The sequence below is a fragment of the Ascaphus truei genome, chromosome 1 (genome assembly GCF_040206685.1).
Source record: "Ascaphus truei isolate aAscTru1 chromosome 1, aAscTru1.hap1, whole genome shotgun sequence".
Lineage (NCBI taxonomy): Eukaryota > Metazoa > Chordata > Amphibia > Anura > Ascaphidae > Ascaphus > Ascaphus truei.
In genome coordinates this window covers 336,152,329-336,224,417 of record NC_134483.1, presented here as the reverse complement: position 1 = coordinate 336,224,417, position 72,089 = coordinate 336,152,329, and the positions used below count along the sequence as shown (strand labels likewise).

General features: G+C 43.9%; 2 protein-coding genes across 2 annotated transcripts; one reads left to right on the top strand and one right to left on the bottom strand.

Annotated features, from left to right (window-relative positions):
• Nucleotides 1-2,236: 2,236 nt before the first annotated feature.
• On the bottom strand, nt 2,237-5,845 carry LOC142468502 (uncharacterized). Its single transcript, XM_075575108.1, has 3 exons — nt 5,569-5,845; nt 4,093-4,170; nt 2,237-3,727 (listed from the first exon to the last, which is right to left on the bottom strand). The coding sequence occupies exons 1-3, from the start codon at nt 5,843-5,845 to the stop codon at nt 2,487-2,489; spliced, it is 1,596 nt and encodes a 531-aa protein (XP_075431223.1). The 3' UTR covers nt 2,237-2,486.
• A 14,698-nt stretch (nt 5,846-20,543) lies between these two features.
• LOC142498962 (transmembrane protease serine 11C-like) lies at nt 20,544-68,859 on the top strand. Its single transcript, XM_075607662.1, has 11 exons — nt 20,544-20,646; nt 23,660-23,772; nt 24,956-25,089; nt 26,328-26,395; nt 29,476-29,639; nt 30,806-30,844; nt 48,143-48,199; nt 52,276-52,444; nt 64,239-64,501; nt 66,108-66,250; nt 67,650-68,859. Exons 2-11 carry the CDS (start codon nt 23,670-23,672, stop codon nt 67,809-67,811), a joined length of 1,302 nt encoding a protein of 433 aa, XP_075463777.1. The 5' UTR covers nt 20,544-20,646; nt 23,660-23,669; the 3' UTR covers nt 67,812-68,859.
• The last annotated feature ends 3,230 nt before the right edge of the window (nt 68,860-72,089 follow it).

The following is a 72,089-nucleotide window of genomic DNA, read 5'->3' as shown; positions in this document are numbered from 1 at the left end:
GATAACACAATGCGCAAATGCAATACGTGTGACGTCATGTTAAACCAGCGTGAAACGCACGCTAACACTCCTCCCACTCAATTAACATTCGGCTAACGCCCACTTTACGGCTACAAACACTGAGCCGCACACATGACACACTGCAGTTACCGTTACTATAACAAAACATGACAGCCAATAGGCTTTGAGGCGCGCACGTCGCTTGGGGGCGGGACTTACATCCGTAATCCTTTTTAAGGACGCCTTGGGCCATGACAAGGGTCCCACGTCATACGTGGTGGACCCGCTTTTAAATGTTGCATGATAACAAAACAGGTATGTGTTAGAGTTATGTTAAAATGTTGCTAATATGGTTAAAGGGATAGGAAAGTACGTATATTTATTCCGTCAACAATGTGTACTACTCTTTCAGGTTATACTATATTGTATTCGGCAACAATTTCTTTGTGATCGCTACATGTTATGCAGTCTGCAATGTTACGCTGTATCCACGCATTGAAAGGGAAAATGGTGGTTAAAAAAAAAAAAAAAAAAAAACATTTAAACGCACAGTCAACGCATAACGGTTGTTATATTTACCATTCTTCTAGAATTAACTCTTCGTCTGGCTGCAACTGGTCGCTCCAGAAATGCAAGGCATTTTCATCCACGCTTGACCCACCCGCTGAATCCAGTATGACACACATCTCCTCCATGAAGCGCTCATAGGAATCGCCACTGCTTTCTTCAAACAATTGGTCGGGAGGTAGGTTCATTTCTTCGGGTTCCCATTCCAATGCATTTTCAGCTGAAAGGCTTGGTACATAATCATAGTACTTTTGTTGTTGTACAATGTGGGTTTCAGGAATGGAGGGTGCAGATATTGCAGCAGGTATCAATTCACACGGAACAGTAGTAGCGGATCCATTGCTATTGGCATTAGGAATAAATATGCCTTTCACAACAATATATGTGCCCTCTTTCAGGGTAAAATGCTTTTCCTTTGCAATCTTCCAGAAACCATAGGTGTGTTCTAGCTTATCCTGCACACGTTCAAAAAAGTCATTAGTTGATAAAGTGAATCTTATTGAGGAATTAAAATTCCGCGCATGCCTACGGTCTTGGTAATAAGGATATTTAGCTCTAATCAAATCATAGATTTGGCGTGTGCTTGCTTTGTGTCCGCGACTGTTTAAAATTGCTTCTGAAACCATGTACTTATACCCTAAAAGGGGATTCATATTGTTAACGAATTCATCAGCCATGTCAGAGTAGCACAAAAGATGTGTGCAGTTCTGTCTTCTTTGCTCATCAAAATGATTCTGCTCAATGGCTAACAAATTCCTGTGTTTTGTTTTCAAGGTCAACAAAAGTAACTACTTTTACTCCTTATTTCAAACGCCAATTGGATGTGTCCTTTTAATTGGGTTAAGTTTTGTGGTTAGTGATAGGCGAATGTGGGAAAAACATGTATCATTTTTTTATCTCGTTTGTGAAAACATTCCTACACTTATTTCAGTAACATTGAGTTTTCTAGAAAAATAACAAAGAGCACTGTGTGAAAATAGTGCTTAGACAGCCATATCAGTAAATACACACACCTGCAAAATGAAATGTTTTTTTCCCACATACATTTCTGTGTGTATTTGAAAGTCTGGTTAACTACCTGTCTGCATGAGTTTAAATACGTGTGTATCTATATATATATATATATAAATATATCTCTCTCATAAAAATATATATATATATATAGTGTATATTGTACTATATGTATAGTGTGTGTGTGTGTGTGTGTGTGTGTGTGTGTGTATATGTGTATATGTGTATATATATATATATATATATATATATATAATGTATTTTTTTTTTTTTTTTTTTATATTGCAGGAGTACACACAACATATTGATGGCAGTAAGTAGGCCTTGTATGAAACCTATTTAAATGGTGATAAACATGAGTGAATTAAGTAATAAACATTTGTTTGCACCCAATAATGTTAGAGGCTCACACTTAGTATAGTTGTCAAACATTAGGCCTGTATTATTAAAATAGTGTGTTTTCACAAGGAAGCATGAAGTGTATGTTTTTTGTAAATACATCTATACCAGTTTAGATAGTACTATATATATACACACACACACACACAGTGTGTGTCTGTGTGTGTGTGTGCATATATCAATACATACTACATATATTTTAGTATAAATTCAGAGATGTTCTTGAAACAAGAACACATAAATGATTAAAGGACAACATTACAATGGCCACCAAAGGTAAGTAATATTTAACACAAAATCCTGCTGTACACGTACAAGAAAGATGTTTGCAGTTAAATAGGTGCTTTTATAATTGCATGAAAATAATATGCACATGCAATGATTACATCAATTAACACACCCAAATGCAATGTTTTGCTGCAAAGTCAATGGCAGCTTCTCTAAACTTAGCAACTGGCTCCTGGTGGAGCATTACTGAACAGACGATTAATACATCAATATTTATAACACTATTCATTAATTAGGAGTGTTAACATTTCCAAAAATTCACGTGTACAAGAACATACTTGAAAGTTTGGAAACAACACAGTCTTCAGCATACATACAATAGTAATTAGATAATCTGAAGTCAACAAAACAAGGCCAAAGACATATTTTGTGAATTTTAAAATGTATTTTTTTTGTTCTTTTTGCGAGCGAGTAACAGGCCTGCTTGTTGTCTCTTGAATTTTCCTTTTTCTTTTGCCACCAACTTTAGGTACAACAGAGCCACTTTGACTGGCCTCTGGCACTTCACGGGCAGGGCTTGTGGCCAGTGACTCACCTACAGGGCTTTTGGGCAGTGACTCACCTACAGGGCTTTTGGGTAGTGACTGTTCACCTACAGGGCTTGTGGCCAGTGACTCACCTACAGGGCTTGTGGCCAGTGACTCACCTACAGGGCTTTTGGGCAGCGATTCACCTACAGGGCTTTTGGGCAGCGATTCACCTACAGGGCTTTTGGGTAGTGACTCACCTACAGGGCTTTTGGGTAGTGACTGTTCACGGACAGGGCTTGTGCCCACTGACACATGTGAGCAAGTTGGTAGACACTGCACAAGTGATGGTTGGTCTGTTTCATGTGTGTCTTTTGTTGTTTTTGACCAAAAACTGGTCAGTAGTAACTGCTTGTGTTTTCTTTTTGTGGCCTCCTTTGTAGGTGTCAGCTGCTGAATTTGTACAGATGGCAGCGGTAGGATGTCGTCAGGAACCTGCACAGCAATGTCTGCTACTTGACTGGTAACATTTGGGCCTGGTGAATGAATATCAGAAGCATGTGGTGAAAACTGACCTGCATGAACAGATCCTGCCTGTGAGCTGTTGAATTGTGGTACATTAGTCATTCTCCAGTAATTAGCTTCTGTTTGCTGAACAACTAATGCTTCGAATGAGGTGTTGATTTTTTGCAACTGTTTAGGCACTTCAATGAAGACTCTGTGGAGATGTGCCAATTGTGAAACTGTTTCTTCCTGCAGTGCAATCATCCTTTCCAGCACTGTCATCAGGTCAGAATGGCGACGATTTTCTGCTTCCACAATTTTTCCCTCAGAAGCTACAATTGCATCATATGTGGTTTTTGCTGGACGATTTGGCGGTAAAACAGTTTCAATTGGAACCTCTTCATGGTCACTTGCTTGTATTTGTGTGTCTATGGCGGCGGCGGCGGCATCATCATCATCATCATCATCATCAAAATCCTCTTCATCATGTTCTACAAATAAATGTACACATTATTAAATGGCATGTTAATCTCTGCTGTGTTACTATGTAATTGTACTGTGTCATAAGTAACAACTAACATGTTTCCATACGTTTTATAACCTCACATTAAAAACTACCTTGACTTAAGAATAATGTTTGGACTCAGTATGAAATATGAGTGACTGAAAACTTGCTGTAAACTCACAACTCCTACATGATAGTTAACATCACTAACACAATACAAGTTGCCTTACACTTCATTTTCACTGACACTAAGTAATCCTATTTAAAGAAGATGTGCAAAACAAATAATGAACATGACAACATAACATATAGAAGAGCACATATTATATGGCCACCAACTGATACACTCACCTTCTAGGTGTGTTGAGCTGGCTGACCCAGGTGAAGACACTTGTTCAGTCTCAGGTGACACATGTCCTTCAGGGGCAACTATATATAACAATAACATAAGTTTTACATTTACATGTGTAAATATTGAACAAACAGTTATTGTATGTTCTGTATTTATGAGTACCTAACAGCATAATTTCCTTAACCCAAAATGTGTGTGTGAAAGTGAACATAAATAGTTGTAATAACAATGTACATGCCTGTGTACTTAGAACTTTTGAGTTCCCTAACATAAAACATACTATGTTCCTGCAGTAATGCGTGAGGATAAATAGATAAAATTTGTACATAAAAATCATATGTTGTGTAGTGATATCAGTATCATAATGTACATAACTATCATGAGATGACCATTCACAATGGTTATCATGAAGGTGGTCATATTGCAAAAAGTGTTGTTTTTGGTAGAGGATATGTGTGGTACATTAATATAAGATGTGGCACACATGAATGTGGCTGTGACTAAACAAGACAACACATGCAGTGTGTGATAATGTGTCGTTGATAGTAGTAGTTCAACTATAGATATGAGTGAACTAATGTGTGACGTACGCTTTGATAAGTAATGAGTTGTTGGGGCATTTAGTAGCTAAAGTGAAGCTTTCAAATGAGTGTGATTAACTTCAGTTGTGCTAGTCAGGTTGTAAGAACGGTATTCCCTTCCCCAAAAAGCCTAATCAGCCACACCTTTCAATTACTTGAAACAGGTGAAAATGGTGTGAACTAAGTTGACCCTAAAATGAGGCTGCAATTAGTGTGTGTGCTGAACCCCACCCCCTCTGTTGAAGTGTATGCTGTGATGAGATATTAATTGCAGCTGCTTTAACACAATGGTAGATGAGCTAAATAGTCGTGTGCAGTTTTTAAGTTATGAAAACAATGACATAAAATATGATACGTGTGCCTCATTATGCTGTCTGTATATGAGTTAAAGCAAAAATGGACCTTTTCATAAACAACTATAGATGTGTTAGTGCAAGTGATGTTTGTAGGCCGTTGCATGCAATATATTTGATGCATGCTTAAAATAGGCAGTAATGTCATGTTTGTCGGAGTAAAATAAATAAAATACACAATAATATTCTACATATTTCTGTTCTGTACCTGTAGCTAGTAATAATTTCTGATTAACATGTGTTACACATGTGTACTACCCTGTTGTTCCCCATCTTCGCCCACCATCAATTGCTTCCACTGCAGCAATGCATTTTGGGAATTCACATGTAAATGAGCACGCAATGGCACGTGCTATATTAGTTACTGCTTTTAGTAGGACTACAACATATATGTCTATTTAGATATATATATATATACAGAATCAGACATATACATATATAGATGCAGGTATGCTTATATTGTGAAGACAGTATAAAAAGCAGTGTAACTATGCAAAATAACTGTAAGCAACGACACGCCTAGTACAGTAATATTTCTCACCTGGTGGAAATTGTGAGGGGTAAATTCCTATATCACGGTCACCAGGTAAGCCTTCCACGACGACGGGAAGTAATTTTGCCCGAAGCAGCTCCTCCAATGGACTTAATATGAGACGTTGTGGTGTCGGCCCACCTCCAGTGCCAGTAGCATGCACACGTTGGTGTTGTATTTTCTTTTTCAATTTGGACCTAATATCATCAAATCTCTTGTGACAATTCCGCTTGTCCCTCACATGATTCCCACACGCATTGACACCAATGACTATTGTGTCCCACATTTCTTTTCTGCTTGCTGAACTTGTCCGCCCTTGAAAAACATATAAAATATATGAGGTAAATGATTAATAATAGAAGCACCAGTTTCCTACACTGCTAGCTGTTCCAAGAGATAGCAAACATGCTGTTTTATGTGTAATATGTGAAGCACATGAGCATTCACTACTAAACCTATACATGTAAGCAAGGTTGCATTCATATTGTATGCAGTTATGGCAAATTGACCGCCTGTGTTTAGTTGTCCTTGTAAGGCATGATAAAAAGCTGTGTTTCCAGACTAATTAACATAGAAAGATATTCTGAACCCATATTTGCATATGAACAAAACTCAGATGACCTAGGATCACATGTATTTGAATAATAAATGTAAAGGTACACTTACCTAGTAAATGTCCATATATACTGTCATAGTGCTCCAGAATGCCAGTGACAAGAGCTGTATTTTCCTGGTCATTGAAGCGAGGATTACGTGGCTTCTCCACACGTTTCTTCCGAGCAGGTTTAGGGTCAGAGCTTGGCTGGTGCTGACTGGATTCTCCTTCTTCCAATGGAAGAGCCTCCAAAAGCTGGCCACCAGCAAGCACGCCACCACCAGACACCCCATCAGCAACTGCGCCACCAGCAGCACTCACAGCACCAGCACTCCCACTCCTAGCACCAGCACTCCCACTCCTAGCACCAGCACTCCCACTCCTAGCACCAGCACTCCCACTCCCAGCAACAGCACTCCCACTCCCAGCAACAACACTCCCACTCCCAGCAACAGCACTCCCACTCACAGCAACAGCACTCCCACTCACAGCAACAGCACTCCCAGCAACAGCACTCCCACTCCCAGCAACAGCACTCCCACTCCCAGCAACAGCACTCCCACTCCCAGCAACACCACTCGGTGCACCAGCAACATCACTCCCCTGAACAGTACGTTCACTCCGACGCGTACTCGCACGAGTAGCACTCCCACTCCCACCAGCATCACTCTTCCCACGCTTTGCGGGCATACTTCCAGCACTCACAAAAAACAGACAACTAATGTACAGCCAATCACACGAAACACTTCCACATATAAAACAAGACAAAGATGTAAACAAAACAACAATGGACAAAGCTCACCCAATACACAACAAGTCTCTCCGTCAATATGCAAATGTTCAATCAGCCAGCTCTGTGCGTCTCTCTCTCTCTCACTCCCAACAACACAGAGAATGATTAGCAGTACACGTTGCCTTTAAATATGGCGCGCAATCCAAAACATGCTTGTTTCGCCTGATTCAGCAAGATTTGTGATTGGGCAACCTATCAGCACCCCGCCACGCACGCCGATACACCTGTGTGTGATCGGATAATCATCGTGAGAGTGGGCGGATTTGTTTTCGGGTTGATTTTGAATGTATTCGGCACTTACTGCATACGGAGAGGAAAAATCGCCAATAACATGACTAATCGGTAAGCTTGCCGATTTCACTTAATCGACGCTTACTGCATGAGGCCCTTAGTCTCTATAGCCAATAACTGTCACTTCTAGGGGGCAACGTGTCCTCTAGGAGAATCGGGGGTATAACTAGGGGGTAATATCCAGTCCAATCTCCCCTCCCGACCTTAGGGTTTGTTTTTATTGTTGGTCTTCCTGTTCTCGGCCGCCCTGCTCACTCGTGTCCAGGAGGTTTCTGCAATCGGGCGCTGCTCTGATTGCTGCGGGAGCTTGTCCCCAACTCCTAAGGATTGCAGGAGTGCTGCCCCCTCCTCAAGATGCCTTATGGTGCGGGCTTTGCCATCCTTAATGACGAGGAGTCCAAAGGGAAAAACCCACCTATAACGTATGCCCCTCTCTCTCAGTATTTTTGTAAGGGGCTGTAGTGCCTGTCGTCTGTGTAGAGTAGTGGGGGAGATGTCCTGGTAAACAGCCAGCTTCACTCCCTCGAATTGGAGGGTGGGGGATGCCCTTGTGATTTTACTAAGCGCCTCTTTTATTTTAAAATAGTGAATGCGCAGGATGACATCACGTGGGGGATTGTTGGGAAGAGGTTTCGCTCGCAAGGCACGGTGACATCTGTCCAGTTGGAGCTCAGAAGGGGACTTATCTGGCAGCAGGGACTCCATCCACCTCTCCACAAAGTCCTCGATGTCCGTGACCTCCTCAGGTATGCCTCTCAGCCGGAGATTGTTCCTTCTGTCCCTGTTTTCTCCGTCCTCTTGCTTCTCTTCCAGCTCGAGCAGCCTTTGTTTTATGTGATTTAATTCTTGTCCCGTGTGCTGGTGACACTCCATAGAGACATCATCTGCTGCTCCAATTCGTGGGTGCGTTCTCCTATGCCCTGTATGTCCTTGCGCAGCCCATCTATTTCACTACGGAAAAAGTCTTTTATTTCCGTTAGGAACTTAGTCATGTCCTTCCTTAGGACGGGCTGCATCCCCGCATCCTCCTCTGGGTCTCCTCTGCCCTGCGTGGAATCTGTGTCAGAACTCCCCCCTGCAGACATGGCCCTCTCGTCCCTGGCCTTTACTTGCTCTGTGTGCCAGAAATAGGATCTCAAATCCAGGGACTTTCTCTTCGTGCTTTTTGTCGTGGCCCGAGTTATGGGCATAGCCGCCGCTTCAATGCTGCTGAGGGTATATTTTGCGCTGAGTTTGGGTGGGTTTTTCTGGTATTTATTTATATAAATGCGCTGGGGATCGGAGGAGCTCTCAGCTTAAGCAGCCATCTCCCAGTCCGTCGCACATGTGCCTTAGAAGTAACGCTTTTAAGGACGTGTCAGTTATTGTATTTTTATTGATAATATGTACTAATTTTCTTCCCATATTGCTCTGCTGCTTAAATGAAAGGGATTAACCCTGATTTCTGTCCAGGTGTAGTCTTAATATATAACCTGTACAATTAGATTTTGGTAATAAGTACAGTGTATTTTTGCATTTTTAGAATTTGGGGAATGAAAGTGTCTCTTTATAACATTTTATGATTTATGTATAATATTTTAGAATGTATTTTGATAGAGTTACTGTAGTATTTTGTGTATTAGAAGTTGTATTTTGAATAAATGTATAAATTGTATGCATTTACAAGCGTTACACGGCGTATGAAGTGTCGCAATAACTAAAATTCCTATGTGTGTGTATACACTGATAAAAACTAGGCAGGACGCTGTTACAGAAAATCAATAGGGATCAATAGTAAAGTAGGGTGAGTTGATGCATTTACAAATAATATCAAGCAATATTGCTTTTATTTCTTTATTGAGTTTAAGGACATTGATATAAAAAGCCACTTGAAACCACAAAGCAATTATGACTCCTGCTGAAGCCTAATTGGCAGAACACGTTGAGTCCCTTGGAGGTGATCGCCCGGTAGAGGAGTATCTGTGCATCAGCATTTCCAGGAGGAACATCAGATGCCAGGGAAGGCTACTTTGCTGAGGTCTGAGGTTTGTTGCATAAACATTCACTTTAATCTTGTCGAATTTGAGTTGAATACCTTGTAAAGCTGCTACAGTATACCTTTGCTGCTACATACTATACCAGGATATGCTTTGATCTTATTTATGAACCAATATCTAAAGAGCCAGGAAAGAAGACAGATCAATTAGCTCCAGCTTTAGGAGTATACAAAATGCTGTATTTGCATTTACCCCATGCAAGTGCATCTTCTTGTATTTTCACAAATGTTATGGTTATAAAACCTACTTCACTATATTTCTTTTTCTCAATTGTCTTTTGAGTTTGATGATGTATCTGTGCTCCCCACACCTTAAAGAAGATGTTTAATACTTAAGAGTGATTAAATCTTTCTACGGAAACCAATAAAACCAATACGTTGTTTCTTTTTGGCTATTTTGGTCTGTCTTTTATTACAGAGGAGACTCTATAGACTACATGAGTTCACATTTAAATCTCCCTTCCAAATATAAAAGCCAGTTCTCACTGTGAGTTGCTGAGAGTACTTCTGGCACCAAAGTTGCTCATTTGAGCACAGATGGAAACCTTGGTGCTAATAATTAGCTGTGTTACAGCTCAAATGAAGTATTTCCTTTATAAACAATCTTTTATATTAATGTAACATTGTATTGACCACCATTTAAGTTCTGCTTTATTGCCCAGGCATCATTTAAAAAGGTATCATTTACCTTTCTATGAAGGCTCATTGGTCCATATTAGATTAAGTATGTATTGTATATTCTGCACTATATGGTATGAGAGTCTTTTTGTAGTTAAACTGTGGGGCCAAAGACATTATGGGCATATAATAGATTATAAAAAGTGGCAATCCAATGTATATGGCAAAAGACATTCTTACATTGGATTGCTTTCTTGTGTAACCCATGTTCCCCCCACCCCAAGGGAGAGTCACTGCAATTACCTGGTGATGGTGCTACCTGTTGGTTCACAGAAAGGCCCCGAGCATCCACCGGTGTTGTTTGAGGATTAATAGATCAGGCTTACAGTGCTGGGTGGTTCTTTCTCACTGGTACAGCGCCTCCATTCCCATAGAGCCTATAGGAATAGGTGCAGTCCCCTGTGGAAAACATTCACTCCCTCCCTGAAGAAACTGCAGTCTCAGGCAGGAGTATATAACAGCAACATGGTGTTTATTTCTTCACAGCAGTATACAGCAACACATCACAGCATACTCTCTCAGTACAAGAGACTCCCTTCCACTGGACCCTACATAAGCCAGCAGAAGATCACCTCGCAGCTTGCTGCTCTCTTTGTCCCTGGACTCAACCCCCTGACTTCCATATCCCCTGGTGGAATATAGGGTAGCTGGTCCCACACCGCTGATGGAGTGGAAGGAAGGTGAACCAGAGCCCCGGCTCCACACTTCCAACTCTGCACATAACAGACTATAATTTTTTGCTGCATCCCCTCTAGTATCCAGGGGAGTGTCCTAGGTCTGAGCCCCTGATAGGGCAGTACCCAGACCTTAGGCCCACCTCCCCCCGTCACCAGGGCCGCCAACAGAAATCATGGGGCCCGGGATAAATGAAAGGAGCAGGCCCCCCCGAACCCATAAAGTACCCCCCCCCCCCCCGAACCCATACGCACCAACCACAAAAAAATATCTTTTAGCACGCAACTTTTACTTAACTGTTTTCTTATTGTGATATAGAAAAAAACATTACAATGCAACCTGTTAATTTTTATATTTTCATCAAAAGACATGTGACTGCCTGTCTGGGTGGCTGAGTGGGTGGGTGGATGACTGGGTGGGTGAATGACAGTTGGGTGAATGACGGTGGGTGAATGATGGTGGGTGGGTGATTGACGGTGGGTGAATGACGGTCGGTGGGTGGGTGAATGACGGTGGGTGGGTGAATGACAGTGGGTGGGTGAATGACAGTGACTGGCTGGGTGGGTGGATGATAGTGACTGGGTGGATGGGTGACAGTGACTGGGTGGGTGGATGGATGACAGTGACTGGATGGGTGGATGGATGACAGTGCTCTTGGATGACAGTGACGTTAGACACTGACTGGGTGGGTGGGAGACACTGACTGGGTGACAGTGACTGGGTGGGAGACACTGGGTGGGTGGGAGACTGTGACTGGGTGACAGTGACTGGGTGACAGTGAGACAGTGACTGGGTGGGTGACAGTGACTTACCTTGACCGGGTGGGTGCAGTTTGCCGCCGGACTCTTTCCCCTCCTGCCCCCGATATCACCGCGGCAGCTTGGGGAAGCGGGAGGTGGGCTCAGGTGGGGGGCCACGGGAGGTGGGCTCTGGGGGAGTGTGGGAATCTGGACGTGGGGGGAGCGCGGGAAGCTGGCCGCGGGGGGAAGCAGGCCGCAGGAGGAGCTGGTACTTCCCCCTCCATCCCACGTTGGGAGCGGGGGGAGGGGCCATCGCAGGAGGAGCTGTTACTTCCCCCTCCATCCCACATTGGGAGCGGGGGGGGAGCGGGCCCTGCGCATGCGTGCCGGGACCTGCGCATGCGCACCGGGACCGCGGGGTAATCGCCATCATTTTTTTTCCCTTTTTTTAAAAAATGTATCTAATTAACTGGCGCCCAGTACCCTTTCTCCCCCGCTGTTGGCGGCCCTGCCTGTCACTCAAGGGAGTTGTTTACTGTAGCAAGTATTGGCAGATGTAACTCTATCACTGCCTGCGCTGCACCAGGACTTACGTGTTAGAGGATTAGTAGCCCAGGGGATTCCTGGCTACACTTGAAACACCAATATGTGCTGTTGAACATTAATCCCTTGAGTGTCGGAGACAAACCACGGTGACCCTTCACTGCAGACCATATCCTGCGTGGCCTAGGAACACAGCACATGATCTAACCTGAAAAAACAAACTTTCTTTGCACATGATGTAGTCACTACGTCATTGATCCCCTGCAATGCCAGACCCCATGATATAGTGACATGTCTTGGGGCACCCAAAGGGTTAAAGCAGCAGTCTGCTCAACATTTACTTTTTTAGTTCAAGAGATCTCTTCTTGCCCTTTGCAATACGTTTTCTATATTTAAAATGTGATGTTCATTTCAGGAGATATGTTTAGCATATTAAGTATCTGGGAGGTTAAAATGGAGCTCTCCCTACAGCCCAGTGCAGTCTACCGGTTACCATGGTAACATCAGAAGATAGAGATAAAGAAAATCATAATTGTTAACACTATATATATATATTTCTGAAACCACTGTATGCCTGTCTGTCTGTCCACTGTCCCTAGGGGAAATCGCATTGGAGCTTTGGCCCGTCACTCCGCCTCAGGCCAATGAGATGGCTCCCTTGGCCCGCCCGCCCCCGCACACCTCTCATTGGCCTGAGGCGGAGTAACGGGCCAAAGGTCACACACTGTAAGGAATCCGCTCCGCGGTTTATGGTTTGCCTCACCTTGCAGAAAGGTGCAGTCCTGGAACATTTCTTCTGTTATTTACTGCAGTCTGGATTCTCTCACCAAAGCTATGCTGCCACACACTCCCTCTGATATTTACTGCAGCCTGGATTCACTCACCAAAGCAATACTGCCACACACTCCCTCTGGTATCTACTACAGCTGTGCAGCCTATCACTGCAACCTAGATTTGCATTTACTCATTGGAGCAGTACCTTCACACCCCCCGCCGGGGATTGGCTCGCTGGCCTTTAAGTACTGTGTTCCCACAATGCTCCCTGCCGAGCATAGTCCTTACTGGATGTCACCTGTTCTGCCACAAGCTTCCGCTTGTTCTCCTGTGCTGAAGCAAAAGTATCCCCTACGTCTTCAGCTTCCTGCTTTCCTGCACTGAAGCAAAGGTATCCCCTACGTCTTCAGCTTCCTGGTTTCCTGCACTGAAGCAAAGGTATCCCCTACGTCTTCAGCTTCCTGCTTTCCTGCACTGAAGCAAAGGTATCCCCTACGTCTTCAGCTGCCTTCTCCTGTGCTGCAACGGAGGATTCCCCTGCATCTTCAGCTTCCTGGTTCCTGGGGCCTACTCTTTCCCTAATACAGAGAGGCCGTGTCCTGGTTCCTGCGCTGTAACGGAGGATTCCCCAGCCCGCTCAGGACTCTTGCGCTGTGCACTGGTTTACCCGTGCAGCTAGGCGGTGTGCTACTCTGGTCTGCCTACCACCTCCTGAAACCAGTACCATGGGCGCCGCACGCGCAGAGGCCAACCCCGCGCTCCTAAGCTGAAGCGGGGCCTTCCTGACTATCTGTTGCCGAACTCTTGCTTGAACAAAGTTTATCCTGATGTCTCCTGTCCTGACCCTGGCTTGTACAACGACGATGCTGTCTTCTCCTATCCTGATTCTGCTACCTATGACTACGAACTGCACAATCCTGATCAGCCTGCGCGGTCTAAGGTCGGTGCTTTTACAACCCCACCTCAGCCTCGCGGTCCGACCCTGGTTTGTGGCGAGCACAACCGTGACAGTATGCTCGGCCCCACAAACTCGGACCCCGCTGAGGTGCGGGTTGGTAAGTATTTTCCTAAAAACCTGTCCCGGTCTGTAGACCAGTCCCAGTTTGAGAATGATTATCTGTGCGATATAATACCCCTGATGGAAGATCCGTTTATGTCGGAAGGCTTAACTCCCTTGCAAAAGAAATGCCGTAATGATCTTGTTTGTAAGGCTTACTGCCTCAGAGACTTAAAACAGTATCTGGCCAGTGTTCTGGCCAGTGAAAACAGTGTTTTCTCCCCTGATTCCCCTTTAACTGGGGATAAGGTGAGTCCTGTGGAACTGGCCTACGCCTGTAGTACACTCAATGCCCTGGCTTTATCATTGGACATTCCCGTAATACACCCGAACCCGTCCGTCACGTTGGCTCTCGCTCAGGACACGCTGCATGTACTTTCCTTGGCATTGGACAGTTGCTTGTTAAAACAGGATCGCCTCTTGGCTGCTAACGCCGCCCTTTGGCGGTTTTCCTCGGCTGCCAGTCCTGTCGCTAAACCGGGGGACGTATCTCCCTCTCCGGGAGATGACCAAACGGACCCATTAGCAATATCTCCTAACGTAGTAACTGCCACAGTCCCTAGCTCTGATTGTGTGCCCGGGTTCCCTGACACTAATGATATGTCTACGTTAAACCCTGCCGATCAGTCCTGTGAGGTTCCCCTGGAGAGTACATATGTTTCACTAACCAACACTAAGGTTCTAGTATCAGAGAATAAGTTCCTTAGTTCCCCTATTTCTAACTCCGAATCTGTCACTCCAGGTCTTGAGGGTTTTCCAGCTTTAACCTCTGCTAGGCAGTCCTGTGCGCTTTCCTCGTCAGAGAAAGAATCCCTAAGTTCTGTTCCCAGGGTCATTTCTGTATTAACCCCTGTGGGACAGCTCTCTGAGTTTCCTTTGGTAAATCCCTGTTCTCTGTCAGCCATGGTCACGCCCCCAGCTCCAGAGGAGAGATTCCTTGTCTCTCCTAATACAGAGAGAAGATTACCTATGTTCTACTCTCAGGCACTGTCTGCATTAACCCCTGTAAAGTCTTGCTGCCTCCAAGTTAATGCCTTCGTTTTAGCCTCAGAGAATGAGTCCCCAAGTCAGACAGCAGAGGTTGCATTGAAGGATTCCCCTAACCTTAAGGACTCCTTAGAAATTCTTTGCTATAAATCCCCTGCTTCAGCTCAAGTTTCCGCAGTTTCGCCTCCAGAGACTTTGGCTAAAGTACTGGTTCCTGTTAAATGTATTCAGGAGTCAGGTTTTTCCCTAAGCTTGGTTGCAGAGTTCCTTCTCCCGGGTATTTCACTGAACCAGCCTGTCGCCCAGAGAGCGGTGATCCCTGCTTCAGCGCATAGTCCCCACATTATGGAATCTGTAGTCATTTCTGGCTTCCCAGACATTCCTTACCAAATACCTACTTCAGAGACCAGTACTGTTATGATTAACCCCCGTGTACTGTCTGAGTTCTCCTCTTCTTTAAGCTTAGGGTTAAAAGCATACAGTAGTCTGTATGTCCCTCCTGGGGTTCATGTTGTGTTCCCAGGAAAGTTTTCTGACACACGGTTTTATCTCAAATGTGACGCTTTTTCATATAGATTAGTGAAAAGCCTGCACACTGTTTCCCTTTTCGCTGAATTGTGTCTTACTGGTTTTGAGACTCTGAGAAGTAATGACTCTCCTTCAGATTCTGAATCTCTTCCTACAATGGTTATCCTGGCTGGGGGTCCCCCTGATTTCTCTGTCCAGGCTAATTCTCCAGGGATCAGCATATCTGTGGTCACTCCCTTAGTACTGTCTGAGATCACCATGCCTATATTACAAGTCCTGGAGTTTAAATCTGAGCTATTTAGCTGTCCTGCCTTTGCTGAAACCCAGTCCCTCAGTACTGTGTCTAAATATGCCCCAGCAAACATGGGGTTACTCTGGGAAGAAATTATAGCTCCTGTCTTAAAGGGTATTTTTTCTCACATCTCCAGCAAATCTAGAACCTCAGTAATTGATTCTAAGTCACTTATCAATACATCTGATTTTTTCACTAATCAAACCCAGACACCCTTACTACCGGTTAGGAGTCCTGTGATCAGAAATTTTGCACTAGAAAACACACCTATTCATGTTTTTGTCAGGTTAGGTACCCCTGTGGTTAGGGCCCTTGCAGTTTCGGAAAAGACTCCTTGTACTCCTAAGGTACCTGTCATTAAGAGTTTTCATAGTTCATACTTGTTGCGTGTTGGCTCTCAAGTCCCTGTCACTGAGGTACAGACTTCAGCTTCTGATGTTAGCTTCCCTCCCGCCACTACCCGGGCTCTGCCTTTTTCTCAAGCTATTGATATGAAAATCCCAAGGACTATTCCTGATTCCCTGACAATACTATCTCCCACTGAGGATTTCCCAGTATTGGAGAGCTCTACTGTTTTTTGCTTCTCTGCTCCTGCTAAACCATGGTTTTGTCCCTCGGAATTTTCGGTTGCCCCTGTTATTTCCTCTCAGTTGGAAATACTCTGTACGTATCCCAAGATTTCGGTCCCTATGCCTGGTTTACTGCTTGCCTTGTCACCTTATATACCAATACCGGGAGATGCTTACACCCAGCCTATACCCTTACTAACCATTACCTGGGAGACTTCTAGAGGTAAAATCCCTCGCAAATTCCAACATGCAGTGGTCAGCCAAGACTTTCTGTTCCGAAGTTCCTCCTGGCGTATTCGATCAACTATCAGGGCCGCTGATCCTAGATTCCGGTTCCTTTATTAAAGACTGGGCGTTCAGTGGGGGTTCTTCTGCCGTTTCTGCTCTGGAACCCTCTGGTTCTTCACAACCCTGGATTTCCAAGACATTTTGCGGGGCGAGCCACGTACCAATGATGTCTCTACCACCACTCTCATGTCCTAGAACAGTACTCACCAAGGAACTGCTCGTTTACGGATCCCCTTTCCACCTAAAAAACTTTAGGAACAACTCGATGTCCCCGAGACCCATGGATGGCCCTGTCTGGCCGCAGTCCTCACCGGGGGGTGGGGGTACACTAAGGAGTAACCACAAGTCTCTGGACCACGACTCTGCCCCCAATTCTAGATGGTTCAGGAACAATTCCTGGTTCCCCAACTCTATGGGTGGTCCTCTTCGCCCGGAGGTCTGGCGTGAAGGGGGGGGGGTAATGTAAGGAATCTCCTCCGCGGTTTACGGTTTGCCTCACCTTGCAGACCTGTGCAGTCCTGGAACATTTCTCCTGTTATTTACTGCAGTCTGGATTCTCTCACCAAAGCTATGCTGCCACACACTCCCTCTGATATTTACTGCAGCCTGGATTCACTCACCAAAGCAATACTGCCACACACTCCCTCTGGTATCTACTACAGCTGTGCAGCCTATCACTGCAACCTAGATTTGCATTTACTCATTGGAGCAGTACCTTCACACCCCCCGCCGGGGATTGGCTCGCTGGCCTTTAAGTACTGTGTTCCCACAATGCTCCCTGCCGAGCATAGTCCTTACTGGATGTCACCTGTTCTGCCACAAGCTTCTGCTTGTTCTCCTGTGCTGAAGCAAAGGTATCCCCTACGTCTTCAGCTTCCTGCTTTCCTGCACTGAAGCAAAGGTATCCCCTACGTCTTCAGCTTCCTGGTTTCCTGCACTGAAGCAAAGGTATCCCCTACGTCTTCAGCTTCCTTCTCCTGTGCTGCAACTGAGGATTCCCCTGCATCTTCAGCTTCCTGGTTCCTGGGGCCTACTCTTTCCCTAATATAGAGAGGCCGTGTCCTGGTTCCTGCGCTGTAACGGAGGATTCCCCAGCCCGCTCAGGACTCTTGCGCTGTGCACTGGTTTACCCGTGCAGCTAGGCGGTGTGCTACTCTGGTCTGCCTACCACCTTCTGAGACCAGTACCATGGGCCATGATCGCCGCACGCGCAAAGGCCAACCCCGCGCTCCTAAACTGAAGCGGGGCCTTCCTGACTACCTGTTGCCGAACTCTTGCTTGAACAAAGTTTATCCTGATGTCTCCTGTCCTGACCCTGGCTTGTACAACGACGATGCTGTCTTCTCCTATCCTGATTCTGTTACCTATGACTACGAACTGCGCAATCCGGATCAGCCTGCGCGGTCTGAGGTCGGTGCTTTTACAACCCCACCTCAGCCTCGCGGTCCGACCCTGGTTTGTGGCGAGCACAACCGTGACACACACACACACACACACACACACACACACACACCCTTCCTCACCCCGAGGCCTGGCCCTCTGGATCCCCCCCCTCACCCAAACCTCACCTCCCCCCCCCCCCTCACCCGCAACTCCCCTCCACTCGCGGCGCCCTTAACGCTGCTTGGCCGCGTGGGTGGGGGGTTTAGCGCCGCCGCCACTCCCATCACCTCACAACCCTCAGGGGCGACGCAGCAGCCCTACCGCCTCCTCACAGCCTGCAAACCTGCTTGCCCGCGCACTGCGGGACATGCCGGCGGGAGGAGCAGGGCAGTGGCGGCCGCGGCAGGGACACCTCACCATGTGACACCCACTCGCCTCCCCAAAGATTCCACTACGGCCGCCCGCTATCTTCAAGCCGCCGCGTGAGGTATGGGGGGGGGGGGTTGGAGGGAATGGCGTGCCGCCCGCTATCTTCATGCCCCCAAAGCCGCCGCATGGGGGGAGGGTGGGTGCCGGTCTGAAACTAGCTTCATGCCGCTGTGGGGGGTAAGATGAAGGGGGGAAATGCAGGCCTGCCCGCCCGCTATCTTAAGGCCTCCGCCTGAGGTATGGGGGCTGCGGGGGGCGGGGGTAGAGGGAGATGTCACTAAATAACTAACCCACCCAGTCACTAAATAACCCACCCAGTCACTAAATAAAGTCACTAAATAAAGTCACTAAATAAAGTCACTAAATAACCCACCTACCCACCCAGTCACTAAATAACCCACCCACCCAGTCACTAAATAACCCACCCAGTCACTAAATAACCCACCCACCCACTAAATAACCCACCCAGTCACTAAATAACCCACCCAGTCACTAAATAACCCACCCACCCAGTCACTAAATAAGTCACTAAATAAAGTCACTAAATAACCCACCCACCCAGTCACTAAATAAAGTCACTAAATAACCCACACACCCAGTCACTAAATAACCCACCCAGTCACTAAATAAAGTGTCACTAAATAAAAGTCACTAAATAAAATCACTAAATAAAGTCACTAAATAACCCACCCACCCAGTCACTAAATAACCCACCCAGTCACTAAATAACCCACCCAGTCACTAAATAACCCACCCAGTCACTAAATAAAGTGTCACTAAATAAAAGTCACTAAATAAAGTCACTAAATAAAGTCACTAAATAACCCACCCACCCAGTCACTAAATAACCCACCTAGTCACTAAATAACCCACCCAGTCACTAAATAACCCACCCACACAGTCACTAAATACAGTCACTAAATAACTCACCCACCCACCCAGTCACTAAATAGTGTCACTAAATAACCCACCCAGTCACTAAATAAGTCACTAAATAAAGTCACTAAATAAAGTCACTAAATAACCCACCCAGCCTTGCCTTTGCCTTCCCCCCCCTTGCCCCTGCCTTTCCCCGCCTTGCCTTTCACCCTTGCCCCTGCCTTGCCCCTGCCTTCCTCCCCTTGCCCCTGCCTTCCCCCTTGCCTTTCACACCTGCCTTCCCCCCCTTGCCTTTCACCCCCCCTTGCCCCAGCCTTCCCCCCTTGCCCCTGCCCCCCCTTGCCCCTGCCCCCCTTGCCCCTGCCCCCCCCTTGCCTCTGACTCCCCCCCCTTGCCCCTGCCTCCCCCCTTGCCCCTGCTTCCCCCCCCTTGCCCCTGCCTTCCCCCCGCCCCTTGCCCCTGCCTTCCCCCCCCTTGCCCCTGCCTTCCTCCCCCCTCCTGCCCCTGCCTTTCACCCCCCCGCCCCTGCCTTTCACCCCCCACCCCCCTCCCTCCCTTGCCTTTCACCCACCACCTCACACCCCTTCCCACCGTAGTGGGACCGCCACACCGCACTCACCAGCCACTCGCCAACTCACAATAACTTTACAATAAACCATTTTTAAACAACATCGGATTACATTTTCTTCCATGTTTCTTTTCAACATTATTATACAACCTTTCCACCAAATACTCAACATATTCTTACCCTATTTAGAAATATTACCTATTACGGATTTACATCCCAGGCAACGCCGGGTATATCAGCTAGTATGTGTATGTGTATGTGTATATATATATATATATATATATATACACATACACATACACATACTAGCTGATATACCCGGCGTTGCCTGGGATGTAAATCCGTAATAGTATATGTTATATTATATAACAGTACATGCTCGGGGAGGGTAAGCTATTAACAATATAGGAGTTGAACTCAACCTGCTATCAAAGCACATCCTGAGGCGGCCTCCACATTTACCAATACTGTCACCTGTGCTGATTTACTGTACATGGCATACAGCATACTCAATTCAGCTCTGCTAATCTGGTTTGCCAGTTAAGGATAATGAAGGAATCTTTTTAAAGCCAAAAAAACTTCCCAGGTGTTTCATTTCCTTATGAGCAGTGTCATTATCATTCAATGTTATTAATCTGCCTGCTCATAGTTTGTCTATTATATCATCTCATTAAGATACGGACTGTAATCATTTCATTGGATTCTATTGTTGCATCTGATATGATCAAGGAAGTCTCTTTTTCTTTTGCTGTTAGTTCTGCAACAAGCTATTTCAAAACTTTCCTCCGCTGCTAAATATAAATGTATGTGTCGCCTGCCGGTCATAACTTGTCAAACAAGTTTTACGTAAAAATAATGTCTTGGTCCAGCCCATGCCACTAAGACTGTTAAGAGTATCTTGTAGCTGTCTGATCTTCATAAGTATAAAGTCCAAGTCATCAGAAGAACAAGAGATCCAGGTACGAAGAGAAAGATTCCCGCAGGTTTGTTTATTAGTTTATCTATAACGCAGGATTTATTGTTCAGGGAAGGATAGGTGGCTGATAAACAAAATACAATCCCTTTATAGTTTAAAATACCATACATACAGTTCTAAATAAGATCAACTTGATTCTGATTTTCAGAACAACTTTCCAGTATTGGTTCATTATGTGCTGTGGGGAGGCTGCACTTTTCCGTGTTAATATGCCATTCCTACTGCAAATCTGGTAAATTAGTCCATAGGGCAGGAGTTTGTGTCATAGTACCTGGGGGTATGAGGTGCCACTACTTTTTACTTATTTACAATACTAAATTATCACAACTTTTTATTTACAAGTGTGCAGTTTCATTTTTTTTTTTAAAGAACAAGTTATTATTACTTTCTCTTTTATAGCATAAATATACTTTCAAGCTTTTGAAGTCCAAAGAGCTTTACTTCAATGTTTATTTCAATGTTTAGTAAAAATACGGCACCGAACCACTAATTCTTTTTTTAAAGCCACTTCAACCCCTGATATAGGGTATTTGAAAATGAATCCCTTGATTGGCAGTCTGTATCATTTTCAAGAATCAGCTTTTAAGTAGAAATAAAGTAATATTTTGATCTGCAGATTTGTTGCACTTGTGTGAGAAGGTGAGGTTGCACAATATCTACAGCGTCATGTTTTTTGGTATACTTTTTATTATTGATATAATATGCACTAAATATGTTTTAAAGCAAATGGAGTTTCCCCACTGATTAATCTGGTCTAATTCCTTGGCGTTGGTTTTAGAACTTTTACAACCTGCATACTGTAGTATGTAACACCTATTAAATGATAGTGATCCTTCAATAGGGAATCAGGAGATGCAGTAAAAGAGAGTGATGTATCAAGATAAATTTGGATCTCCCATCTCTTCGCGTCCGAGTTTTTATCATTGTGTGTAGCAGTTTGCGATTTGGGGAGCGTCAATATGAAGCGTCACATGACACATAGATTAGAATTAGATATACTAAATGTTGTTTCTCTGCGTCTCTGACCAGTAATTGTTGTTGCATTGTATTTGTGTGAAATCCTCAAAGTCAACAGTGGCGTTAACTTTTCTGGCTAACAGTGTGCGTCATATGGAAGCAGCTACATACATTTGGTGCTAACGCAAGCAGAAAATGGAGCAATGCATCAAAACAAAGTTCTATTCGCACTTACTTTACGCTGATACATCTCAAATTTCAAAGAAGGACAGGATCCCTATAGATATGCACTCTGTACTATAATCAGGTAAAGATAATGAATATTGGAATTAGTATAACATATTTTTAACAAACTCAATATCATAGTAAAAATAGATAATGATTGGTGATACTGGAACGTGGCCAACCATGCGGACATGGACAACGACACATACACACAAAAAATAAAATAACTAAGAGAGGTACTACACTCAGCCTAGACTAAATAAATGCATGGGTGACCCCTAAATAGCTGCCCGAGTGGTATAGTTGGTGGACCCGGGATACACATATCATCGCAGTAACGAAAACAAACAGCCTTGTAAGGCAATAGTAGGGATCCCCGATACACAGTTACATATGAGTCGATATTATGTATCATACAGTGTAGGAGGCCCTCTAAAACATGTCACTAGCATAGAATACACTGATAAGAAGTCTTTAAGGGGTACACTTAAAAATATTTTATACAAATTACAATATTCATTACCTTTACCTGATTATAGTACAGAGTGCATATCTATAGGGATCCTGTCCTTCTTTGAAATTATATATTGATTATCCCTCTTTGCACCAAACTTTTCTACTGGCAAATGGATGCAAGAGCTTTCTCTCTCCCCCTCCCCCCACCCCTCCTTACTTTGGTTCCGTTGATACATCGCCCCTAAAGTGTGAATAGCTTCAGCAATGTTTTACCGAATCCTTTTTGGAATCACATTCTTCTGATGATAGGAAAGTCTATGTAACTCCTGGTTTCTAATTTAATTGGGAGTTATTTATTTAAGTCTCCTGGTGACCACTGGGGCAAGAAGGCTACACCAAGTCTGGCAATGAGTTAAAAAAAGGTAAGTACCTCTACCAGAAGGAGTCATACAATAATATTGGAGTGAGCTATAAGGTTATAAAAACCAGATCAAGTTTATTAAACATACATAAATAAACCCCCAACTATATAATACGTACAAGATGCTCCATCGGAGCAGTCAGCCTGATCTACCCCTCAAAAACATGCACGTGCCCATGACATACCTGATATGTCATAAGTGCCCCTGGCCTGCCAGGACCCTTGCTGTACCACGTGTGTCATTATGGCACTGTAAAGGTTAAAGAAGATCTTCCAGCCATTTTGAATATAATGCATTGGGTTTCCCTCGCTGCAGCCAGTGCCCCCTTTTCATACCAGGACTTCCCCAGTAAATATATCCTGAACTGGAGGGCTCACTTTGGTTCTGCTCTTGTATCCCAATGGTTGTGACACCTCAGCACTGCCAGAGGGGCTTACAGTGCATGACGTTGGAGTGTTACATGCTGCGCTAGCAGAAAAGTTGATATACTGTACTTACTTCAGGGAAATTGCTATATCAACCTATTCAGGGGTATAGTGTCAGATTTATTTTATATTTATCTAGTACTATTATGCAGCGCATTAGAGGGACAAAGAGTCTTTAAAAAAAAAAACATTCACAGCTCTGCTTTATTTTAATCATTTTTTTTTAAAACCTTTAGGCACATAGTTAATTAAACCTTAAGTACATAGTTAATTGATGTTCAGCAAAACCATTGCATCCGGATTAAAAAACTGGCTGCAGTATATCTGTGGAACGCTACAGCAGAAAAAGAATGCCAAGATTTATGTGGACTGGATACAATGTGTTAAATGGTAACATTGAGAAAATGTGATTGCAGCCTTTAGTGGGAAAGAAATGATTAAACAGATTGCATTTTGTGTACAGTACATTACTAGTAAAATAAAACAGGAATCGTGCGTACTCTTTTACACCATGTAACTCTTTGTCATGCTTTAGGTTGATTGCTATGGCTTCGGTGGCATGGAAGATCACATCGGCTGTTATCGGCCTGGTCATCTGTATCATACTTGCTGCTGTAATTGCCGTCATCGTAATTTTTGTTGTTCTTGGTAAGAATGTAAATGTTGTATCAAAACTGAGATTTGTATTGTTGTGTGTTATAGAAAAATTAGCTTAAAGACGCAGTACCTACCGTATTAGGATAAATTTGAACAAGGACAGGGGCATGTTTAATAAGTTAAATGTAGATTATTTCAATGTTTTTCTAAAATGAGACAACATTTCCACAGCAAGCAAAGACTTGGGAAGGCTTCTCCAATCTTTTGGCTGTCTGACAAGTTTGTTCAAATCTTTAGCAAAAGTTTTTTTAATGACACGGCTTGCTCACCATACAACGAGAGAATATATGAACGGTGCAAAGGGAGAATAACTAAACAAAACACAACTCAGTGTCCAAAGGGGTCACTAAAAAGTCCCTGCAAGCTGCACTCATTACATAGTATAATATAGTATACATAAAGTACCAGTATTTTGACTAGTACCAATAATTTGATGGTATATACACGAATCGAATGGGAAGGTCCCACACAACCTAAACTATGACATGACAAACACATTTATTACACAATAAAATCTGACGAAATGCATAAAATAACAACTAAATAGAAAAATCTAAAATAGATCCCCTAGTGGGCGAGACGGAAAATGTATGGTGTTTGTAGGTGTTAATATGAACCTATACTTATAGCCCCATAAAAATTATATATGGGGTTAGGGTCCAAAATATATTAACACGGCTAATAGCCTCACCAAGACATCATGCACTTCCTGTGAGTAGGAACCCATAGGGGCCAAGTTTCACTAGAAATTGTTATAATTATTAGTACATCTACACTTAGAGTTCTGTAGATCACTGGCACGCCCTGGCACACCAGAGACCCTATTTACCTAGTCGATACATAATGATTAGAATGATAGTTTCCTAGTCGATGATAGAGATAACCAATCCATCTGAGTGATCAGCCAGATCAAAAGAAAAGTACAGCCCCCTTCACTTTCATATATGTCAGCTAGGGTTGTGTGTGTGTGTGTGTGGGGGGGGGGGGGGGGGTTGTGTGTTCAAGGTCTTGTGATCACTAATAACTAAGGTCTTGTGATCACTAATAACTAAAGTGATTACATACAGTAGCTGCAAATACTCAGCTTCCAGCACAGTAAAGTTTGAAACGGTTTCTTTTTAACCAGCTAAGAGCGACTGTCCCATTAATCCTGTTGTCTCCATTCCCTTCACAGGCTCCAAGACTCAAAGCCCCACCCCTCGTTATTACAGTGGGAGCTTCAGGATACTTAATTTCGACTACACAGAGAATTATAAACAGAGCAATAGCACTGAATTTAAGGCATTGTCGGCTCAGATTCAAAAACTTGTAAGTTACAAGCATTTTGTTTTACTCTTTCAATTCAGCGCCACTGGTGGACATACTGTAGGTCCATATTTAACAAGCAGTGCTTTTCCACAGTCTAGTCACGGGAATGAGCGATAAGTTGTTTGATGGTTGAACACCACTTAGTAAACATGGGCTCTAGTGTCTTAACATGGAGCAGAACTGTCATAAAGAATTAACACCAATTAAAAGGGCAGTCCCTCCTAGGAAGAAAGGGAGCGAAGGACAGTGGTATGTTTAATACGTTAAATGGAGGCGATAAACACATTTAAATAAATATGTATGTTTAAATTGTAAACCACATCTTTTACAATATTTGTCTAATTAATGTCTTAATAAGAAGACTTTTTCGCAGGCCTCAAGTAAACAGACAAATTGTTGTTTTTGTCTCTATTTGTTAAGTAATTATGAAGCCATCCTAAGTGAAACAAATATATATAAGTAGCAGATATTCTTGAATTCAGTGGCCACAGAGAAAAGCAATATTTTTGACAAGGCACCTCTAGGTAAAACAGGTACTTTAAAGGTGATTGATTCTTTCTATAGATGTAAATTACACAAACATATTACTGACGTGGGACTTTCCCTTTCAGAATTAGACGACGTATCGCATGACACACACATTGCATGGTATATATTATATACTATACTATGTCCTTTTTGTACAACATGTGATTGTGTGTGTGTTGCAGTGGCTTTTGTACTTTATACATGGCGGTTACAGTACTGTATATTTAAAGGGATTTTATGGACATTTTTGCGAGGAACGCGATGCTTAGGAATACATTTTAAACTTGTGTCTCTAAGCATCAATTGAGGTTATTTATCAAAGACCCCAACTTCAAAACTGGGCAAGACAGGTGAAAACATTTTACCAGATTTACCAACAAACTCCATTGGGAAACTTTGATAAATGACCCCTAATATGTCAAGATAATGATATCAAGGGAAGAGTGGTGCAATTCTTTATCAAAATACTCTGCCAAGGTAGATGCACTCCTTTCTATATTTATACATATACATATTATTATTATTATTATTATTACTTCTACCATTACCCTATTTCACAGAGCAGTATATTGGGGGATTAGCAGTTGCACAAACATAGTAGCCCTCTCAGTATCTTGGATTTTGGGCCCAGCTTGTTTCTCTGGCTAATTTGTTTTGACTCTTGCTCAACTTAACTTATTTTTATGACTTTCGTTTAAAAAATAAAACAGCTTGACGCAACATTCGAAAATTCAGACCTAAGAAGCCAGTACAACTTGTCGCAAGTAATCAGCCTAAGGTATGTTACCTAAATATCTGCTTATTCTGTTTTATATGTTATCTTTAATTGGCCCTACGTGGATTATATATAGAAGGGAATGAAAAAAACACTTATGAGTACATTCACATGTCTCAGAGAGGTCCCCAAACCCACAATCACACAGCATACAGTGCCGCCATTGCAGCTGGGGATTCTGGGTAATGACATGCAAATGAGCACTCATATTGTATCACTTGTTGCTTCTTATTCACTTTTACATGGATCCTTTTAAGCTTGTGCTCATTGTTTTACAACACAATCTGGGTTAAAAAGTGCTTGGTTGCAGCTTCATACTAAGTACATGTAGCCCTGTGTAGCTTTGGGGCTATAGATCTTTCTCCTCCTGGCAGTAATACTTAGTAAGGGTAAGTTTGTCAGGAGTAATCATGGGGGTTTCCCACCTACTGCAGCTCTCTGAGTCAGATAAGGCAGTGCAGTTCTGTCTGTGTCCAATAAGGGACAGGGGCGGGCTCTTGCTGAATGTGATTTAGGGAGAAGCAGTTCCTGATTTAGATCAGTTGCTCCTACCTTAATTGGAGTCCAGTCACAAACCCAGTTGTGCAGGGCTCTGCCAATCTGTGGGCCCTCCCTTAGGGGAGAGGCGGGTAGACTGGTAGTGGAAGAGCTAGGCCTGCTTCCAGGGCCCTGACTGGGAGTGTATGGCCAGGTCCATCCTGCAGGAGAACTCCTGTGTTACTGTGTTCCTGTACTGCTGTGTATGCTGCTCCAGTGTATGCTGTTCGAGCAAAAAAGTGTTCCTGATTTATAAAGATTGCCGTTGTGAGACTGGAATCTCTCATCCCTGAGTGGGACGTTCTATTCCAGGGATTCCACCCCATACTCTGGGGCTGGCAATAGATGGAGGCGCTGTCACCGTGAGTACGTACTGGGTATGTCCCCAGAAACCTATCCTGACCTTCCCCACAACATCGAGCGGGAGACTCAGGAGTCCTGTAAGCCAGCAGGTGCACCACACTTATGCCTTGTAACATAGGTCAGTTTCCAAAGAAAGGGAGCAATATGAGATGGGCCAGGGAAACTCCGTTACATACACAAAGTAGTTAAGGGGGTAAAAAAACATGACAGAAGCCCTCCACGTTATAGACGTACGTATGAGCATGGTCACATTCCTCAGACAGGTCCACAAACCTACCTTCGGTTTGCTGTCCTTGGCTTTGTTCTAAAAGTGATGTTTGATAACAGGCATGAGCTTAAAGGCCTCCATGTTCATGTTAATTAGAAGAAAAAACTGAGGCTATGAGAACTCATTTGCATGTCATTACCCAGAATCCCTGGTTGTAGTAAGATGCAGTAAGTGTTGTACAGTATGCTGTGTGATTATGAAGTAAGTCAGGTTGGTTACCTGTCTGAGACGTGAATGTGCTCAGTGTTCTTTGTCATTTTTGTGCACTGTACAGTGTTTTGTGTGTGTCACTGCATACTCACAATAACTTCTTTATGTACATGTTAAAGCAGGGTATTTATCAATGTGTTTTGGTTGCAAGGTATATTAAACACTACAACACATTTTTTTTAAATGAACAATTGATTTAAATTGGATTATTTCATTTGCTAAATGTAAGGATGATTTTGCACCAGTTTTTCACTAGGGAAGCTTTGATAAATGGCTCCCAATTATTCCCTGGTGAAATAATGACATTAGATTATCAAACAAAAAATCTCAATGTTTATAATTATTTTTCTCTGGATGCATCTAGTTTATATTTTTGCCCCCGGTTTGTACAGGGAATCAGTGATATACTGTACAGGGGGCAGTGATATACAGGGGGTAGTGATATACAGTGGGCAGTGATATACAGTGGGCAGTGATATACAGGGGGCAGTGATATATATCAGTGATATACAGCTGCCTATACATCAAAGTCATGACTTACCCATGCCTTGAGCTGGGCCCCACTCCCATTCCCAATAAACACACCATCGGCCATATGTCATGCTGCCCCTTCCTTACAAGCCCGGGGCTCTCTTGAGATGTACATCTACATATTTTTGTTTCCCTGAAAGCGTTAAATATAATCTTGTTGTTCAAGCTTGTTAGCTGTGACAGAGATCGGTATGCCTGCTATGTTTACTTCAAGTACCAGAGAAGTAAAGCAATAGCCTTACACCCTTAGGGTTGGGAGTTACATACTGTAGTAAAATCTCCATGCTGCCTAAGTGGGGAAATCCAATGATACACCAGATTTTCAGCCGGGAGACTTTTATACATATCTCTCGAAATGTATCATTGTCTCCTAGCTGCAAGACTGGGACAAAACTGAGCAAAGAACAGCACAATGAAAGCAATTGTATCTTTTCCCTTGATAATCTAATGGTTATTTTTGTAACCTGTTTTGCCTAAATTGATGATACTTATCTGTTTATAATATTTGCAGTAACTCTTCCTACTTCACTCCCCACATTGCATTAAATGGCACCTGTCCTGTAATTGCAATAGCATCCAATTTATAGTTTGCTTAGCAGCTGTTCTTAATTTAAGACCCCTGCTTAACCCTTTGGGTGCCCACAGGCGTAGTCACTATGTCATGGGGTCTGGCACTCCAGGGGCCCCATGATGCAGCTGCTACATCCCGCCCGCAGATTTGCTTTTTTTCCAGTTTTGATCTCGTCTTCTGTTCCCATTGACTTTAGTTCTAGGTGGGACTGTCCTTTTTAACGTGGCTCTCATAACTCTTGCACGCATGTAGCCAACGCTACTGCGCCCGGTGTCATGCGGTAAGGCACTAAATTGCAACTCTCGGCTCCATTATATTGAATTGAAATCGCACAATAATGTGTCAAAACTCGCAGCAGCGGAAACGCATTATTGTGAGATAAACGGTGCAAAGTGTTGGCTACATCTGAATGTTTCATTTTTTGCATTCGTTGTATCACCCAACTTCTAATTAATTATTTACAATACCAAATCTGAGCTGCCTACATCTAATGCATGGAACCTGCAAAACAGCGCCTTATGTTTGGAAGGGGAGGAACAATGTTGAGTAAATTAATTGAGGAGCTGCATGGTGTTGATATAGACTGTTTCTGTTGGTTTGCAGCCCTGGAAGTGTTGTGCCCGAGTTTGTTTTATTATTTCACATTGCTAACACAAGTAAGATTGGAAAATCCTCAACTGACCCCGTCCAGACGATATTCTTTGAAGATTTGACAAATAAATCTGGGACACCTTTTGATATTGATCCGGCCTCTCTTCAATTAACAGGCAAGTTTCTTATGTATATGTCTGTATGTATATCTTTATTTATATAGCGCTATCTGTGTATATAGCACTTCACAGCATTGATAGACGTCACATAATAATATAGCACATAATGGGAATAAGCGCTTGAGGCAAAAAAGTAACATTAGGAAAAGGAGTCCCTGCCTCAAAGAGTTTACAATCTAAGGGGTAGGTAAGAAGAACGTAAAGAGACAGTAGGAGGGTGTTATGCTTATACAATGTTCATTACTTTTTGGGGAGCCCGGGGTAAAGTTATGCTAAACTTTCCAACAAGTCCACGAAATTGGCAAATATTGTATTTTTAGGCACGTGTAAAAAATTTGCAAGATCGTCATCAACAGACGGCAAATGTTTGAGAGAGACTAGAAAAAATAAAATTCCTCTTTCCTACCGATACCAGGTAACTTACTCAATTCCTAGTGAGGTATATTTAAATAACAATATGTAATCTAATATGTGCATTATGCACATAAATACGCTTATAAGTGCACATAACATTCTTAATTCAATATGTTACACCATAAGTTGAATAAGTTTACTGGATAGATAAGATAGATTAACTCTCCCTTTGTTCTGCATTTCTACAATTCAGATAAACACATAAAATGTGTTGCACAAAATATGCAAACTGATAATAAGAATTGGGGAAATTTAGTGCTACTGTGGGTAAAAATAAAAAGTGCTAGACAAGAGTGAAGCGCCATTCAAATGAATGGGACTATGGTCTTCCCCAACATGGGGAAGCAGGTTTATAGCATATTGAATAAGGGCGTCAGGTGTATAAAAGAGAGATGCATCTTACTGTATAATATTTTATTACCCTCTCACTTGCACCCACTTCAGACACTGGCCCAAAGCTACTAAGCAGTGCTAAACCTTAGTGTCTTTTAAGTCTGATTCATTGTGTCAAAGAAGATTTAAACAGTCATATACGTTCATGCAGTGGGTTGAGGGAGTCGTGGTTTTATATTTACTCTCAGGTTTTCCGTGAATTTAAAAAAATGAGTTATAACAGTTTCCCATCAGTACACAAAATCATGATCCGAAATATTTAAATAGTTCCTCATTTTATTTCTAATGTTAATCCCCTGTAGGAGGGGGAGTGCAACGCATAACTCAGCACAATCTCATTCTGTTTTCTCTTTCAGAAATCTCTGCCAATGCTGCAATGAATCTCCTCTATGGAGGTAAGATCATGAACTGCGTTTCTTCCAGAATCTGCTGTTTGTGTTTCAGGCAGGTTTAAAGCTCCTGCATCACGCAAGCCAATAGGAAACTGCAACGGATTTCATTGCAGCTTCCTATTGGCGGCTGTGCCGCAGGATATACATGTTAAACAAGACAATGATGATAACTTTATGAAATTATGGATGTCACTCAAGATACTGCTATGGGACTATATATTTTATGTCATGTAAGCAAAACTAATATACATAATCCCTGCAACAATAAGGGGGGGGGGTGTTTGAGAAGAGCTCTACAACCATACAAAAAAATAAACAACCTAATTAACCTAAAATAAAATATAATAGGCGGTGCACCCAAACGCAGGGCACTCAAATAGGTATGACAGGTACAAAAAAATAATAATTTATTGTTCGAAAAAAATGGACAAACAAAGTAAAGCCAATGAAAAAACAATACACAACTACTCTACATCACAAAAAAATATATAAGCAAATTGGCTGTAGCAAGCAGCATAAAGATAAAGTAAAAGAAGCAGCAAAAATTCGGAATCGTATTTGGTTTATCTGCCAGATGGAAAAACTAACGAGCTTAGTTAATGACACTGGCGACAATTATCTAAAAGTTTGGGCTCCCTGGCTTGCCCAAACAGACATCCCGGGGGTAGAGCGTAACACAATTTGGCTTTAATAGTTATAAATGCGTTCTCCCTCGGGGACATAAAAGACAATCCTGCAACGGAAACATCACACTCCCTATACCCATCCACTTATACCGCCGAAGGACCGCGTTAGCTGATCCACAACAGCCGCGGCGCCGCGTTGCCTCCTGGGAGCAGATGTATCTTTATCCTCAGATCCCCCCCTTCCCTCTCTCCTTCGCCTCACCCCCTCCCCCCCCCCCTTTTTCCTTTAATTTTTTTTTTTTTTTTTTATTATTATTTATCTTATTTATAATAATTATTATTTACCCCAATACCTTACAGTACGAATGAAGATTCTCACTCACGTGGTTAAGTAGGGCTCGAAAAACTACGTGAGTTTATTATGACTCTGTTATTGTTTATGATATGCTAAATATGCACCTGATGTATTTTTCTTCTATGTATATCATGCATTTATGTATAATAAAATACAAGTTATAAAAAAAAAAAAAAAAAGGAAGCAGCACATCTCAATAATAACAAAAATGTGTCACAGAGATCCCAAATAAGCAGAAGGGGTTAAAATAACCCCGCCTGGATGTAGGGGATAGCTGTCCAGGTGGATATAAAATCCGTCAGGTGTAACAATCATATGCACATAATCATGAGCATAAACCAGCACAAAACTAGATGCACACCCAGAAATAAGATGATAAACTCTCATTGAACACCAGTATAACTGTAGTGTCATATGTTATGTCAAATATGATGTCGTCTATGGATATAAACATCAGGTAAAGTGTAAATAGACTAAACAATGATGGAACATCTAAAGGTATTGAAATCAGGAGTTTAACCAGAGACACGCTGGATATTCGTCCTAACAAACACACCGTAAATACGAGTGTAAAATCTAGTACTAATGTCCATTAGTGAGAACAATTGTGCAGGGAGTGATCACTGGCATGAGGCACATGTCCATACATCCCGAACCCCAATTATCATGGTGAATAAAGTCTGCAAACATGTGCTAAAGCAAACATGCTGTTGACAGGACAGGACCAACTTGAACTCAGATACTGCAAAGGTTAAATCACTGTAGTGACTGCATGTGCCTGAATAGCTAATTAGCATGATAATCTAGCTGCATATATAAGCAGATTCAAAGTTCACAAAAGTCCACCGCTCTATGGTCACCCCAATATAAATATACTCAAGATTTTAGGGGAGACGTCACGTTGGTAGTGGAGAATGTCAGAGAGATACGCCGGACTTCATGGGCCAGAGGCGGATCTGCAAACGGGACACATGCCACCGGTCCAAAAGAAACCTGATCTCCTGCACACACCACAGGGTACTTGCTACGGATAACAGAGTAGGAGAGGAGGCGCCCAACGCGGCGTTTCACCAACAGGCTTCGTCACCTTGACGCCCCTGACCGGTGGCAGGTGTCCCGTTTGCAGATCCGCCTCTGGCCCATGAAGTCCGGGGTATCTCTCTGACATTCTCCACTACCAACGTGGTCTCCCCTAAAATCTTGAGTATATTTATATTGGGGTGACCATAGAGCGGTAAATTGTCCACTGGTAACAGTTATTTGGAGGGTAGTGACCCCTCCTCCTTGGGTTTAAGCTCACTCCACCCCACTTTAAGTAGCAGGCTTTTTCATGCACCTTTGTAAGACTGGTCTATTGAGACATTTCTCCTCCATTACAGAGGTAAATGAGAATTTTCACAGGTGGTGTTAGGACCTGCATACTGGTCATGCCATGACTTGGCTGCAGGCTTATAACGCTTTGGCTAAAGAGTTTAACTAAATGACCCTTACTTATGAGAAGACATACAGTTAATTATTTAACTATATAAAGGCATTATGCATTACATGTGCCTTTAGATTATTACTTCCATACTGTATATTTTTTGTCATACTGGATGTAGCATTGGGAATTTTTATCTTTTGATGTAAGCAAAACTATTAAGATTTGTCTGGTTTCATTGTTGATAGTCATGTAATGGAATGTTATGGTGAACACTTATATACAATTACTTTGTTAAGGGCATTACTACACTAAGGCCCAAAAAATAATGATATATTGGTCCCACAATGTATATTTACTATTTCTTTGATTTTTGAGGCACATGTAGCCAAAGTTAAAATACTGATTGAAATGTTTTTATTAACGCAGCAATTCCTCCCCCCCCCCCCACCCCCTTTATTGACAAACACATTTTTTTTAATCCTCTGGAGCTGAAAATAGTGCGTTTCAGTTTCAAGGTCTCCCCTGGATCCCACACTGTAAAAGAAAAAAAATGAATGGGAAGGAGCCATAAATGCCATTCTGACATAATACCTATGTTGTCATTTCCATCTGGCTCCATCATTAGATTATTACAAAATAGTGGAGATTTAGGTAATTCAATGAATAACTTGATTATCAGAAATCCCTTGGTTAAGAGGGTGGGATCAGTAAGTTTGTGCTCTACGTTGCCCGACACAAAGCATAATCCACAGAGGTCATGATGAGCCCACTCCTGTTTTAAAGGGGAAAAAAACAGGGTATTTTTCATTAGTAAACTTGTTTCCCTCTGAAGTCTTCTTCCTGTTATACACCTGTAACACATGGGATATTACATCATACTATATTACTGGCAAAGCACATTGGAAGTTTATGGAAATAGCCTTGCTTGCTGTTAAACTTGTTTATTATGCAGTATATTTTGTCTTAGTGCTCAGTTGGTTTTAGTTTTCAGCAATCTGGCCAATTTGGATGTAGGTTTTGTGTATATAAAGTATAACACGTGGACGGACATATATATACACACACACACACACACACACACCCCTGCAGTGTATTCTCTAAAATTGAGTGTGGTCACTACACTTCAGTGATCGGAAGAGTAAATAATGGCTCTGTAGTTAACAATACTGTAGATTTCAGGCTCCTGTGATGGCAAAGAAGCTCAGGCGTTGCTTGAGGGACAAGTAACAGGACATTTCTCAAAACTAAATGTAACGGGTATTCCACCCCACCCAATCGCAGATATGGTGTGGGTGCGTAGAACATACGGTGTTACCGGTGTGGTGCGTATACCTGCAGGCTCACAGGAGGTCTGAGCCTCCGCTAGTGAGAGCCTGGGGTGAATCCTCTGGAACGTTTCTTGTTTCAGCGCCTCCACCTATGTAGGATTCTATGGAAATGTAGAATGACCCTAACATAGGAACCCACCCAGAAACCACATACACCAGTATTATGGATAACAGGTTTACTGAATGAACAAACACTAACATTATAACTATTACATCATCTCTTGTACTCATAACATCACCACCATATAACATCCCCACAGTGCCCACAGCCCAACCCCTTTGTCCCGTGGTCAGCGCTGCCACTATGTGAGAGAGAATGTTAAGCTTAGTTGGTGCACTTATAGAGTACCTGCCGAGTGCTTCTGCACTCGGGCCTGCAAGGAACTTCACAAAGGCTATGTCGTTCTGGGATCCCGTCTGATCCGGTCCGGTGAATCCTTGCTTGGGGTCCGCCAGGGGTGGTCCCACCCTGAAGATAGTCTTTGTCTTTGAGCACCGACTTGGACCCAAGTCTCCTTTCAGGAATTGCAGCATCCGCTGATCCCTATCTAATCTTGGCACTACATGACACGGTCCCTAACCTAGGGCCTGTCCCTGTAGCACCACAAACTGGGGAGTGAGAGCCTCTCTGGGACCTAAGGGGTTAATAACCTGCTCCGTTCCCCTTACTCTTCCCAGTCCTGACTCTCCCTAACAATAACTAACGGGGCAGCTACGCGCTACAACCTACTGAATGCGTACAGCAACTTGCTGCACGCTAACCCTATGCCTTCTTGTCAGGCCTCACAACACTGCCAGCCGTGACCCTGACAAGACAGCCCACTAACGCACTAAGGGCAGCGTCCCTATCTTGGGCCGTCCCTCAGTGCTTACCCACTAACCTGGTGGGGAGTTGGGGCCTACCTGGGATGTAGGGGACCTTACGCGATGCAGGAGCTTCACTCACTCCCTGCACCCTTCCTTCCCCTTCTGCTCCGCTGCTCCAACTAACTGCGTAGCTGCAGCCCAAAACAATGTATCTCTTTCCTCCAGGGCAATCCTTCAGCCGTATTGGCTCCTATGAGGCACATGGTGCCTACCTCGCTATGCCCCATGGGAGTTGTAGTCCCATGGAGCCTAAAAACACATAGGGGCCGCGTGCGCTCCTTTCCTGTGCCTGCACTAACCCCTAATGGCCGCCGCAACCTCTCCTGCACCTTCCCTGCCCTCACGCGACTGTTCCCTGGCTCTAGGGTACCTTCTGCGCATGCGCGAACTGAGGCGCAATGGCGGCACCCTTACCACCCGACTCCGAGAGCGCCGGGAATCCTGTAACGCGCGTGCGGCCTTGGCAACCGGCCGCACGCGTCCCCGGCAACCCCCGAGCCGGGGCCTGACCGCCCTCACCCCTGAGATCGCCGCGCGGTGCCGCCATTTGACTCGGCTGCACCCGCGATCGTCAGCAAGGTGAGGGGGGTGCTGACAGGCTGGGGAGACCTGGCTACATAAATATAAACTGTGACGAGTCCTAAAGCTCAGTAATGGGACTTGTGTCTTTGTGTCTCCGTTACTGCCATTACAGCTGTGCTGTTAGAGAAAGCATGTCTTTGTATAGGTGACTTGATGATTGACAGCACAATTGGCTTTCCAGGGTGTAGATGAATGTAGAATGAGGTAGAGCTTGGCTAAATAAGAATGAGGAAGAACTTGGCTAAATAAGAATGAGGAAGAACTTGGCTAAGTAAGGCTGAGTGAGGTCAAATATGTGACAACTACAATTCAGTGCAGTCATGTACATTTATAACACAAACTGAGGCAAATATAATGCAAGTACAGGTTGTAATCCATTTGTTGCCAGAACAGAATAGATGCCTTTTGCTATTTATGCTCTGCTGACCCCTAATGGTCTTTAACCAGTGCACAAATTCATCAAAACACAATAATACACATACAAACACATTGCTTGCTGCATAGATATTACCACAATGATACACACATAAAGGCACTGATATGCAGTCTAAATATAGACACAATGAGGAGCCAATGCAGATTCACACACAGACACGCACGTGCTTATATTCTGCTGAACTTGTTAAATGTCTGGGCTTTTAACTTATATGGATAAGATCCATATAGATCCATGTTAGGGCAGGTCCATACTGCTGCGGGGCGCGATCACATTGCCTAAAGGCAGCGATCGTGCCCATAAACAGTGCGGGCGCTAGCAAGAGGGGGCAAGAAATCAGTTCAAACTGATTTCTTGGTGCGACAGGCAGGTCACGTGAGCGGTTCGCCCAATGAGGGTGAACCAGCTCCGTGACGCCCCTAGGCACGTCCAGCATGGACGGAAAAGACACCTGCTTCACGTATGTGACGTCACAGCCTTTACACGCCTCCGTGCGGGCGAAGGCTGTATGGCCTTAGAATATGTAATAGAGGATGTTGTGTGTGTAGAACTTTGTAAAGTGTAATGTAGACTAAAGAGGAAGATAATACTATGAGGTGCCCTGAACTGCAGTGTGCCTGGATTCGATTTCCTGTGTCCTTTTCTCTTTTTGTGGTCTTCAACCTACTGCGCTAGCCTACTCTGACTGCACGGAGCCTGCATTGCAGACATGGTTTCTACCTGCTTCAGCGTAGTGTAGCTCAGGCAGGTTTTCTACCTGCTTCAGCGTAGTATAGCTCAGTCAGTTTGTTACCTTTAGTCTCAGGGCTTCTCTGGCCTAGGCTGTAGTGAGGAGTAGAATAAGTGGGAAAAAGGATGCCAGGAACTTTTAACAGTATGCTTTCTTTATTGTCAGCAGGATCAGCATACCAAACAGCATAGACAGGACAGGCTTTCAGTATCTCTCTCATGCAGCAGTTCCCCATTTGCCTGTAGTTCCTCCCAGGACTTAACCCTGAATAGGAGTGGAGTAGGCTCAGCCACACGTCCATACTTAAACCTGGCAATGGCCCTGCTCCCTGCAGCATGGGAACCTCTGTGCCTGCACCAGGCACCTAGGACTCTCTGCCCCAGCACAATCTGAGCTGAACAGACCAGACCCCCTCCCCTTATCTACCAAGGAGGTGTCAACCTCTCCCACCCCCCGCCCCCCAATCCCTCGGCAGAACTGGATGTTCCAAAGCATCACCCCACCAGTCACATGACCTACCAGAATATTCCTAGCTCTGAGCCATGCTCAACGGACTAGCAGGTGCCTAAATATGGCAACAATATAACTTGCTTCTCGTACTCGCATGTAGGACCGTGTGCAATGGGTTTATCCCCCACACTGCCAGAGTGCTGCCATAGCCTTCATGTTAAAAGAGCCTGGTTTTAGCAGGGGGCTACATCTGTTTTTGATATTTTGGCATTAGGCCATTAATGGGTTCTGTCTCCTCAATTGAACATTGGTTGGGGACTGCTTCTTTTGCTGGGACTTTCCTTTTTTTATTTTATAGAGGGAGGCATACCAGAAGACTTCTATGACTTCCTGTGTCCCATCCCTTTATCCCTTTTGGATGTTACTGCTATTTAGATTTATTGTATTGGACTTTTTTCCTTTTTTATTGAGTCTGTTTATACACTGTGCTTGTTTTTTTCCCCACATATTACCACTTATTCTGTGTATACACTGTGTGTATGTGTGTGTGTGTATATATATATATATATATTGTGACAGAAACCAGGGGATGGTAATAAATTACGTATATAGGGCTCCCAGGATACTAGACAGTTTCTATCCTGTTTGGCCTGGGAGTGCAGCCTTATAATACATACACTCCATCCCACAGTTTGGCAAGCGCTGGAACTGAGGGATGAGAGATCCAGACCAGAGTTTGTCTGCTGCCTGATTTCTGTCACCTGTCATGCTAATTAGGAATCAGGTAAGAAAGACTGATCTCCTGTTTGCTCTGGTCTCCCCACAAGAGCCAGGAGGCTGGAAGGCTGCTGAACTACAGAGGGGAGAAGCCTCTTCCCCAAACAAGTTCAATCTTTCTGTTCATTTGTGTAAGACTGCAAAAGTACCGTGTTTTGTTGTTGGAAGTGGAAAAGCCACTTCCAACCCTGAGTCAGGGATATCTAAGTTAAGTTATCGCTCAGGTGAGCAGCTTTTGTTTTTGATCTGTTTTCTGTTGTATGCACTGTGGCAGTCTCAGTGCCTGGGACTGAATAAACCAGGCATAGCCTGTTTAAAGGAACAGTACGTGACGCCTCATCATTTAACCTACCCTAAAAGACCGTGTTCTAAACAGTCCCGGACAAACGACGGAGCTCCGGAGTAAGCCGTTTGTCACGTATGGTGGAGAATGCAGGCAGAGCACTAGGGGGTCTGCGGGTTGAAGAACTTTGAAAGAAAAAAAAAAAAAGAAAAAAAAAGTTTTTTTTTCATCCTCTGCAAACAAGATGGAAGACGTGGTGGGTGCGCTGGTACGCAATGTCGCTGCCCAGAAAGACGCGAATGAAACCCAGCAACAGCTGTTAATAGCCCAGCAAGAAACTAATGCAAACCAGCAGCAGACGAATGCAGCCCAGCAACAGCTGCTAATAGCCCAGCAAGAGATTAATGCAAACCAGCAACAGGCGAATGCAAACCAGCAACAGACGAATGAAGCCCTGCAAAACGCGAATGCAAACCAGCAAGAGACAAACCGCTTGCTGAGAGAGGAGCAACAGCGGTTCGCTCAGGGCTTACAGCAGGAACTCGAGATCCTGAGGGGGACTATCAGTAACCTTCCACTGGCAGCGGCAGCCCCAGTTCCGAAAATGACCAGGGCAAGCCACTACCTTCAGAAGATGGGACCCTCGGATGATGTGGAAGCCTATCTTCTCACGTTTGAACGCACGGCACAGAGAGAGGGATGGCCAGAAGCTGAGTGGGCTGGTCTAATCGCACCCTTCCTAAGCGGCGAACCCCAGAAGGCTTACTTTGATCTAGAGCCAGCCGAAGCTAACGTCTATGCAAAATTGAAGTTCGAGATCCTCGCCCGCCTCGGCGTAACCACGGCTGTTCGCGCCCAAAGGTTTCACGCATGGTCCTTCACGATGGATAAAGCCACCCGAAGCCAGATGTATGACCTCATCCACCTCGCCCGGAAGTGGCTACAACCCGAGATCAACTCAGCCAGCCACATGGTGGAACGGTTGGTCATGGACCAGTTCTTGAGGAAACTTCCCTCTGCCTTACGCCGTTGGGTCAGTCGGAGTGACCCCCACAATGCGGATGAGCTTGTGGCCCTCGTAGAGAGGTACAATGCAGCAGAAGAGCACCCGCAACCCACAGTCGTGGAGCAACCCCACTACCCGAGGTTCCAGGACTCTTCCAGAGACGGTAAAAGGGTACCGGGGTTAAGGGGCACTGAAGAGCGGCGACCACCTTCACGCAGCACCAGCAACAGTGGTTCGCACACTAAGGGCAATAGCCAACATGGGGAGCCGGGAAAAGGCTCTAAGTGGGACACAGACTATGTACCTAAATGTGTAAATTGTCATGAGAGGCGCCACACAGCAAAAATCTGCCCACTAAATGATGAGCCCATGCAATGCAACAGCGTGGAACCTTATTCGCTGTTGTCCCAATGTATGGGCCCTAGCCCAGAGGACCCCTTGAATAACCATCTGTGGGCATTTGTAAAGGTTAATGGTAAGAGGGTTCGGGCACTTCTTGACTCTGGGAGCATGGTCACACTAGTGTCCGAATACCTCTTGCCCATTAAGAAGAAACAGGGAAACAGTTCACAAAGAGTGGCAATTTGTTGTATACATGGGGATAATCATGAATATTCCACTGTTGATGTTTTTTTTGAAACAGAGTTTGGTTCTTTAGATTTCAAGGTGGGTATTGTACCCAAACTGGCACATGATGTGTTAATAGGGACCGACTTTCCCCATTTTCTAAAAATGTGGTCCCCCGCTCAGAATAGCGCCCAGAGTTCAATAGCGGACCATAACGAAGTATTAGAAGAAACAAATCCTTTCCCTTTTTCAGAAATGGAGGTTGACGAGGGCCCAAATAAGAAGGGGGAAAAGGAGGAGTGCTGTAAAATTCCCTTCCCCATCACTACTTTGGTAGGGAATACCCCAAATCAAGATGTTGAGCAGACACTTACCACCCCAGAACCGGATAAGACCCTCGCTGACCTAGAGGTCAGTCCTGTGAGTTTTAAGAAGGCCCAGTGGGAGGACCCCACATTAGCGGTAGCAAGGGGAAATATACGGGACCAGAATAGTACTCCTGGCCAACCAGATAGGTCACTTGCTTACCCCTACTTCGAGGTAGAGAACGATCTAGTATATCGGGTTGATAAAAGGAAATCAGTTACAACTAAACAATTGTTGGTACCACGGACATTCCGTAACGTAGTATTACACCTCGCACATAGTCATCCATTGGGGGGACACCTAGGGGTGGAAAAGACAAAAGAAAAGGTTCTCCGAAGCTTCTATTGGCCTGGGGTTCTGGCAGAAATTACGAATTATTGTTCCTCATGCCCAGAATGTCAGATCACCGCCCCGTTCAAGGCGTACCGCAGCCCATTGGTACCCCTTCCCATAATAGAGGTACCATTTGACCGGATTGCTATGGATCTAGTAGGACCCCTAATAAAGTCTGCTAGGGGACATCAGCATATATTGGTAATATTAGATTATGCCACCCGATATCCGGAGGCAGTTCCCCTACGTAGCACCTCTGCTAAAAACATAGCAAAAGAGTTAGTAGTTCTGTTTTCCGGGTCGGGATTCCTAAAGAGATTCTATCTGACCAGGGAACACCATTTATGTCCCAAGTAACAAAAGAGCTATGTAAACTCCTAAAAATCAAGCATCTCAGAACCTCAGTCTATCATCCACAAACAGATGGTTTAGTGGAAAGGTTCAATAAAACCTTAAAGAGCATGTTACGGCGGGCAGTTGATAAAGATGGGAAAAACTGGGATTGTTTGTTACCGTACCTGTTATTTGCCATTAGGGAAGTTCCCCAATCATCCACAGGCTTCTCCCCATTTGAACTATTGTATGGCCGACACTCAAGGGGCTTACTGGATATAGCCAAAGAGACTTGGGAACACGAGGTTACCCCTTACAGAAGTGTAATAGAGCATGTTGCCCAGATGCAGCACCGCATTGCTGCAGTCCTACCCATAGTGAGGGAACACATGGAGAAAGCTCAAGAAGCACAGAGGAATACGTATAATAAGGGTGCTAGGGTCAGAATTTTTTTTCCAGGTGATAGGGTACTAGTTCTGGTTCCCACCGTGGAGAGTAAATTCCTTGCTAAATGGCATGGGCCATATGAGGTCTTGGAAAGAGTGGGAGAAGTAAATTATAAGGTAAGACAGCCAGGTAGGAGGAAACCTGAGCAAATTTACCATATAAACCTACTCAAGCCCTGGAAAGATAGAGAAGTCTTGTTAACCCTAGTACCCCCAGGTCCGTCAGAGAATCAAGAAACTGACCCAGAGGTTAGCATAGCTGAAACCCTGTCTGTTCATCAGAAACGAGAGGTTCAGAATTTAGTGAGAAGAAACAAGGAAATCTTCTCTATACGGCCAGGTAGAACTAGCGTAATTGAACATGACCTAGTCTCTGAACCGGGGGTCCGAGTTAACCTTAAACCGTACCGAATCCCAGAGGCCAAAAGAAAGGCTATAAGTTTAGAGGTTAAAAAAATGCTAAAACTAGGTGTAATTGAGGAATCCCAAAGTGGGTGGAACAGCCCTATAGTCTTAGTCCCAAAGCCAGATGGTACAACAAGGTTTTGTAATGACTACCGGAAACTAAACGCGGTGTCAAAATTTGATACTTATCCTATGCCCAGGGTAGATGAACTTGTAGAGAGACTGGGCAAAGCCCGATATCTCAAAACCCTAGACCTAACAAAAGGGTACTGGCAGGTTCCCCTCACAGAAAGGGCAAAAGAAAAGACAGCCTTCTCAACCCCAGACGGCCTCTTTCAGTATAAGGTGTTGCCTTTTGGCTTACATGGAGCTCCCGCCACATTCCAAAGAATGATGGATAAAATTTTAAAACCACATGCTCGGTATGCTGCCGCCTACCTGGATGATGTGGTAATCCATAGTGAAGATTGGCAATCCCACCTTCCAAAGGTCCAAGCTGTGCTTGACGCAGTCCGGTCTGCTGGACTAACTGCTAACCCCGCTAAATGCACTATTGGTCTGGAGGAGGCCAAGTATCTGGGATATTCTATTGGCAGAGGTTTACTCAAGCCCCAAACACTCAAAGTGGAGGCGATACAAAATTGGCCAAGGCCAGTTACAAAAAAACAAGTAAGGACCTTTTTGGGGTTAATTGGGTACTATAGAAGGTTTATTCCCAATTTTGCAACTAAGGCAACCCCACTAACTAACCTCACAAAAGCAAGAGGACCGCTAATGGTAAAGTGGTCCCCCGAAACCGAACAGGCCTTTAGAAGCCTGAAAGAAGCTCTCTGTGCCCAACCAGTGTTGGTCATACCTGACTTCTCCAAAAAGTTCGTAGTCCAAACCGACGCATCTGAGGTAGGGCTGGGGGCGGTACTCTCCCAGGAGTCTCAAGGTGAGGAGCACCCATCCTTTATTTAAGTAGGAAACTAAATCCCCAGGAGAAAAATTACTCCATAGTAGAGAAAGAGTGTCTCGCAATAAAGTGGGCTGTAGAGACGCTCAAATACTACCTGTTGGGGAGAAAATTCCGGTTGGTCACAGATCATGCACCCCTTACCTGGATGTGTCAAAACAGGGAAAAGAATGCTAGAGTGACCAGGTGGTTCCTAAGCCTACAACCCTTTAAATTTTCTGTGGAACACAGGTCAGGGCACAAACATGGCAATGCTGACGGGTTGTCAAGGATGCACTCCCTAATATCCATGGTCGCTCATCCCTCGAGGTCTGAGCTGGGGGGAGGATATGTGACAGAAACCAGGGGATGGTAATAAATTCCGTATATAGGGCTCCCAGGATACTAGACCGTTTCTATCCTGTTTGGCCTGGGAGTGCAGCCTTATAATACATACACTCCATCTCACAGTTTGGCAAGCGCTGGAACTGAGGGATGAGAGATCCAGACCAGAGTTTGTCTGCTGCCTGATTTCTGTCACCTGTCATGCTAATTAGGAATCAGGTAAGAAAGACTGATCTCCTGTTTGCTCTGGTCTCCCCACAAGAGCCAGGAGGCTGGAAGGCTGCTGAACTACAGAGGGGAGAAGCCTCTTCCCCAAACAGGTTCAATCTTTCTGTTCATTTGTGTAAGACTGCAAAAGTACCGTGTTTTGTTGTTGGAAGTGGAAAAGCCACTTCCAACCCTGAGTCAGGGATATCTAAGTTAAGTTATCGCTCAGGTGAGCAGCTTTTGTTTTTGATCTGTTTTCTGTTGTATGCACTGTGGCAGTCTCAGTGCCTGGGACTGAATAAACCAGGCATAGCCTGTTTAAAGGAACAGTACGTGACGCCTCATCATTTAACCTACCCTAAAAGACCGTGTTCTAAACAGTCCCGGACAAACGACGGAGCTCCGGAGTAAGCCGTTTGTCACAATATATATATATATATATACATATACATATACATATACATATACATATATATATATATACTTATTTGACGTTTTGTGTTCAGTTAAATATTTTTCTTTTACGTATTCTTGTATTGGACATTACTCTTTGTGTTTTCAATATGTTCTTCAGAGGGCTTTTGGGGTCCGTCCTATTGTTCCTGTGCACGTTCACCCTATTTATTGCCATTTATTTCTTTTAGGGGTGCGGTCTATACCTTATACTTTTTATGATAGTTTACTGTGTCCATTTCTGGCATGGGTTGCAGACCAGCAAATAACAATGCCGGTGTTAAACCATTGCTGATTTACATTATAAACCTTTTATAGAAAGACACGATCATTACCATTTGTAGTACAACCTGGAGGAAAGGAGGGAGTGAGCATTTTCATAAATAATCTTTGTTTGGTTTCACCCATGTATCCTGTATTATAGCATTTTGTGCTTTCACAGTAGTAGACTACAGTAGAGGTCCAGCATGTGTATGCTTCTTGGATTTTGAAAGGGTTGTGGGGTACAGAACGTGTCCACTGTGAAGATTGTGGTATCTAGTACCTTCTGTTTATGTATTGCTACTATACCCAATGAAGGACCACGTAAGGTTGAAAGCTTGTAACTTATCAACTATCTGTTGGACCAATAAAAGGGATCATACTACAGTATCTACTCTGTCTCCCTCTTTTGCTACTTAGCCACTTGGAAGAAAGGACTACTATAGCTACCCATTCTTCTTTCTTTTCCTAAAGCAACAATTCCTGTAACAAGCAATCAAGAAACATACTTTAAGTATACTAAAGGGGCTTCTGGAATTGTAAGTTCTCACTTAAAGGCTATTAAATACACAAAAAAGGCTCCCAGTTGTTGTGTTATAGTAGATGGTAACAAAAAGATTATAACACGAATGTGACTTGTGATGTCCAGAAAGTCTCCCAGTGTTCAGCCATGGTTTTAATAATATTCAAAAAATGTTCCACCTAAAAAAATTCAACTGGACTCAACCAATAACAAGAAGAAGCCAATCAGGAGTTCCTACCTGAAATGGAAAGGGATGATACTTGGGCATATCCCACTGGCCTGTTCCAGCAACATTAAAGATACTGATTGGGTTACTGGATGCACTATTTTGTATGTATCAGGGAACTCATAGTGTAAGAACTTTAATTGCTAAATTGCTGAAAGATTTAAACTTCGATAAATATAACAGTCAAAAAATATATATATATATATAAACCAATTTAGCATTGGTCTTGAAGAGAACAAGAACATGATTTCTGGGCTTTGCTAGATGAGATCAACTGAATCCTTCTTTTTCTTGTCTCAAATTTCCTTTCAGTTGTTGGTTTATGCAAGAAGTGCATCTTTCTTTGCACAGCTGGCTTTATTGTAAATGGGTTACATGAAAGCAGAGTTAGGAGAATACAACAGACTAGATGAACCTTCTAAAAAGCTCTCATGGTTGTCTTAGAGGCACAATCCCTATTAGTTTACAAATAAATCAGATTTTGTTAGCGTAACCATTAGATCAGTGTTCATGTAATCATGTTTACAGTTGACATGTTGCTGTTTCAGTTTATTTGGAAATTAAGAGAGATTGTATTTTCATCTGGGACTCTGAATTGGGATTGCTTGTTAATTCAGTGTTTTCTACCCCCAAGCCACTTCCGGACCAGTAAAAAAATAACATTAAAAAAAATAAAGGATGTACAGTAAGAGAGAGAGTGGCTTTGTCTATGCTGCAAGCTACTGCTCAACACATAGTGATATAATGCAAATTCTTAAACGTGTAACCGCCATTGTCTCATTTTATTCCAAGGAGAGTCCATACCTTTAAACAACATGTATATTTTATACTTCTATTGCTCTGACAATGTGTGCTTGTAAGAGACAGGCAGAGGTGCAACCAGGGAGACATATTTGGGGGAAATAATTTTATTCAGCCCGTAGCTTTTAAGCAATACCGTTTAAGGAAGAGCACAAATAAATAAACAGCCCTTCCCTTTGTAAGGGCTAACTCCCTCTCCCAGTCACTATCTGCAGGGCTGGGAGGATAGGCCTCTTGCCAACTTATGACTGTCAGTCTCTGGGTTGTGTCCATTGGGGGGCCACCCTTTTGTAGAGTCCAGGGTCCGTTGTGCCCTGGAGGTAGAAGTCTGGTTGCAGTGTGTCTTGCAGGCAGCACAGTCCTTCTGTGCTCAAGGCAACTGTTTCTGTGAGGCTCTTACTGGTCACACAGTCCCTCTGCACTCAAGAGATCTACTGTAGTTCAAGCTGCAGGCTTTTCTACCTGTCTGATGAGCCAGGTGGAGACTGGTTATTTGTCTGTAGCTGCAATTAACCAGCTCCCTGCTGGATTCCCAGACTAATACAGACTAATTGAAGCCCTTTTAGAGAGGGGTTAATGCCATGTTATAATGCTGCTTTCCACAATGTATACATACAACATCATAAGGATGGCAGCTAAGAGAACAGGTTCTGTCATTGCATTCTGATATAAATAAGCAGCATAGAATTGTTGCAGTAGCAATTCATTGTGCTAGATCTTTTGTAGATCTCTTTAGCTTACTTTTTGAATAACATTCCACTGTACTTAAGCCCTCACCATCTGCACACTTTACTTGTTTTGTTTTCTTCCAGATGACCCACAACATTTCTTTATAGAAAACAAAACAATAACTCTTTTCTTGCGAGTTGTGAATACATTTTGTTTACATTTAATATGCACCATAGAATAATTTTAATAAATGGCCATTAAAACTGATCACAACCTGAAGAGGTAATCCCCAGAACTAATTAAACTGAAATCTTTCTGAATTTGAATAACTACATGGATCATGTACTGTTTGTTTTTAGTTTATGTCTTTACTAATTATCTTTTGCTGTTTCATGTAATGTAAAATGCATCTACTAGAACTAGATGCAGATCTGGGTTGCCTCACATAATCTTTACCGAGCTTGTTTCTGGAGATCCCGAACAATGGTTAGATGGTTATTTACACAGCATGCAGGTCAAATGTTCCAAACATGGGGTGACAAGCATGAAATACTTTGGTACCTTAAGACATTATGGGGCCTAGGGTAATAGTCACATCTTTATTGGGCGCCAATTTTTATGATTGCAAAGTAGTACAAACCTTCAACTTGTATATACAGTATGAAAGCTTAATATATAAATGATGCAGACATTGTTGCTTGAAATACATTTTGACGTTTTGCTTCGTTGAATACCTGATTGATACAATTTAAATGAAAACAGAATCATGTGTATTTTGTATTTATAATCTAATAGAAATACTGTGAAAAGAATAAATTTTTGTTAACCTATATAATAAAACATCCATGCTGCATCAAATACATTTTTGGCTGATACATAACAACTTATTTCTGCCCCAATAATATAAACAGACTTTTTAGGGTTTATGCGAGGTACAACTTGGCAAACGATTTTTGTTTCTTGCACACACATTCTTTTTAGTGCACAGCATTTACATCTGTACGCCTACCACAGTCCTTTTCTGTGTGCCCAAAAAAATGAAACAAAATAATTTGACAGCAATGGCATAGATTAAGACATTTGAGTTCAGTACATAGATGCATAAGATTTAATTGCACCAATTTTGTACCAGATAATCAGTTTGTAATGCAACTAGAGTTTCTCTATACACCCCAGTCCTTTGTCTTTACCAATAATATACTTAAGAAGTCTAGGAGGCAGATTTACTAAGCAGAATTTGTGCAGCTTTGCAACAAGAAAACTTGCACCAGATGCATCAAAGCAAGAAAAAAAACCATATTGCTTTGTATTGGACTTTTTGAAACATCAAATACTTTTTTTTATTTGCTGCCTCGGAAAATTTTGATACATAACCCCTTATTTCTCCAACATAGATACTTTCCAATAATTGTGTTTTATATTGGCCAGTATGTACTCCCTACATCCAATACCCTTAGTAATATCCTACAGGAGCATGTGTGCCCTTGTATTCAATGCTAGTGTTTGTAGATGGGCAGCTGCTATTAGACATTCTAATAATGTGTTTTCATTCAATTGCATTTTCAGCTCCCGCCACCAGCACCACCCCCACCCCCACTCAGACCACTGAAGAGAATTTTACAGGTGTGTATCAAGTGGCTACAATGACATTTTCTGCAAACTCAACTATTAACATACCACAAGCGCTTAGGATTTTCTATTTACTGTAACAGTGTTATTTATAAATTACTAAAGCAATAATATGATTCACTTTGCAAATGCCTTGTGCTGTAAAAGACAAAGGGAAAAGTGATTCTGGCAGCAGCGTTTAGGATAGATTGTAGGGGAGACAGGTGAGAGGCAGGAAGGCCGGATAGCAGGAGGTTACAGTAGTCGAGACGGGAGAGATTGAGGGCCTGTATCAGAGTTTCAGCAGGAGAGCAACAGAAGAAAAAGTGTATTTTTGTAATATTGCGGAGGAAAAAAATGTTTTTAGCTACATTTTGAATGTGAGAGAAGATTGTGAGAGGAGTCAAGAGTGACCCCTAGGCAGCGTGCTTGTGATACTGGGTGTATGATAGTGCTTCCAACAGTAATGTAGAAGGTGGTAGTAGGGCCAGATTTGGGAGGAAATATGAGGTGCTCAGTTTTTGACATGTTAATTTTAAGTCGGCGGAGGGCCATCCAGGATGATATAGCAGAGAGACATTCAGAAACTTTGGTCTGTACAACATGTGTAAGGTCAGGGTTTGAAAAGTTAATTTGTGTGTCATCAGCATAGAGGTGATATTTGAACCCAAGAGATGTGATAAGATCACCTAGATATATTGTGAAAAGAGAGGAGGTCCTAGGACAGAGCCCTGGGGTTACCCCACAGAGAAATCGATAAAGGAGGGGGAGGTTTTGGCAAAAGAGACACTGAAAGTACGAAGGGAGAGGTAAGAGAGATCAGGATACAATTTTGCTATAGATACCAAGAGTATGGTGAATGTGAAGGAGAAGAGGGTGGTCCACAGTATCAAATGCTCCAAAGAGATTGAGTAATATGAGCAGAGTGTAGTTACCTTTGGCATCATGGAGCTCATTAGTTATTTTAGTGAGGGCTGTTTCAGTGGAGTGAGCAGTGCAGATTCCAGATTGTAGAGGACTAGGAGAGAATAGGTGGTGAGAAAATAAAGAAAGTGAGAGAATACAATGCGTTCAAGTAGTTTAGAGGCAAAAGGCAGGATAGAGAAAGGACGATAGTTAGAAAGACAAGTAGGGTCAAGCTTGCTGTTTTTAAGTAATGGTAGAACTGTTGCATATTTGAAGGAGGACGGAAAGGTACCAGAGAAGAGGGAGGAGTTAAAAATATGTGTGAGCGTAAGGATTAGAGTAGGAGCAAAAGGTTGTAGTAGATGGGGTAGAGGGCAAGTGGTAGAGAGAGAAGAGGAAATCAGCAACAATACATCCTCTTCTGTGAGTGGAAAAAGAGTCAAGGAAGGCAGGAGGAGAGTTGGGTTGCGCTTATAGTGCCAGCGACGCAACGTCGCGTCAAAACAAATGCATTGCCGCTGTCACGTGTGCTTATAGTAAGCGCAACGCATCGCTGCGACGGATCGATAGCTTGGTCGTGATCACTGGAAGTCATCTCTATTTCATTTTTCCTGCAACCGCAGCCTGACGTTACCGTCGCGTCTCTGGCTGTATAAGCGTTGCCTTAGGAAGAGGTGTAGGATGGGAGGAGGATACAGAGGGGATGTCCAGACATATAGTTTTCACCTTTTTCATGAAATAGTCAGCAAAGTCCTGAGTGGAAACTGAGGGAAAAAAACAGGTAGCAGAGGATGGTCTGAGTAGGGAGTAAGACAGAGAAGAGTCGGCGTGGGTTAGACTTGTGTGTGTTGATTAGTAAAGAAAAGTAGGTTTGTTCAGCCTGGGAGAGGACATAGTTGAAACAGGATAAAGTATATTTGTAGTGTAGAAAGTCTGTGAGAGTGCAAGTTTCCTCCATAGACGTTCAGAGGAACGAGTGCCGGAACACAGCACGCATGTGTGACAATTTAGTAAGGGTCTGGGGTTAGAAGGGAAAGAATGGCAGAGAGAAAGAGGGACATGTCGATCAAGAGAGGAGGATAGGGCAGAGTTGTAGTTCCTGAACAGATTGTCAGGGTCTGAAGCAGAGCTGAGAGAAGAGAGGGAGGAGCACAAAGTGGAATCAAAAGTTGGTAGGTTAGTAGAGTGCAGGTCTATGCAGAAATGAGTGGTATATAGAGGTGGAGAAGAGGAGAAGATAGAGAGAAATTTAGATGAGATGATGTCAAAGTGAGGAAAGGGGGAAATGTAGAAATCAAAGAGAGAATTTTTTTTTGTTTGTGAAAACCAGGTCTAGGTAGTGGCCATCCTTGTGTGTGTTGGCTGCAGCCCACTGTTGAAGGCCAAAGGAACGGGGGGGGAGGGAAGCTGGGCAGTGTGAGCCTCAAAGGAGGGAAAAGAAAGAGAGGAAGGAATAGAAAGGGTTCAGATTTGATCATGTTGGCTCTGGATTTATGTTTGTGGACTGAACAGTATGACTTTAGATGGTAGTTTTTCCCTGTAACACCTGACCTGTGTTTTTTTTGGTAATGTGTCCTTCAGTTGTGTTTATTTTTGTGCCAGGAGCAAAAGCCAGCAAGATTAGTAACGAATCACAATGTATTCCAGCCTTCCAACGTCATAAATAACATTGTGACTCACAGATAGCTGCCTTCTGACTCATGAGTAGAAATCAGGACACCTCAGTTACCACTAGCGAAGAATCACATTTCTTAACATTATGAAGGAATATTTTTCAAATAACTTAGTCTGCTTTTAAGCGCCTTGTTTGAGTATCTCACACAACTGTGATAGCTATACAGTGTGTATACAGTAAGACCATAATGTAATCTCATGTTGGCCAATTCAAAGGTATCATAACCCAGCGGTGCGCAAACTGGGGGGCGCGCCCCCTGGGGGGGGCACAACATTGTTTAGGGGGGACGCAGGCAGCAACGGCAGGCGCAGAGAAAAATGCCATCTGTAGCTGCAATTTCTCTTTTGGCCATTAGGTGGCGCTGTGCTACACAGCAGCATCAACTTCTTGCTTCTTGCATCAGCGTGGTGAGTGTGTGTAACATGGGGAGGGGGGGTGAGTGTGAGACTGGGACATGGGGAGGGAGTGTGAGACTGGGACATGGGGAGGGAGTGTGAGACTGGGACATGGGGAGGGAGTGTGAGACTGGGACATGGGGAGGGAGTATGAGACTGGGACATGGGGAGGGAGTGTGAGACTGGGACATGGGGAGGGAGTGTGAGATGGGGAGGGGGGTGAGAGTGTGGGGGGGTGAGTGTGACATGGGTAGGGGGTGAGTGTGACATGAGGGGGGGCACTGGTGGGAGGGAGGGAGAGAGAGAGACACTGGCGGGAGTGAGAGAGACACACAATGGCTGGAGGAAGAGTGAGAGACACTGGGGGGAGGGAGAGAGTGAGAGACACTGGGGGGAGGGAGAGAGACACTAGGGGTATGGAGAAAGAGAGAGACACACTGGGGGGAGGGAAAGAGATAGTGGGGGAGGGAGGGGGAGACACTGGGGGGAGGGAAAGAGAGAGTGGGGGTAGGGAGGGGGAGACACTGAGGGGAGGGATAGAAAGACACTGGAGGGGGAGTGAGAAATACTGGGAGAGGGAGAGAGTGGGAGAGGAGTGGGAGACTGTGGAAGAGGGGAGAGAGGTCCTGAGAGGTCCTAATGTGGCGGGAAGAGAGAGATTAATAATACAGCATAAATGGGGACGCTATTAGTCAAATGTCATAATATTTATTTTTAAGTGATTTAATTTGTGTTATAAATACTTTTTATGTAGACGCGTGGCGGGGGCTTTACAAAGCTGGTTCGCAATCATTGGCTGAACCAGCTCACGTGCGCTGACGTCATGTGATTTTGATTTACATCAGGCAGGGGGAGCCCGAGAAATTTCATGGATGAAAAGAGGGGCTCAGCATAAATGTTTGCTCACCCCTGTCACAACCCACTGTAAGATTAATCTATTTTCATTACACTTAATACATACTGTTTGACTTGTACACATTTTCTATCTGGCTAAAAGTGAAAGTAAGAAACTTCATTATGTGTTCACCTTGATCGTGTAACGTTTGGTAACAATGACAGATTTTGTTAAAAATATATATTTTTAAAACTCTTGTACTTGTAAATCTTTTGAACAGGTTGTGGCAAACGAAGCCTGGATCCTTTAAGCAAAATAGTTGGAGGAACAAATGCATTTCTGGGTGCTTGGCCTTGGCAGGCCAGCCTACGACAGAATGGTAACCACAAATGTGGAGCCACTCTGATCAGCAATACCTGGCTCGTTACGGCTGCTCACTGCTTTGATATGTAAGATACCTATGTTTTTTGTTACTTAGTGATAAAGCCAAACATTCATATTTGTCAGGTTCCTCCATACAATCTCTTTAGTAGGAAAGGTCAAATGTTCTTCCCAAGTCTATACAATGTGCAAAACAAAAGGCAAGCGTCTTTAAAAAAATGCGACTACTGTCTGTGTTAACAGGTTTATAATTTCTTGAAAATCTTTGGGGCATACCTTTTCTGACCCCATTTTAGGAAGCTTCATGCATTATCTATTGTATACTTTAAAAACAGAAAGGGTGACTGTTTTTGTTAAATGGATACCGTATCTCTTTTTCTTTAAAAGAAGAAAGTGTTAGTTTAAGTAAAAAATTATTACTTTGGGTTTCTACAAAATAAAGCAGTGATAATCCTAGTTACTGCCTAGTTCCATCACACCCTGATCACTGTGTGTAAGTGAGGGTTTCATTCACCCATAATCTGTCCAGTGCTCTGCAGCACAGAGAACACTTGTGTGTGTGCTGGATGAAAGCTGTTTCATTTGTTACCTCTTAATCCTTGTCGTGCACCTTCACACCCACACTGTGTCAGTGAGTGACAAGCCGGCTCATATTGCGGCTGCAGAGGGATTGTTTTTTACCTTGAAAGTTCCTCTCAAGAACCAGAAAATGGAGCTCAATAGATGAACAGACATGGTGCACAAAGACCAAAGACTATTTTTTTAAATTGTATTTAGCAGCCATCTAAACCTTTTTTTAATAACTGAGATACTTTTCAGATGATGATGGTGCTGATTTTTTTTGTGCCTATAAATACATATTTGTGAATTTTGTGTGTATATTGGGTGCATGTTACTGTTTTATGTGGGGCAGTAGTTGTATAGTTATGGAGAAAGCTTCAGATTCAGTGACAGTTTTTTTGTGACCTTAGGCAAGTCACTTAAGACCATATTTACTAAGCACTGCTCTTCCATGACGCCATACAGCACCAGACCTTTCACAGGCGATTCAAAGAAATGGGTGGCTGTAAGGTGCGTTTCGACACCGGAAGTTGCTTTGTGGCAGAGCAGCGCTTCATAAATATGGGGTTTTATCTAATTCTGGTTCAGGATCCAACATAAATATATAGAACAATGCCCTGTCGCTCAACCTTAACATCAAGTCTTAAATTCTGTTGAGTTTGTGCTTGGGGTGTATCAGGGAAAAGTAAATAGGCATATATACATCTAATGATAATGCTCAGATAGAACAATCACCAAGGAAGGTTGGCAAAACTCCCAGAGAGACTTCAAAATGAAAAATCTATAAAATTTTATTAACACACAATGAGACAATGTGAACTAATATATACGGTCTATACTACACTGTATATATTAGTTCACATTGTCTCATTGTGTGTTACTAAAATGTTATTGTTTTTTTAATTTTGGAGTCTCTCCGTGAGTTTTGACAATCTTCTTTGGTGATTGTTCTATCCGAGTGTTATACTCTGGGACTATTGAGTCCACGCATCTGTAGCTCATTTTTTTCTGTGTGAGTGCAATACATATGGGAACTCTTTTGTGACCCTTTTGGGGACTCATTACATGTATATACACCAACATGAAAATGTAAGATCTTGGGGACAAGGCTTACTGTATATCTGTTATTGCAAAACGTAAGTTAAACATGGAATTTTGGTACAAAAGCAGCTTCATCTGTTGAACACAGACACCATGGTGCCAAGCCTAAGGGGTAGTCCCTCCTAGAACCAAAATGAAATAATGGCAGTGGCATGTTTCGTGGGTAACATACTGTATATTTGACTGATACTATTTTTTTTCATCATATAAATATTTAAAAATGTTTTTTTTTTAATCTTTTAATGGTTCCATGGTAATTAAACATTTTTGGAGCATGCTGACAATGTGTACCTAATCTCTTTTGTGATACAACTGTAAACCTTTTTGTATATATCGATATGTTGGTGGTTAGTGGCTCCTCCCTACGAGGGTTTAAGCTCGCCCCTCCCGACTTTCCAAGTAACCAGGTCTTTTTCATGCAGCTGGTTGGGACAGATCCAATGTGATCATTTTTCCTCTAATTATAGAGGTAAATAAGAATTTGAATCAGTTAGTATTAGGAATTGCAAATTTGGTCATTCCTTGATGTGGCTTGCAGGCTTAAAATGCTTTGGCCAAAGGTTTTAACTAAATTACCCTTTTTCAAGAGATATATAGGTATTTCACTGTGTATTTTTGTCATATTGGATGTAGCTCTGGGCTTCTCTGTTTTTTGTTGTATATATTTAGCCATGCCCAGTAGCACTCCAATTGAGATATGTATATGTATGTATGTGTAACGGGTATTCCCTATGAATACAACCGCTACTACCTGCTGTGCAACCTGTGTGGCTCTCAGGAGCCTAAGCCTCCGCTTGGGGAACCTGGGGTACATGCATGTTATACATCTCTGGGTGCAACGCCTCCACCTGGGAGGGATCCCAACGGAGTGGGAGGAGACCCTCACAGGAAACAACCACACAAAGCGAGCAAATATAAAACAGGACTGGCTTTACTGCATAGCAAAACATATATTATCACACATCACATAACCATGACTCCTCTCTAGAGGAGCCACATGTGGTGTCACACAGCACGCTAACCACTATGCGCCACGGCGGACGCTAACCACTCTGCGCCACGGCGGACGCTAACCACTCTGCGCCACGGCGGATGCTAACCACTCTGCGCCACGGCGGACGCTACAACCTCTAGGCATCACGGCGGACGCTAACCTCCCACAGAGTGACCCCACCCTGTGTCCAGTAACCCCCACCCAAATGTCTCGCACTCCCAAATGTCAAACACCAATGTTTGTATATATGTGTGACTGCGCAGCCACTATGTCTGGTGATTAGGCCTTGTTGGTGCACGTGAATGGTAGGTTACCTGCCCGGGGCTCCAGCCACGCGTACCGCGATATCACTGGAGATCCGCCCGATCCGACGTTGTCCTCCACACCGCGTTGGGTGAATTCCAGCGCGGATAATATCACCTTAGTCCCAGGGTTGTAGGTGGTGTTCTGAGCCCAGAACCCACCTCGCAGGGCCGCACGGATTCAGCACTGTGTCCCTGACTAAGCAACCAATTAATGGGGCAGTGTCCCTATCTAGGGCCTGTCCCTAAGCTCCACAAACTACTAGGTGGCTCAGGACCTAACTGGGACCTTGGGGGCTGCTGGCCTAATGCAGAGGGTCACTGACCCCTGCATCCACCTCTTACCCCTAGCTGGTCCGGATCCTGACTAACTGCGTGGCTGCAAAACCCCGCGAAATGTATCCTTTCTATTCCCAGGCAATCCCTCAGCCCTATTGGCTCCCTGGAGTCATGTGGCTCTGCCCCTATGCACCCTGGGGACTGGCAGACTCTTCTCGCGCATGCGCGAGCTATCTGGGGCCTTCCCGCGCTGTCTGGGTCACTGCGCATGCGCAACAGACCTAGCATGGCGGCGCCCTGCTCACCGGCCGCCGGGGACCCCAGCAACGCGATCGCGGCCTCGGCAACCGGCCCAATCGCGTCCCCGGCAACCGCCCGACCGCGCCATAGCAACCGGCCCAATCGCGTCATAGCAACCGGCCGCAACACACACCGCGCGCTCGCAACGGGGAAGGAGGGGGTGAGTGCGCGAGGGGGGACCTGGCTACATCCTCCCCCTGGTGAAAACTCCAACGTCCTCGCTTGGACCACATAACTTCCCAACAATGTACAAAAATTATATAATAAAAAATGCAGTAACTATATAACTTAGCACAGGTAACTCTAAACGAGATTGCATAACTCGTTGAGCATCACAATCACAGACTGTATCTTACTACGAGAACACTGCTGAGCCTCATAATGGGGTGCCCCCATTTGATCGTAGGTAACCCGAGTTGGCGGGTACCTGACTCGTTGACTCCGTCGGAGTTGTTCTTCGGCAACTCCCTCGGGGGAGTAATACGCATAGTCCTGAGGCCTACCTCTTCCCTTGAGGGGAGAAATGTCTCTGAGGGTACAAAACACGGGCTCTGTGGATCCAAAGGCTGGCCTGTTGGTGCCATTGGCCTATGGGGCCCTTTACCCGTAGCTCCTTCGGGAGATGCCCCTTCTGCGGGATGGTCCCTTTGAGAGGGTCCCTCCATAGGGTCTTCACCTCATATACGCCATCTCTCCACCGGTCCGCCAGTTTATGTTTTCCGGGGATTCCCAAATTACGAAGTAACACTGCATCCCCAGGACGTAACTCTCGATACTTGACTTTATTGTCATATCGTCTCTTGTTACCAGCATTCAGTTTGGCTGTAGACTTCTCAGCCTGTTGGTAAGCTTGTTGCAGACTGTCTTTTAGCCTTTGCACGTACTTAAAATGAGTGGTATTGAGTATCCCGTCCGTTGATACTCGGAGACGCACATCTACTGGAAGTCTGGCCTCCCGCCCAAACATGAGGAAGTACGGGGAGAACCCAGTGGACTCATGGCGAGTACAGTTGTACGCGTGTACCAAAGTTTCTACATGACGACTCCATTCTGTTTTCTGCATTCCCTTCAGGGTTCCAAGCATGTCCAACAGGGTCCTGTTGAATCGTTCAGGTAAAGCATCTCCTTCAGGGTGGTACGGAGTCGTCCGGGATTTGGCGATGTTCAGCATTTTAAGTAATTCTCGGATCAGAGTACTCTCAAAATCTCGCCCTTGGTCGGAGTAAAGTCGGTTTGGAAGACCGTAATGAACGAAGAACTTTTCCCATAGAACTTTCGCGACCGTGATAGCCTTCTGGTCTTTTGTGGGGAAGGCCTGTGCATAGCAGGTGTAATGGTCCGTGATGACCAGCACATTACCGATTCCTCGACTATCAGGTTCGATACACAGGAAGTCCATACACACCAGGTCCATTGGACCAGAACTCTTAAGATGGGCCATGGGAGCTGCTCGGGTAGGTAACGTCTTGCGTTGAACGCACCGGGAACAACGGCGGCAGTGTTGTTCCACCGCTTCCCGCATCTTGGGCCAGAAAAACCAGTCTCGGACTAGCCCAAAAGTCTTCTCTACACCGAGATGCCCGTGTTCATCGTGTAGAGACTTCAACACCATATATCTCAAGTTTTGGGGTAGAACTAGTTGTCGCCTATCAGGGTGGTTATGATATTGGACTACCCTATAGAGCAAACAATTATCTATCTCGAACTTGTCCACCTCACGCATGAGTAACGCGACCAGATCTCGGGGAGCACTCTTCAATAGAGCGGGGTTCTTTCGCTGAACGGCTTGTCGGATGATGCTGATTACTGGATCTCTTAATTGATAGTCCACTAAGTCTTTCCATCTTATGACTTTGTCCTGGGTTATGTTCATCCCTGCGGGGTCGCAGTAGGCAGCAGGGATCGCCTGCGACTGGCACCCTAACGAATTGGCAACTCTTAGTTCAGAGAATGCGACCTGATCATTGATGACGGCCGCTATACTACACAATGCCCGCATCCCAGGTCCAGGGATCTCTTCCCATTCATCATCATCAGGGGTAGCACTCAATCCTGGTCGTTGTGATAGAGCATCGGCCCCAATGTTCAAAGGCCCTGGCTTGTACTTCAGGGAGAATCGGTAGTTACATAGGGTCGCCAGCCATCGGTGTCCGGCTGCATCCAATTTGGCGGAAGTATTGATGTACGTGAGGGGATTGTTATCGGTCCTTACCTCAAACGTAACACCATAGAGGTAATCATGAAGTTTCTCCGTGATCGCCCATTTGAGAGCCAGGAACTCTAACTTGTGTACCGGATATTTCTGCTCACTGGGTGTCAGACTGCGGCTGATGTAGGCTACAGGCCGAAGACCCTCGGGGTGCTTCTGATGCAGGACAGCGCCCAGTCCATTGAGACTGGCATCCACATGCAGGACATATGGTTGTTCTGGGTCAGCATATGCAAGCACTGGTGCTTCAGTCAGGCTTTTCTTCAAGTTCAGGAAGGCCCGTTCACACTCAGGCGTCCACTTATCGCCAAACGGTTGACGGGCCGACGTGGCCTTTCTCCCAGTATCTTCAGGGTATATCTTCAGCAAATTGTTCAGGGGTTTAGCTCGACTAGAGTACCCTTCCACGAACCGACGGTAATACCCACAGAAACCGAGTAAGGACCGCAGTTCCGTGACATTATCGGGACGCGGCCAGTTCACCACCGCTTCTACCTTGGCTGGATCAGTAGCAATCCCTTGAGCAGACACGATGTGTCCCACGTAGGTCACCGAGGTGTGACAAAACCTACACTTGTCGAGTGATAGCTTCAATCCTTCTTGGCCAAGGCGATCTATCACCTTCAGCAGCCTCTCCTCGTGTTCTTCTAAGGTCTTTCCGAAGACAATGATGTCATCCAGGTAAACCAGACACTCCCGAGGGTTCATGTCCCCTATTGTCTTTTCCATCAGCCGCTGGAAAGTAGCAGGGGCTCCACATATACCTTGGGGCATACGCGTAAACTGGTAGAAGCCCAGAGGACAGACGAAGGCAGTCTTTTCATGATCCTCTTCACTCATGGGTACCTGGTAGTACCCAGATCGCAAATCGAGCACACTAAACCATTGGCTCCCGTTCAGAGCATTCAGGATCTCTTCAATACGAGGGAGATTGTATTGGTCAGGTACCGTACGATTATTCAGAGTCCGATAATCGACACACAATCTTACAGACCCATTCTTCTTCCTTACTACCACTATGGGTGATGCATAAGGACTCCGTGACTCCGTCAGTATTCCAGTGGTCTTCATCTCCTCCAGGACATCCCTTACATCGTCCACATCCCTGGGGGAGATACGACGAGAACGTTCACGGAACGGAGTGGCGTCACTCAGCCTAATAGTGTGTTGGGCGCTGCGGCTGCGGCCCACATCCATCTCGCTGGTAGAAAATACTGTTCTTCTTTCCCTCAGCTTGGCTGTCAGTCGACCCTTCAACTCAGTTGGCAGAGTCGAGTCTCCGAAGTTGAAGTCCAGGTCGACTAACTGCTCACCTACTGCAGCGGCGTTCACCTGGGGCGCTGTTTCTACCGGGCTGACGGGATATATACTGCCCAGACTTTGTCCTACATCGATGTCCATTGGAAATGGAGAGATGTTTTGAATATACACATGGGTTCGGAGAGGAATTCGGGTCGTCCACTCTCTTACTTCAGGTATTACCCTATATCCTCTCTGGATCTCTTCCTCAGGGTCACTCTCCAGAGAGAACAGATGATCGGTCTCCTCCCGATCCGGATAACAGCACCAGACGGCCAGGCGTTTCACTCCCCCTGGTGAAATGGTCGTCAATCCGCGTTGACGATTGTAGAGGTCCCCGTGACGCTCTAGGGCATATACTCGGTTGCACTCCTCTCTCAGTACAGGATCCAGGCGTGTATTGGCCATTGGCAATTCATTAGTCTCCTTCAAGTAGGCTCTGATTACAGCTCGTACTATATCCGTATTTGTCCCCAGGATGACCGGGTACTGACACTGTCCTTGAGGCTTTGGGCACACCATTGCCTCCACATGCATGGGATGTTTCTTGCCGGTATTCAATTGAAGTATCTCCAGTTGAACGCTCACAATCCCATCGATAGGGTAATCCTCGTTGCTCAACCCCCTCACCTTCATATGTTCCGCCGACCGCAGGGGACAATGCTTCAGGTGCTGGTCGTAGAAGTGCCGGTATATTATGGTCACTTGAGACCCGGTGTCCAATAGAGCAGCAGCATAGACTCCCTCTACTACCACATGTACGATGGCCGAAGGGCCCACCTGACAGTAACCATCTCCCCCTGGAGTTCCTTCGCCTGGGCTCAGGTCAGGAGGGGCTTCGGAAGGCGTGGGGGTGGCCTCGGTGGTTTTGGCTTCTCAGGTCTGCCTCTGACAGATCATAGCCCTGGCCGAGCTTCCTTTACGGGGCGTTTCCTTTTCTTGGGTGACTCCATTAGGGCACTCTCTAGAGAAATGGCCTTTCTGTCCACAGTTATAGCAGACAACGTCTTTGAGGTCCAGTCGTTTTGGGTAAGTGGGGGAGGATCTCCCCGAAGCCCGCCCTTTCGTTGAGGGCGACTTGGGTGGCGCATCTTCCTCTTTGACAGGTGTCTTGGTCCGGCGAGCGGAGGCTCCCGGGGTGTCACTGGCCGGAGGATCTCTGACCTTGGTGCCTGCATGCAGCTTGGTATAGGCCTCATGCCCTTTTACGATCCCCAGAATGTCCATGAAGGTAGGGGGAGGTCCCTCCTTTAGTGAGCACCTGATCATGATCACGATGTGATGCGTGGGGATGGCCCCTCGGAGGAACTGCTTGCGCCGATATTCGTCCATCTCTGAAGATAGGATGAGGCCGCAAGTTCGCAATTTCCACAGGACCAGCTAGATGCGTTGCAGGAAGTCGGACAGGTCTTCCTTCTCCTTCTGTCGGAGAGCGTAATATTTGAACCACAGCTCGCTCTCCTCTTCCTCTTTGCCATAGATCTGGACTAACAAGTCTACCATCTGGTGAGCAGAGAGATCAGGGTCTTGGTCACGCTGTGCACTGACCATGGTGGCCGCTGGGGGTCGTAGGCTTTCCAGGATTCTCTGCCGTCTGACCGTTTCAGAGCAGGGCCATTCGTCGGTCACCTTGAGGGTGTGCTCCTTCCAAGAATCGATACTTTCTTCGCCTGTGGGGACAGGAACCGTTCCTGAGAACGCCTTCAATTTCCTATAATTTTGGGCTTGAGCGGACGTAGTTATCGCTTCCACAAGCTGCGGGAATGTCACTCCTAGCAGAGAGCCATCATTGTCGGAGCCACTGGCTATCGCTGCTCGCTGCCTGTTAGGGGTTGGGGTAGAACTGTTCACAGACCTGTTAGTAACCGGTGATGTTGGTGGACTACCGGCCCAGCTGGTGGCCCCTTGCCTAGCATCAGAAGAGAAGGTCACTCTGGGTAGGGATATATCTGATCGGATGGGTGTACTGGCGGCCATATCTCTGTCGTCCCAACCCTCATGTCTGGGGAGGGAAGTGACGTGACTGGAAACGGTTCCGGGGTAAATTAGAGGGCACCCTTGCGGTAAAGTCTCTGGTAGATACACTACTCGTGGGCCTCTATCAGGAAGTATAGCTTGTTCAGTGGCTAACAATAGGGTGTTCTCTTGCCGGTCAATGTTATAGTGCTTGCTGATGAGGCGGGCGCCCGCCAGACCAGGTAATGTCCTCACTGCGCTGCAGACAGTAAACATGGAGACATCAGCAGGCACCTCATCTACGGCGACCACGTGTCGCAGAAGCTCTCCTAGCTTTTCGGCCCAGTCGGCCACTTGTTTGGGCGTGAGCGCAGACATGCTGACTGACAGGGTAACGGTAACTACAAAGTGGGGCACCCCTGGACTCTCAGCAGCGCCTCCAAATGTAACGGGTATTCCCTATGAATACAACCGCTACTACCTGCTGTGCAACCTGTGTGGCTCTCAGTAGCCTAAGCCTCCGCTTGGGGAACCTGGGGTACATGCATGTTATACATCTCTGGGTGCAACGCCTCCACCTGGGAGGGATCCCAACGGAGTGGGAGGAGACCCTCACAGGAAACAACCACACAAAGCGAGCAAATATAAAACAGGACTGGCTTTACTGCATAGCAAAACATATATTATCACACATCACATAACCATGACTCCTCTCTAGAGGAGCCACATGTGGCGTCACACAGCACGCTAACCACTATGCGCCACGGCGGACGCTAACCACTCTGCGCCACGGCGGACGCTAACCACTCTGCGCCACGGCGGACGCTAACCACTCTGCACCACGGCGGACGCTACAACCTCTAGGCATCACGGCGGACGCTAAACTCCCACAGAGTGACCCCACCCTGTGTCCAGTAACCCCCACCCAAATGTCTCGCACTCCCAAATGTCAAACACCAATGTCTGTATATATGTGTGACTATGTCTGGTGATTAGGCCTTGTTGGTGCACGTGAATGGTAGGTTACCTGCCCGGGGCTCCAGCCACGGGTACCGCGATATCACTGGAGATCCGCCCAATCCGACGTTGTCCTCCACACCGCATTGGGTGAATTCCAGCGCGGATAATATCACCTTAGTCCCAGGGTTGTAGGTGGTGTTCTGAGCCCAGAACCCACCTCGCAGGGCCGCACGGATTCAGCACTGTGTCCCTGACTAAGCAACCAATTAATGGGGCAGTGTCCCTATCTAGGGCCTGTCCCTAAGCTCCACAAACTACTAGGTGGCTCAGGACCTAACTGGGACCTTGGGGCTGCTGGCCTAATGCAGAGGGTCACTGCGCATGCGCGAGCTATCTGGGGCCTTCCCGCGCTGTCTGGGTCACTGCGCATGCGCAACAGACCTAGCATGGCGGCGCCCTGCTCACCGGCCGCCGGGGACCCCAGCAACGCGATCGCGGCCTCGGCAACCGGCCCGATCGCGTCCCCGGCAACCGCCCGACTGCGCCATAGCAACCGGCCCGATCGCGTCATAGCAACCGGCCGCAACACACACCGCGCGCTCGCAACGGGGAAGGAGGGGGTGAGTGCGCGAGGGGGGACCTGGCTACATATGTATGTATGTATGTATGTATATATGTATGTATGTATATATATGTGTGTATATATGTGTGTGTGTGTGTGTGTATGAATATATGTATGTGTGTGTGTGTGTGTGTGTGTGTGTGTGTGTGTGTGTGTGTGTGTGTGTGTGTGTGTGTGTGTGTGTGTGTGTGTGTGTGTGTGTGTGTGTGTGTGTATGTATATATATATATATATATATATATATATATATATATATATATATTTGTGGTCATTTTGGTGGTTTCTTAGTGCTTGCTGGGTACTTGTGTTGTGTAAATAAAACCTCAGATTTTAATTGGCATAGTTAAAATAAAAGCGGGATACAAAACAAACATTTGTGCTCTAAAATACAGTTAATTATAAAAGGGTGTACATTCCTTATATGCAGTACCTAATATTGATCAATAATTGCAATCAAAATATAAATATATACACATGATACACATTAGTATACGGTGGTCTAGAGGGCTGAAAATAATTTGTAGCATCAATGCTCAGCCTATATACAGATTCCTAAATGTACTGTATATCTGGAATAAATCTCCTATGATGTAGCCTCAGTTTTAGCAAATATACAGGTAGCATATTTAGAGCACAAATGTCTGTTTTGTATCCCGCTTTCATTTGAACTATGCAAAATAAAATCTGAAGTTTTATTTACCAACAATATATCTTTACTCCGGCAGTAGTGCACCCTTAAGGGATTTCTTCCATAAGTACACACATACTTTTTCTGTTATTCTGATAACTTCCCAGGCAGCACACACCTTTACATGCAGCGTTTTCTCAATGTTGAGCAAGGTTCTTCTATATCTGTTTACAATTAATTTAAACCAGAAGGAAAAAGAAACATATCAATTTTTACATAAGAAACAAAAAAAAATACATTTTTGTGATTTAATCTTTCTAGGCAAGCAATTTCCATTAATAATGTATTTAAAAAAGAACAACATTGTTTTTTGGCCTACGTATGTGGGCTGCCCCTTTAGGGCACCTTAAAGGATCCTACAATTGGCTTATAATTGTTTAATAAATATGGGTTAGTATTTTTCATTTTAGTACCGATAAAGGTATTTGTATGACGCTTTTTCCATGATTCCTAAATTATAAGCCTATAAAATGTACGGTGATATACATATGTCTGACAGAATATCTCAGTTTTTGTTTGTTTGTTTTTTTACATCCAAACACTCAGAATTGTATCTTTAAACTGATTACATATCCCCTTGTGTTTCCCCAGGAACCATGATCTGAATTTGTGGACAGTGGTGCTAGGAACAATTTCTTTACATTCCATATCTGGCTTAAGAATCCAGGAACTTATTATCTATGAAAATTACACCAGTAAAACACACGCAAATGATATTGCGATGCTTAGACTGTCCACTCCAGTCAAGTTTACAAGGAATATTCGCCCAGTGTGTCTACCGGAGACATCTGATATCTTTCCTGATGACACATTGTGTTTCGTCACTGGATGGGGAGCGCTTACTAGTGATGCAGGTTAGTATTAATTAAATCTGGTTTTTTTACAACTGAAATGTAAACTTCTCATTTAAGGCCAAAATTATGTATACATAGACACTAAGAATAAGCAGTAAAGCACTAAAATCAGTGAGATTTGTGGATTCTGGATCACAAAGAGTTTTAATGGACAAGTACTATATTTATTCGGTGAAAGTCTAAGGGGCCTATGCAGAGAACAGCGCTGGAAATAATTGGAGATAACAATAAATTGTAACTTTAATGGCGTGATTTTATCTCCATATGCAGAAAGGTCTGAAAACTGCATTTAAAATCATGTGTGCATATGGAGAGTTTCAACCGGCGAGATGCGCGCTGGTGAAACATGTTTGAAAAAAAGCGTGTTTTTTTTTGTATTTTCCAATCTCGCTGGTGAGCTCCAGCTTCCTGCCAACTTTTTTTGGCGGAGGTAATTGTATAATTTCTCTCCATGTTATTGGCGCGAACAGCCACTAGATGGCGATCGCGCCTTTCTGAATAGGGACATTTTTACAACTGGCGAGATTTAGGTTCTCGCCAGCCGCGTGGCGCAATTTACAAATAAAAAAAAAATGGCGCGTTTTTCTTCACTCGGCATTATCTGTTTTTCTCTTGCCAAATTTCGGCAAAAAATGGCGATTTTTATGTTTGCGCTGCTCTCTGCATAGGCCCCTAAGTCTGAGATTTCTTATGCTAAAATGGGTGAGACTCACTCAATCAGTGAAAGGCACAGAAAATTAATGATTGAATGATAAATTACATATCTGTAGAGGACAGTAAAGAAGATTTGTCTTGCTTGGACTCACTGGTTCGCCAAATAAAGATTTTCTTCATTAAATGGGTGCAAATAAATGTCCCACCTTCCAATATATATCAAATAGTCCACGGCACGGACCTTTTCTCAATTTAATCAGAGACATATAGAAAACATCTGTTACAGCATCATTTCAGTCATCAGGTTTGCATCATTCAGGCATATAGAATGTAGTTATAGAGTGGATAATCTGTAGCTTGGTGATTTTAACGGATTATGAATTCTATAAACTAAAATGCAATCTTTATACATTTCTCTCAAACAGTCTAAACATTGCAGTCACCTATTTCTCTTACTGTCAGATCAAAATATTCTTGGTCAATCATCAATGTCTAAACCAATATTCCTTCAGATACTTTGATATAGAAGAAACTCTTTGTTCTGTCACTAAATAACTATAGTTAATCCTATGTTCTTACTCCTTTTCTCTCCATTGTATTGTCTTACTAACTAACCATCTATTTAATTAACCTTTGAATTCAAACTCTTACAACTTCAGCAAACATTTCTACACCTGCTGTCTTCAGATTGATTTTGTCTTATCATTGCAGAGTAGCTAATCACTTTCCAATATAAATTCTAACTTTAATGCTAAATAAACCAGTTACATGAGAGAGAGAGAGAGAGAGAGAGAGAGAGAGAGAGAGAGAGAGAGAGAGAGAGAGAGAGAGAGAGAGAGAGAGAGAGAGAGAATTATTTCAAACAGATAAAATAAAGATTTAATTTTCTGTTAAATTAAAACCTGATTTAAAAATACTGAGCAATAAGTCATGAGACATGTTTTGTTTTTAGGGGCATTATCTCAAGTTCTGCAACAGGCCCCATTGAAGACCATTAATTCAAGTAAATGCAGCAGTCCTCAGTTGTATGGAGATGTAATAACAACGTCAATGATCTGTGCTGGTTATGTGACTGGATTAATTGATGCATGTCAGGTGAGTTTTGAATATTCAGTCCATTGACCCCATGGAGAGGATTATGTTGCGTCTTTACACTTTATAGACAGATTAGATGTTTTCTTTGTATAACAGTTGTTTTTGTATGCTGTTGCTGTTAGCAGTCTCAATCTAATTGTAATACCTATGGCAAGAGGACACTTTGTAGCATAGTATTCTCCCACCTCATAGGCTAGTGTGATTCAGTAATATAATAGGCAAAGGACAAATTAATCATGATCTTTTAAGATTACATATTGGATCAAGGAGCAGAACAATGATGGTCCAAATCCAGATACCAGTTTCATGAAAATGATGTACTGAAGTACTCAGCGGTTACAAGAAGTATGAGTATTGTAGCTCATCATAATAATATAGGGTCTCTTTTCCCCTTACAATGGTGAGCATCCGCGATGCCTATTTAAAAAAAAAAAGATTATTCAGTTCCCATGCTTTATATTTCATTAGTATCTACATAATGTTACTCTTTTGCAGATCCTTTCACTTTTAGTACCGCCTAGTGATCAATGCAAAGATATTTGTAGTATCTTAACCAAATATTTTACTGTTACCAGATTCTACTTTTTACAACACGGCAACATGTTGATAACATCAGTTGCATAAATTTGTGTAAAAAACAAAACCCTCATATATTCCTTATATACATTATAACTTTTGGATTAGATAAAAAAAATGTAAACTTTGAACTATTACTTGTATGTTCTTTGTTTAAATATTCTGACAGTCTATGAAATTGAGTCAGTACCAGAAGTGTTATTATATCATAATAAATAATAGAAACAAACTATAACATTTTGGGATGTCCTTTTAATGGACAAAAACAACTTTTTATTCGATCAAAGTATATCTGTAGATTCTATGTTAACATATTAATGAACTTTTGGACAAACTAGGTTTGTGAACATGCGGATTTAGGGGTAGAGTAGGGAAGGCAGTGGGATGGAGTGAAACGAGGCCTAATGGGATGATATCCGCCAGGTGGAGCATCAAGCGCTTTTGTACTGTGTGTGTTATCTAAAAATAGTTCACAGTTCTAGTAGTCATGTTGCTCCTGGAGCAATGTAGTTTGTGATACATTTTAAGGGACCATGGCATGAAACTATAGTATAGAAGGCTTTCAGAACCTCACAAGTTGTTCCTTAAGTGTTCTGGAGGAGACCTGTGATGTTTCAAAAATGTACACACTTACATTTTAACTATGAAGAACCCTCATGCGGGTCCATTCAAATATATCAAAACCTACAACAATTATTCTGCTCTCTAAAGGGTAATTGTCTGATTCTCTCAAAATAATTGATATCGACAGTTTCATTTGTGAGCTCAGCTTCCAATCAAGACACTTTTAAACTAATCCACTTATATATTTTTTGTGCCATAGGGAGATTCCGGGGGCCCTCTGGTTACCCAAGCATTTAACAACACGTGGTTTCTTATTGGAACAGTGAGCTTTGGAGTTGGATGTGCCCAACCCAACAAACCAGGTGTCTATTCTAACATTATTTTTTTACGGAACTGGATAATGGAAAAGACAGGTGTCTGAACCACCATTGAAGAGAGCACGTGGAAGCCAAAGACTATATGAATACTCTTAACTAGCACTATATTATTTTATGACTACCTCATTTCTTGGCACAATGAGATACTTTCTCATACAAAGAGGACTTTTACAGTATCTTCAACTCCCCTTTTGGAACCAACAGCAAACAAAAAGTGTAAATACATTGCAGATGACAATGTATGGTGCTGGCAAAAAATGTCATTCCCAAGGATCCCGTATTATTGTTTATCTTAATGTGCTTCGCAGTAACAGAGAAAAGAACATGGCTATTCATACATAAAGGCTGTCACAAAACACTATGAGGAACATGGTCATCATCCTTTAAAGTAGCAATCCTCCCCAGTAGCTTTGTAACCTTTTTATATTAAAAGATTGCTGTGGGGTCACTAAGACACAGCTGAGATGTCATATTATGATGATGTCATGACTTTCCGTACCATGAGCCTCTGGAGTAATACTGACCAAGTGACCATATTGTTCTCTTGAAGAAGAATTATTTATAGTAATTGTTTTCCAAACTGTGAATACCATAGTGCAACTTTGATACCCCCCCAAATCAATTAATGTAAAAAATAAGTGCTTCTTTAATTGAATTAAACTTTTTGGGTTCCTGTTATACAGGAGTATGGATTACTCATTAAAATGAGTCGGTGATGTTTTTCTGTAGCCTCATGTCTTTTATAAAGATGACGTGTTTGAGTTTTTTCTCACAAAGCTGGAATAACTGGAATACAGTGTGTTCCACGTGTGTTGCTCACACTGTCAGCAGCCATGGAGTGAATATGTGCAGTGGGTGGTTGCTCAAATCATCACGGCCTTCTGCTTCCAGGGACTACAAATCATATCGCAAATATCATAGGAAACGTTCATTTTGAGTTGATCATTTTAATTAAAATGTTGACGTAGTTATCATTATAATTGTGTGTTTTCTGTAATGCACACTATTTTGTCATTCATTTTTCCTCTATTGCCTCCCAATGTTTTATTTGGTTGGTATATTTCCTTGTTATTTACTTTAAAAAAGACACTCTTAAACCTTTTTTGTTTCAATAAAATAATTGTACATCATAAGGACTCTGTTGCACTCAAATAAATATTTGTTAATCAAAAATACATGAAAACTTTTTTGTTTTTTATTTGAGCAAAAATCTAGAGAACGCACAACATTTCGGGGGTCAATACCCCTTCATCAGGGAAACATAATCATACATAAATAACATACAAAAACTGCATCTACTGTATACACACACCTTGCATACAAACAATGTTGCCTCATTTGCGTATTCTGACGTCAGGGTCGTTGTATAAACCTCAATCTGTAATTCGAGCTTATCAGAATCATACCATATCATTAGAAGGAAATTAAAACCAATTTTTATAACATGCAAGGTCCATGTAGGATGGTAAATAAAGAAGTTATGTTATGGTGATATTGGAAATTACATGGTACAACCGCATTAAATAATGTAATATATAATATGACGCTACTAAATATAACGCTAATCAACATCACAGGAATTATTGGATCTGATCTCGTTTTAAATCAAATGGTTAATTTTAAAAACTATACAATGACATTGAGGGAAGTAATATGGGTCCCTCTCAAAATCGACAGTATTTTCTGGTCTGATCTATGACAAGAATCTTCTGTGCTAGGCGGGAGGATGTCAAAAAGGTTGGAGGTGATTTTAAACTAGGAAGGCAGAGGAAGGACAAGCAAGAGGTATGGATTAGACAGACCAGATAGGAATGGGGAAATAACTATGGGTCTTGGGGGTGGAGTAGGGGGGAAGTGGGAGTTTGGCAAGCAGGGAGGCACCCATATTAAATACAGATAATAATAGTACACTTCTAAAGACTACATCCAATTGGAGTAGAAAAGGAGGATCAGATAAGATAATAATAGCACAAACTGGTAAAAACCTTAAGTGCATGCTTGTTAATCAAGAAGCCTGACAGATAAAATGGGGGAGCTTGAATTAATAGCTATAATATCATAGGGATTACTGAAACATTGTGGGGTGAAACCCATGACTGGGCAGGCAATTTAAAGCGTTAAACCCTTTTACAGAGGGATCGAGCAATTAGATCAGGGGGAAGTATGTTTATACGTTAAACCGTATTTTAATCCAATTATAAGGGAATATGTTTATGAAAGGAATGATGAAAATGTAGATACCTTGTGCATAGAAATTAGCAGTGGAGGTAGAAGTACAAAGAAAATGTTTGTATGGATATTCTATAAATATATATATAATAAATATCTGAGCTTGACGAAGCCAAAATATTTTTGCAAATGGAGAAGGTCAAACTAGGTCACATTTTCATCACGGGTGATTTTATTGTCCAGTGAGATTAGTATTACAACTAAAAGAAACAGGTTTGTGGGGGAGGAGAGAGATTAGCGGGAGAGAAACGATTTGTGTTTTGTCATGAAAACATATAGGAAATGTCTGGATATAAATTACATTTTCCCACCGAATTTTGGCATCCTGTATTTAAAAAAACTTAAATGTGGCAAATCTATGTGTATCCCTTCACTGGCAATGAGCCACAGTATATATCAAGAGTGGCTCTGTGTCTGATCTCAAGAAATATTAAAGTGTGGGTCAATCTCTTTGCAACTCATGCTAGAAAGCCTATTTAAATTCAGGACACTATGCACTCTGGTACCATCACACTTTGGCCACTGCCAATGAGTAGTTTAGGCTCCTGTTGCACTGAGGAACAGGTTAATGTACAGATAAGACCAGCACCACTGACTGCTAAAATAGTAAGTTGTTGTATATTGTGACGGTGGGGGTAAATGTGACTGTGTTTAATAAAATGCAAGCCCTTTATTACCCCTACCTGTCAGTAATACAGTTGTATTATGTTATGTATGTATATCTATGTATTATGTCTTAGCCTGGTTACAACACCTCAGAGGCCAGGGGTTAATTTTGGCTTCAGGAGTAATGTTGTAAAAGCTGTCTGTGACCTTTCCCTGTAGCATTTTTTATGTAACTAATGTTATGTTGCATTTCAACCCACCAATCGGGCTGGGGCACGTTGACAGCACCTGGCCCTAAATGTTGCAATGTTAGGGCTTAAGGTATACAAAGGTGGGGAGGGAAACTCTGCAGGGGTGAGCAAACATTTTATGCCGAGCCCCCCTTTTCATCCATGAAATTTCTCGGGCCCCCCCTGCCTGATGTAATCAAAATCACATGACGTCAGCGCACGTGAGCTGGTTCAGCTATTGAGGGCGAACCAGCTTTGTAAACGCCCCGGCCACGCGTCTACAAAAAAAGTATTTATAACACAAATTACATAACTTAAAAATAAATATTAAGACATTTGTCTAATAGCGACCCCATTTATGCTGTATTATTAATCTCTCTCTTCCCGCCACATTAGAATCTCTCAGGACCTCTCTCCCCTCTCCTAGTCTCTCCCTCTCCCTGTATTTCTCACTCCCCCTCCAGTCCCTCTCTATCCCTCCCCTCAGTGTCTCCCCCCACTCTTTTTCCCTCCCCCTGTGTGTCTCTCTCTCTTGCTCCCTCGCCCTTGGGGCTCTCTCCCTCCCCCCATTGTCTCTCACTCTCCTTCCAGCCATTGTCTCTCCCTCCAGCCATTGTCTCACTCTCCCTCCAGCTATTGTTTCTCCCTCCACCCGGTGTCTTTCTCACACTCTCCCTCCAGCCATTGTGTGTCTCTCTCCCTCCTGCCAGTGTCTCCCTCCCTCCCACCAGTGACTGTCTCTCCCTACCTCCAGTGTCTCTCTCATCCCAATGTCTCTCTCACCCCCCTCCCCATGTAGCTCTTTCACCCCCCCTCCCCATGTCACACTCACTCTCACCCCCTTCCCCATCTCACAGTCTCACCCCCCTCATGTCACTCACACCCCTCCCCATGTCCCAGTCTCACAGTCACTCCCCCATGTCCTAGTCTCACAGTCACTCCTCCATATCCCAGTCTCACAGTCACTCCCCCATGTCCCAGTCTCACAGTCACTCCCTCATGTCCCAGTCTCACAGTCACTCCCCTATGTCCCAGTCTCACAGTCACTCCCCTATGTCCCAGTCTCACAGTCACTCCCCCATGTCCCAGTCTCACACTCACTCCCCATGTCCCAGTCTCACACTCCCTCCCCATGTCCCAGTCTCACTCTCAGTCCCACCCCCCATGTCCCAGTCTCACCCCATGTCCCAGTCTCACCCCCCCATGTCCCAGTCTCACCCCCCCATGTCCCAGTCTCACCCCCCCCCCATGTCCCAG

Bases quoted from the DNA above. Each gene is read 5' to 3' on its own strand.
- LOC142468502 (XM_075575108.1), bottom strand. From the start codon at position 5,845: ATGTGGGACACAATAGTCATTGGTGTCAATGCGTGTGGGAATCATGTG. The intron at 4,171-5,568 runs GTGAGAAATATT...TGTTATATATAG, and splicing joins CCCCTCACAATTTCCACCAG to TTGCCCCTGAAGGACATGTG. The intron at 3,728-4,092 runs GTGAGTGTATCA...ATTTATTTGTAG, and splicing joins CAGCTCAACACACCTAGAAG to AACATGATGAAGAGGATTTT.
- LOC142498962 (XM_075607662.1), top strand. From the start codon at position 23,670: ATGGCTTCGGTGGCATGGAAGATCACATCGGCTGTTATCGGCCTGGTC. The intron at 23,773-24,955 runs GTAAGAATGTAA...TTCCCTTCACAG, and splicing joins CGTAATTTTTGTTGTTCTTG to GCTCCAAGACTCAAAGCCCC. The intron at 66,251-67,649 runs GTGAGTTTTGAA...TTTGTGCCATAG, and splicing joins GATTAATTGATGCATGTCAG to GGAGATTCCGGGGGCCCTCT.